This window comes from Capricornis sumatraensis, chromosome 22 (assembly GCF_032405125.1).
Source record: "Capricornis sumatraensis isolate serow.1 chromosome 22, serow.2, whole genome shotgun sequence".
NCBI classification, from domain to species: domain Eukaryota; kingdom Metazoa; phylum Chordata; class Mammalia; order Artiodactyla; family Bovidae; genus Capricornis; species Capricornis sumatraensis.
The window spans coordinates 54,003,212-54,072,722 of NC_091090.1; the positions used below are offsets into that span (position 1 = coordinate 54,003,212).

Sequence of the window (69,511 nt, forward strand, 5' to 3'; positions counted from 1 at the left end):
CCTGGCAGCTTGCTCTGCCTGTACTTGCAACATTCCTTGGTTATCTGAGGTCACAGGTGCAGGTGGCATGTTCCTCCCTCCTGGGAAGGAATAGTTATCCTCCTCTTCCGAGCCAGCGTCCTCAAGTCAATGTCCCTCTGGCCTTTGGCTCACCCTCAGTGCTCCTTGGGCTTCCCGGGTGAGGAATCCGCCTGCCAGTGCAGCAGATGAAGGGTTATCCCTGGGTCGGGAAGATCCCCTGGAGGAGGAAACGGCCAACTCCAGGATTCTTGCCTGGGAAACCCCGTGGACAGAGGAGCCTGGTGGGCTACAGTCCCCGGGGCCTCAGAGTTGGACACAAATTAGCGACTGAGCAAAGCAAGTGAAATAAATCCTGGAGCAGCAGAGCTGCTGGTTGACACGGTCGCACCCCCATCCTTGCCTTATGCACCCAGCCCTGCTTTTGTCCAGAGGTGTCCCCAGAGGCACAGACAGCCCTTCCCCAGCTTGATGGAATGGTCTTATAACTGCAGAATCAAGTATGGATGTGAGAGTTGGATCATAAAGAGGACTGAGCGTCAAAGAATTGATGCTTCTGAACTGTGGGGTTGGAGAGACTCTCGACAGTCCCTTCGACTGCAAAGAGATCAAACCAGTCAATCCTAAAGGAAATCAGTCCTGAATATTGGAAGGACTGATGTTGAAGCTGAAGCTCCAATACTTTCGCCACCAGATGCAAACACCTGACTCATTGGACAAGACCCTGATGCTGGGAAAGACTGAGGGCTGGAGGAGAAGGGGGTGACAGAGGATGAGATAGTTGCATGGCATCACCGACTCGATGAGTTTGAGCAGACTCGGGAGTTCATGATGGACATGGAGGCCTGGTGTGCTGCACTCCATGGGGTCACAAAGACTTGGACATGACTGAGGGGCTGAAATGAACTGAACAAGGGGTTTCTTTTGTTAAGAATCCTTCGAATGGAAAATGAAGGTAAAACTTCTGGCAAACCACTTCAGGACATGGGGACTTAAATGTGGCTCTTCTTCACCGAGAATCGCACTGTTTTTCTGCGGAACTCTTTTCTGGATGGTGGTGAAGACAGAAATCTGAAGGCGGGCCAGCAGCAGTCGGGGGCTCTCTGCGGTTCTCAGCTCAGACTCACCTGATTCCTCAGCACGTCTCCCCTGCTTAGAGCTGGGTCACTCCTGCCCTGCCCCCGGCGTGCCGCTCTGGGCTCTGAGAGCTGAGTGTGCGTGGTTCTGGCTCAGAGAAGGGTTGGCGGCGGGTGCCCAGGGAATGGGGCTCTCGCCCACCAGGGCCTGTTGCCCAGAGTCACTGGTTATGAGCCCCGGTAACCAGGACTGGCTGAGTAAACAGGTGAGTAAACAGGTGTTTTGGTTTCCGATATCCGATCACCACAGACTCAGGGTGAATGTGTCCTGAAACCTCACCGTACGCATGACATTAACATACGCTCCATATCATGTGTGTAATTCACATGTAATGTGATCAACAACAGCAGTTAGCGCCAGGGTGTGTGCACGTTCGCCTGAGATGCGTCCAGGGATCCCATTGGGCTTCCCCGGGGTCCTGGTTCTGCTCATGGAGCAGGTAATCTCTGGCCGGGCTGGGGGTCAGGGTGGTGTGGTGGATACAGGAATCACCTAAACTCTCATTGTGACAAAGTCTCCGCTGGGTCTGGAAAATTCTGTGAAATTGCTGGTGAAGCATTTTCACTTTCATTTCTATATATGCCCTTTCCTGTATTCCCCAGGCCAGGTTAGATTTAGTCCCAAACAGATTTTTCCTGTCTTCCTCCGGTTATCATGGTTTATGCCCTCCTGGGCTGAATGAGTCTGTGACATCATTATCAGCTGGTGGGCACTGTCCCCCTTGAAGACAGGTGGCACGCCCGGAGGTGTTTCTGTTGTCCTAATGGAGGGAGGCGCAGCTGGCCTCTAGTGGAGGGGCACAGGAGCCACGTCAGGAATGGTCATCTGACCCCACTTGTCAGCAGTACTGCCTGTGAGCAATGCTGGCTGGACACATAGTTGGGCCCCTTTCACGTTGGAACCCACCACATCTCCAGCACAGCGATGTGTCTGGAGGTTTCTCTTTGGGGGCCTAGTGGGTGACGTGCAAAGTCAGTGGTGGTATTTCCCGTCAACAGTGGTGGAGACAGATGTGTACCAAGCTTCCCATCACTTCTCACTGAAGTTAACAAATGTGACACGCACTGTCTTCTGCCCACCAACTCTGTGGAGCTAATAGGTGTAACTGCTGTCAGGAAGTCAGGTTCAGACATTCATGAGAAGGAAATACAAGCAACGCTGGCACAAGTCTTAAACACGGGCTGAGAGATACACGTCTGAAACTCTGATTTTGAATTTGAATATTGCTTGTGAATTATGTCTGCTCCTTTCTTGTTTCTGAGGCCCCCCTCCTTGGCATCACGTCATACGCCCACCCCTTGTACCCCAGCCTGTGCGTCCCCCCGACTCCCTGTTCCCGCTGTCCTGTGGGGGGACCACCCCGGGTCCTCCCTTCCCAGCTCTCCATTCCTCGGCAGGTCACCGCCACCCTCGCCGCCCCACCCAGGACCTCTTACCCCTTTCTGAGGCACACCGCGATTGCTTCAGTTCTGAGTCTCAGGGAATCTTACCCCTATCATTTGACTTCTTCTTGAGTGTCTCTTTAGGTCCAACCTGGTGCTTTCCTCTGCGTCATAAATCTAATTAGGACTGAACAGGGCTTTTAGAGAGAAACCTCTTTGTGAAACTGAAGCTTTCAATCTGTGTAGTTTTCATAAAATTCCTTGGTCTGGAAAAAACCCTCCGTACAGCCATACTTGAAGTCCCGCTTTTCTGCCATGTGACACGCAGGGTGGTGGTGGGGTGAGATTAGTGAGCAGAGGAGGGGTCCCGGCCCTCTGACTGGGCTGCAGACCCCAAGGGCGCCTCTGTGACTCACACATCCTTCATCTCAGCTCCTGGTGCCATTTCGGGGTCTTTACCTCACTGGGGGTGGTGCTGGGTTAGCCTCATGATCCAGGAATCTCCTGGTTAATCAACGTTCATTTTTAACCATCAGCCTGCTCTTTCAGTGTTGCCAAATAGTGGGACACCTTCCTGGCTCAGGGTCCCTCCTCCCGGCCACCTCCTGTTTCTTTACAGAAGCTAAAACACTTGAGGACCGGGCTGTAGGGAGCAGGGGAGCCGACTGCCCAGCACTTGATGTGTGGAACCCGGAACCACTGGGCGCCCTTCTCTGGGTTCCTTGTGCCCCCCCACCCCCCAACCACCTCCCAGGACCTCCCAGGTCATTCTCAGAGGACCTGATCTCTGACATCCCCGGGAAGACCTGGATCTAAAATGCTGTTTCCCTCTGCGTCTGGCTGAAGAGCTTTATCATTTGTGCATAATCGCACCCCCCAGGAAGCCTCACCATCCCTTTAGAAATCTGTCCAGACACTGCGGTTGATGGTACGGACACAAAATCAAGTCAAGGAGAATGAGGCTGTCCTAAGGCCGGTCACCTAGTGGAGAAGGAAATGGCAACCCACTCCAATAGTCTTACCTCAAGAATCCCAGGGAAAGCGGAGCCTGGTGGGCTGCCGTCTATGAGGTCGCAGAGTTGGACATGACTGAAGCGACTTAGCAGCAGCAGCAAGGCTGGTCACCTAGCGGGAACCATACAGAACATGGAAGCTCTCCATAAAGTCCGTCCAGAGTGCAGTGTCTGCCGGGGACTTTCTTGGGGAATTTGTGTGTGGCTGCCACCATCTAGATGTTTTCTCATTACATCTAGGAGGTACCTCTGAGCACGCCTGGTGTTCTCATCACCTGTGAGGCACCTCAGGTCCCAGCGCCTAGCCCAGGGCCACGCTCGGGGGAGAGGCCGAGACGTCCCTGCTATTTGAGTTGACAATCTCCATTATGCAAGGACGGAGCACTCATGGGGGAAACCAGTTTACAGGGAGAAGGTCTTCAAAGTAAAGGAAGAAAATACTTTAAAGAAAGGTGTTTCAAACTTACAGAAGAAACACGTTTAGAGGGAGAAAGGCCTTCCAAGGTCAGGAAATCTTTGCAGAACAGGGCCATTCTCAGCATTGCTCTTTGTAGGCTGCTGAGAAATGGCATCTGAGTGCCCGCAGGCAGAGATGCAGGCATGGTCTTTTGCTAACAATACCTGTAGAGGGCTCACTGGGCTGAGAGTTAGGAGGCCAAGGGGGACTGACCGTGGTGGTGGTGGGAGATGGTGCTCTGACGGGTGACCCAGACCTGCTGGGTGCGCTTGCCAGGACCAACTCGGTTTCTTCTCTAGAGCTGAAAGTCAGATCACCATATAAAGACTTTGAAAAAACTCCGCTTCCCGGAGGCCTGGGTCGGCCCACACTGACCCTCACTCCCGCCCCTTACCCACCCCGCGACTGTTACCCGCCCCCACCCTCGCCCTCCACACCCCACCCCCCTGACCCGCACCTCCACCGTCTGCATCCGTGGAGGCCAGAACCAGAACCAGAGCTCCCAGGGCAGTGGGCTGAACCTCAAGTTGTGGGCGGGGCAGGGTTGGAGGCGGCCCCGCCCTTCGGGCTCTGTTCGCGGGGCCTCCGGGACCAGAGGCCACTCCCTGCTGGGAGCTGTCAGCGTCTGGAACTGAGGAGGCAGGTGAGCCCCTCCCGCGCGAGAAAGAGCTGAAGGGGAGCGCTGGCAGGGACGGGCTCAGGGCGCCTCTAGAAGGTGGGGATCGAGAAGCCGCTGCGCTGCCACCTGGAGGCAGAAGGGTGACTTCCTGGTTGAAGGATGGGGAGCTGGGTAAGCGGAGCTTTCAGAGGTCCCAGCGCCTCGGCGGGGCTGAAGAGGTCTCAGGTCTGGCAGGAGGATGAGCCCTGTCGGCCAAGTGTGTTTGAGCCCCAGGCAAGAGCCCGAGTGGAGGGTCAGGACCGCCTCCGCCTGCCTCAGTGGCGGGAGGTGGGGAGTGGGGACACTCTGTTCTCAGGCTCCGAGCGGCAGCAGGGAGAATGCAGGCCAGAATAGACGTGGGGTCAGGGCCAGCCTGGCGGGAGAGCTTTAAGGGGACAGGAGGCAAGGCTTGGTGGTGGCTGTGGGGGGCTGGATTGGGCCGGGAGGATACAGGGGCCTCTCAGGGCCTGAGGCCAGCCGTGGTGTGAGTGAGGGTCTCGTTACCAAGGAAAGACGGCCACAGGTGGGCTGGGGGCTGATGGCCGTGCCATGTCCGGTCCATGTCCGGTTTCAGGAGGGCCTGGGCCACCGCGCCGGCCTGCCTGACGCCCTCTGACCTCCCCTGCCTCTCCCACGGCCTCAGTGCTCGCCCTGGCTGCACCCCGTCACCCTGACGGTCCTCTCCTGAACACCTGTCTTTAGTCCTTTCCTCTCCTGTGTCCCTCGGGACCTGGTTTCCAATGTCAGGTTCCGTGTCCGCTCGTGGCTGTTGAGGGAAGGAAGGAGGGAGCCTTCAAATCCTGTTTCTGGTAAAGAAAGAACTTCAAATTTTAAAGAAAAGCACAGGGCTTGGGCCCCACGTCCCGTGTCCGAGGGTCCCTGAGGGCTGGGGAGCGGAGGGGAGGCGCCCTGAGCTGGGCCGGGGTTCAGGGGCACTTGCTGACCATCAGGACCCGAGGCCCGGCTGGCACGGAGCAGCCGCTGTAGGTGGAAATTCCTCGCCTCACAGCCCATTTCCTCCCGGATTCCAGCCTGTCTGGCTCCAGTTCAGCTTCTCAAACATTTCTCAGCTATCAGCTGGGAAATGGGGAGACCTGGTCTGCTTCATAACTGAACATCTCCCAGGGGTTCCTCAGGAGTATGTGCAAGGATACACTGGGCCTTGTGGGGACCCGGCAGAGGGCCGACAAGGCTCTCACGAGGGGTCTCTCCCCTCCTCCCCTCTGGCCCTGTCCTCCTCCTTCTCAGATGGGAAAGGACTGGACTTCACTGCTCCCAGGAGCCCAGCAGTGTTTGGGGGGGAGGTGGGCGCCCCCGTTAGCCATTGGTGTTCATTCTCCGAGGCTCTCAGCCTCTTGACCTGCTGCCAGGACCACACGTAGTTAGCGACCTTAACCGTGGACTTTCTATTAGGACGGAAAGCACCCATACACGGATCTTGCTCCGTAGACTATTTTACACTCCACCCTGAAAGGACAGTGTCCTGTTTCAGGTGGACGGCATTCAGAGTTACTGAGGGCCTCACTCAAACCTAGCTGCACAGATGACTCTGTGAAGCAAATGGCACCTTCGCCCTCCGCCTTTCAAAGGCCCTGTGTGAAGACGGCCCTTCAGGCAACGTGCTTCTCTCTCCCGTGAGCCTCTCCTCGGTCCTGGCCATGGTCCTCCTGGGAGCCAAAGGGTTTCACCGCTGCCCAGGTGGCCGAGCTCAGCCGGGAGAGGGGCTCCTTCCCACGTCCCGCCCTCAGGGAAGTGTCTAGAGGAGACAGAGGAACGTGTGCAGGAGTCGCCCAGAAGGCGGGGAGGGCCTGCGGTGCACACGGGGCCCCCTCACTGCCGGGCGCCTTTCTGTTTCGCTCTGCCTCTCCGTTCCTCTGAGAACCGTGGACGGTAGCAATTACTCCTCGTAATAATTTCCTAGCTCATGTGTGAGTCGGTGAAGGTTGCGGTGTCGAGAGTGGTTCTTTATTCCTGATGAACTTTAGGATGTCTAGGCCGGCCCACGAGCCCTAGAGGAGCTTCGTGGGGGAGCCCCCAGCTTGTGTGGTGTGACGTGGAGTGGGCCTGGCCTTCCTGTGCCGAGGCCACAGGCCCTCAGGGTGGGAAGTCCGCCTGGCTGCCTGGCACAGCTCGGGAAGGGCTCCCGGCCTGCGGGCTGTGGGGTAGATTACTATCTCCTGGGAGGAGGGCAGTGCCTGGCTGCGCCTCTCTGTCTTCCCCTTGGAGTCAGTTATCTTAACTGTGACCGTGGAGGCAGTCGATTCACGCTGGAGTTTCCTAGGAATTCTGGCAGGGGCACCGGAAGGTCGACATCAGGCGGGCACAGAGGACCCTGGGTCACCCCGCTGGCAGGCCAGGGTCGCCATAGGGAAGGAGAGCCAGTGGGGTGAGGAGTCCTGTCTCGCACGTGGTCCCTATGCATCTGGAAGGAGAGCCGGGTGATCCCCCCAGACAAACATGTTCCGGTGTCGGTGCCTGAACCTCTGCTAGCCGGAAAGAAGGCAGGATGTTTGCCCAGGTCCCCAAAAGTGCTCAAGGAAGCTGAGGTCTTTGCAGTAAATCTAGGAGCAGGGAGCGTGGTGGGAGAGGGCTGTCCTGCTCGGGTGGAGCTCAGGGTCCTTCCCAAACTGTCCCGAAAGAGAAGACATGGAGGAGCCTGGGGTCTGAATCCATGTGGCGCTTCTGAACTGTGGTGCTGGAGAAGACTCTTGAGAGTCCCTTGGACTGCAAGGAGAGCCAACCAGTCAATCCTAAAGGAAATCAACCCTGAATATTCATGGGAGGGACTGATGCTGAAGCTCCAATACTTAGGCCACCTGATGGGAAGAGCTGACTCACTGGAAAGACCCTGATGCTGGGAAAGACTGAAGGCGGGAGGAGAAGGGGACGAGGGAGGATGAGGTGGCTGGACGCCATCATGGACTCAATCATTATGAGCTTGACCAAACTCCAGGAGATGGTGAAGGGCAGGGAAGTCTGGTGTGCTGCAGGCCATGGGGTTGCAGAGTCACATACAACTCAGCGACTGAACAACAAGTGCCCCAAGGAGGGTGCAGTCTCATCAATTCTCTCTCTTTGGGCAGAGTCTGATTTTAACCCGCTTCTTTAATGACCTGTCACTGCCCAGGTGCACACTGGGAAAACATCCACCTGCTCCCTAGGAAAAGCAGGAGATGTGGGTTCGATCCCTGAGTCGGGAAGACCCCCTGGAGAAGGAAGTGGCAGCCCACTGCAATATTCTTGCCTGGCAAATCCCACGGGGAGAGGAGCCTGGCGGGCTACAGTGCATGGCCATGGGCTTGCAAATGGTCGGCTATGACTAAGTGAGCACACACACACTGGCAAAAGGCAAGGTTTCAGGCATTCTGTCCATATGAGGGATCCCGCTCTGTGTCCACGGCCTCATAGTGTGCTGTCTGCTGCCCACCTGGTCTGTCTTTCAGAAGGACCAGGCCTTGAGCACATTTCACGCCTGAATCTCTGGGCGGGGCTGCTGCAGTTTCTCTGCAAGTACTGCTGGGCCATCAGATCCGAAAAGCTTGTAAAGACTGTGGATGCTAACCAGATATGCTCTGTGTCATCTGGATTACTTCTGTTGTTTGTGGGAAACATCCCAGGGGTCACTGTCTCTAAGGAAGCCAGACAGATATAGATAGCTGCCTGGAGCTTATATCCTGGAACTTATTTCATGTCCTCCATTGGAGGCCAGAAGTTCCACCCCTGGACTCGCCTAGAGCTTTGCATTACAGATGTTTAGTAAATATCCACTTAATTAGTGTGAATCAGTAAGCAATTGACATAATCATCACTGGTCTCACCCATTAGGGTGTCTTTTTTTGTTATGCATCTAAGCCCCCAGTGCACTAGTTTCAGACAGCCTTATCAATCTGCATGCATCTCCACCACGGACATCAGGCAGACATTCTCTAGCGTTTCATGAGTCAGTCAGTTCAGGCAATGCTGGAAAATTCACTTAGAAACAATCCTATTAGTGGTGCAAATGTCCCGGTAGAACCTGCGGTGAGGAGGTGAGCACCCTCTCCTTCTGTGTTGGAGCTGAAGCCTCAGCAGGACAGAATGCTGACTGACCCAGGGGGACGTTTAGTGGCTGCTCTGTGATCTGGTCCTGGGTGAGTTGCTGTGTGTGTCAAAACTGACTTGTGTTAAGTGACCCGGATATGGGTTGCGACGTGCTTTCTAAAAGTATTTTTGCCAATGTATTATTTCCAACATTTGAAAGAAGGGTTATTTTCAAAAATAAAGCACAGCGAATGAAAACACTGACTTGTAACAATCCCCAGTTCACAAATGACATAAGCTGTGTTTAGACCCTCGGTCAGCCTCCTTTGTTCCTGGTTCCAGAGCATTGGCTGGAAATTCAGACTGCCTGACGCATGCCTAACAGGCTCTGTTTACTTGTACTTTCCAGGGAGTGCTGAGTCCTTTGAACTGGAAAGAGAGGAAACCAGCCCCCTACCTGGGGACAAGTGGGGAAAGAACATGTCCTTTTCTTTCTGAGGATCAGGGGTTCTGCAGGGTTCGCACCAGGGATGAATTGGCCGGGGTCACAAAGACAAACTTTGTGGGCATCGTCTGCACATTTGAAGCGAATTCTCTAAACACGAGACACCAACTATTTCGCTGCAAGTTTTCCTTTCGTTTCAGGTTCGAAGGATTCATCAACAAAAGAACCACTTGTCATACACAATAAACAATTCCAACATTTAATAGAGGATCATCTGGTTTGATTTCAATGTGCGGTCATTAAAAGAAGAGAGATAGAAGCAATAAGGAGAATTAACAGTGTATCCATCGCCAAAGTGGGTGACAGCCTACACTCAGACCTGAACAGTCCTGTGTGTGCGTGGTAAGTCCGAGTCTTTGCAATGGCGCCAGGCTCCTCTGGCCTGGGATTCTCCAGGCAAGGATACTCCAGTGGGCTGCCTTTTCCTTCTCCAGTGGGTCTTCCCAAACCAGGGATCGAACCTGGGTCTTCTATGCTGCGGGCCGATTCTTTACTCTCTGAGCCACCAGGGACGCCCCCAGCTCTCCCAGGTTTCCAAACTGAACCTGTCATGTTTCAGACGAGGTCGCTAATTTCCCCACTGCGGTCACCGGCGCCCTGTCCGCCCTCCAAGGCTGCGCTGGGCCGGCAGGCCAGGGTCCCACCGTGCTTGGTTCACACGGGCCTCTGTGCACCGGGAGGAGCGCGCCTGGCTTCGGGCAGAGACTCAAGCCCAGGTGCCAGGGCGGCGCCCCTTCGGACCAAGTATCAGCCCGTGCGCCCCGCGAAGACCCCGGGCTCGCCCGCTGAAGGCCTCCTAGGGCCGGGCCTCGCTCCTCCTGCGGCCCCGGGTAGCGGTCCCCGCACTGGGGCCGGACCGGACTCGCGGCTCATCTGCGCCTGGCTCGCCCCTGCTGTTCGGCCCCGCCCAGCCGTGCGGCACCGCCCTCCGGTCCAGTTCGGTCCCTTCCGGCCAGGCCCGCCCTTCCTGCTCGGCCCGGCTCCTCCCGCTGGATCCGGCCCTCGGGTCCTGACCGCCCCACCCTCCCTCTCGGCCCCGCCCATTCCACTCGTTCACGCCCCCCTGTCCTGCCCGCCCCGCCCCCGCTCTGCCCCGCCCCTCCCGCTAGGCCCCGCCCTCCGGTCCGGCGCTCCTCGCCCCTCCCGCTCGGGTTCGCCCTTGACGCTCGGCCCTCGCCCTCCGGTCCGGTCCGGCCCGGCGCGGTGTTTTGGCCGGGCGACTCTGTCCCGCCCCGCCCGCTCCGGCCGCGCTCGAGGACCTGTGGGGAGGTAGGGGCCGCGGAACGGGCCTGCGCGCGAGGCGGGCGGCGGGCGGCGGGCGGCGGCGGGGGCGCGTGCCGGGCTGGGTTTTCTTTAGGATCAGGCGGCCGCGGCGGACGTGGCGACCCGGTGAGTGTGGCGGCGCCGCCGGCCGGGGCCGGGGACCGGAGGCGCCGCAAGGGGCGGCACCCAGCCTTCCCGGGCCCCGCGCGCCCAGGTACCCTCTGCGAGCGCCGGGCGTTGCGGACCCGGGGGACGGGGCGGAGGCCGGAGGGCGGATAGGAGCCGGCCTGAGTGCCCAGGCGGACCCGGGGCCCAGCGGTCTTCTGCCCACCGCACGGCCTGCGCTCAGGGTCCCTCAGGCCTGCGAGGATGATCTTGAGGACCGTTTCAGAGCTTGTTACGGCTGGTTTTGTTTTCGCCAGACACGCTGCAGGCGCAGTATTCCGAGAGTGGGCATCTTCAGGGCTAAGAGGGCCTGGGAGAAACTTTAGTCGCACCTGGGTGCTCGATAAGTTGGCACCTTGTTATGGCCAGTGTCTGAGTCCCCAAAACTGAGAGAATAAGACGTCCACAGCAATGCAAAAGCATAAAGGGGTTTATTGCTAGCTCGAGTCAGGGCCCAAGTCTCATCCAGCACAGTGGAATCTTGACGAGGGCCCCGAGCTCTAAATCACAGCTGCTTATATACAGGCAGTCTTTTGTCTCAGCAATAGTGTAGTTGGCGTGTAGTGATTGACTCAACCTTGGGTCATCGTGGTGATTGACTTAACCTTGACGTCATCGGGGGGGACCTTGGTGTCATTGGGGACCTTGGTGTCATCGGGGACCTTGTGGGGCTTCCCAGAATTGTGACTTATGCTCACAAGAACCTGAAGCTTAGGCCTAGTGTGGCCTGTCGAGCCTGTCATGGCTCAGGTCAGGTCCCAACAACCTGAGTTACTTTCTTCCCTTCTCTCTCCGCCCACCCCCCATAAAGTTCTAGTTTGAGGGGAAAAAAAAGTATGGGAAATGAACGTTCACATGCTGCCAGGAATACTGAGCTGCTGGGGGAGGCCGGGTTCTGCTGGGACTGGCCAAACTGTGTGCCTCCCCGCTGGTGTGCTTTAAGGCTGAGACAGAGAGGGCGTGTGAAAAGTATCCCTTGGATTGAGGTCCCCATAAACAGGAAGGGCTGTGGTTAGTGTTCTGGGGCGTAGCGTGTCTAGGATTCCCCACAACTGGTGACTAACTGCACCCTCAGCGTTATACCACCCCAGAGAAAGGCCATGGTTTCAGTCATATTGGCCATGTAAACTAAGTATTTGGAACCACATGACGCCAGTTCCAGTCCTAAGTGTTGTATTGCAGCTCAGCTTCTGGCCTGATCACTCCAGCCAGGACAGTAGAGAGAAACGAGTGTAAATGGAGCCACTGTTCTTTTCTGCTTGCACTAAGAGCGCGCTACATACACAAAGGGCTTGCTGTCAGACCCCGGGAAGCCCACACACCTCACCCACCAAGCTTTCTGGACACGAGAAGAAGGAAAAGCGTGTGCAGTTCCATTCACCATTTATTGAACACCGACTGTGGGCCAGGCGTCAGTTGACGTAACCCCCTCAGTAAACCTATAGAGTAGAAAGAACCATCCGGATTACACATTAGATAACACACACACACACACACACACACAGACCAGGCGGGGACAGCGCAGGAGCCAAGTCCCCAGTAAACCAGACTCTATGGGGATTAAGGCTGCTTGATCCACCCCGGGGCTTCCCTAGTGGCATTAGTGGTGAAGAACCCGCCCGCCAGTGCAGGAGACATAAAAGACATGGGTTTGAACCCTGGGTCAGGAAGGACCCCTGGAGGAGGTCGTGGCAACGCATTGCAGTATTCTTTCCTGGAGAGTCCCATGGACAGAGGAGCCTGGCAGGCTGTAGCCCACGGGGTCATAAAAGAATCGGACAGGACTTAGTGGCTAAACAGCAATTCTTAATTACACTGGAAACACTGGGGCACCACTTTGTAGCATCATTTGCCCAGAGTGAAAAGAAATTGCGGTCTTACTTTGTCCCTGCTGGAAATGAATGGTTCTCGAACTGTTCAAGTTTCTATTTGAAAAAGGAGGTTTTAGTTTGCTCTCCTGCCCTCTCTCCCTCTTTCTCGTATTTGGGGAGGGGGCGCTGCCACGGGGATGAGGGGTGGACTGCAGAGCCATGACCTGCCGCTCAGCTCTCACTCTGCTCCTTGGAGCCCAGCAGAACTAAGCTGCTTCTTTACTCGGCTCTTTCGGGAGCTGCGTTGGCTCCATTCTTTCCCGTGGTGGACCGCTTCCTGGATTCTGGCTGCTCTGCAGGTCAGCCGCCACGGAGTTTGCTAATTAGGCTCATTTTGTGTTGTTTTTGATGACTTTCCTGTGCCTTGTTCCTGAGTTGAGTCTGCAGGGCCTGAACTATCAGAGCAATTCCCACCAGCGCTGGGGACCAGGACCCTCCCGAGTCCCTGCCTGGGGGGCTCGGTGCTGCCTCTGGTGCTCTGTGTCAGTGCCCGGGGCAGTGCACGAAGCGGCGCTTCCTGTTTGATTTCGGGGCCTGCATCAGCGTGGGCTGTTCACTTATCTCACGATTCATGTATTTTCTGCGGTCAGAGTATCCTGAACAAACCTCTGGGCTTCACCTCTTCATTCCTTCCTTTTCAGTTTAGTGATTTTACAGGGAGTGGGTATGCTCTCGCCTTTAATGACCATCAGCAACTGTTGTCAGTGGAGAAAAAGAACTATTACCAGCCTCGCTGTGGCCTTTGAAGACAAGTGACCTTCTGGTTTTCTCTGTATTAGTGTTAAGGTATTGGATATTAACGCCTGTCCTGGGGGCTCAGTGGAAAGAATCCTTCTGCAAGGCAGGAGCCTCGGGTTCATCCCTGGGTCGGAAAGATCCCCTGGAGGAGGAAATGGCAACCCACTCCAGTTTCTTGCCTGGAAAATCCATGGACAGAGGGGCCAGGTAGGCTGTAGTCCACGGAGTCACAAAAGAGTCAGACGTGACTCAGCTACTGAGCAAGAAACTGGATATTAAAGATGAAAGAGAATGTGTGTATGTGGTGGTGGGAGGCTGTTTCCTCTCCTCTAGGTTCTTCCCGGCTGGTCTAGGAATTAAATGGACCTCAGACAAATCAATAGCAGAAAACCAACCCCACTGAATTTTGTGCGAACCTCGAAGAAACAAGGCTCAAGAAGTGACCAGGCAGGCAGCTTTGTGTGTGTAAAGATTTGACGAGACAACGGGGTTTGCCTGGGGCAGCAAGGTCGTGAAGTAACAGGGTTTGCTGGTTTCTTGAACAGCCTTTTCAGCCTTTTGTTCCCCTCTTTGGCCATAAAGATGTCTCTCTACCTCCTGGTACAGGAGGGTATTTCCACGTGGAGATGTATTTTCAGCTCCAGGGGGAACAGAAGAAGGGCAGCGTATGCTTTCTGCACCAGCTGTTTCTCAAGTCACTTTACTTCAGAGCAATCAGTGTGCTGCAGTGGAGTGTTCTGGGGTCAGCTGCCCTGCACCCATCAGGAGCACAGATTACCTGGTGCGTCCCCGTCCTCATGCAGGGAGCAGAAATCAGGGAGCTGATGCAGGGCCCGGAGCGGGGCTGCCAGCCTGCACGCCCTGTGGCTTCGGGCCCTGTCCTCGGGCTCACCTGCTTGTTTCTCCCAGGTTGGTATCTAGGACTGACACTGCTTTCTGTTGAAGAACTGGGGATCTCTCAGCTGTCATCCCTTCACACCTGGCAGAGAGGCCCTGAACCCTCACATTCCTCTGCCCAGCCCCACAGTGTCCTATTCTGCACCAAACACCCTCCGTGGCGGGGCTGGCGACCTCCGAGGCCGGGCCCTGGAGGTGGACGTGGGTGCGTCCCAAGGCCCTTGTCCCCACCGGAGTCAGCAGGGCCTGGGCCTGGGGCAGCAGGGGAAACCCCGAGGAAACCGAGTTTTGTGCGTGTACCTGTTTTCTCTTCGAAGCAAAGCATCAATGCTAACAACAGTTAAGAGCAGAGTGAGACACGGTCGACCTGTGGCCTGAATTTGCGTGACACTGATTTTAAATCCATCCTTTCAGCCTCGCCACCATGGATGAGCTGTCAGAAGCAAATGGCACCTTTGCCTTGACCCTTCTGAAAAAGCTGGGTGAGGACAACTCGAAAAATGTGTTTATCTCGCCCCTAAGCCTCTCCTCTGCCCTGGCCATGGTCTTCATGGGGGCCAAGGGCAACACCGCAGCACAGATGTGCCAGGTACGTTCGGGAAGCCTGTTCTGAGTGGCAGAAGACGCTGTTTCTTTGACGGGTGAGACGGGGTCCACAATCCGAATCCCAAAGACCTTGCTCGACAGCCAGGCCTACTCCCCTGTCTGCCCCTCCCTGGGCGCCCCCTCCAGTGTCTCTCTGGCGTGTGGCCTGGGGCTCCTGACAGCGCAGCACCCGATTCCAGCAGGACAGGCTTCAACGAGCAAGCGTTCATCGAGCCTCTGCTCAGACCCGCTGCTCAAGGCCGTGCTGGCCGAGGCCCATCCTGCCGAGACGCCCAGAGCCAGCCCGGGCTGGCGGCACAGGGTGTGGACGTCAGCTCCTGGGCCACAGTGGCGGCGGGGCGCTGACCTCTGGCTCCCTGGGGGTCACAGTCTTCCCGCATGTGGGGTGCCCTTACCCTTCCCAAGGTCCTGGGGTCCAGAGGGCCTCCAGGTGTAACAGAGTCCTGATCGCGCCCTTGAGCCAGGGCTGTGAGTTTGACCTCTTCCCTAAGGCCATCACTTTCAGGGTCCTGTGCCAGCTGGAGAGGCTGGGAGTGAGAAACCCTTGCCCCCTCCACCCAGCAAGTGTCAGGATGCAAATACGCGGGTGCTCCTGCTCAGTCATCTCTGACTGCTTCCCTGTGGACTGCAGCCCTCCAGGCTCCTCTGTCCATAGCGTTCTCCAGAAAGAACACTGGCGTGGGTTGCCATGTCCTGCTCCAGGGGATCTTCCCGACCCAGGGATGGAACCCGCGAGTCTTGTCTCCTGCCCCGGCAGGTGGATCCTTTCCCACTGCGCCACCTGGGAGACGCACGTATTCCCTTTAAGTCCTGCTGAAAAGGGAGCAGTCCCCTCTTGAGCTCGGCACTGTCTTCTCCCCTCCCGCTCTCCCAGGCTCTGAAGGGGCCGCCCTCTCTCTGGGCACCTCCTGTGCAGATTCCGATTCCAGGGGGAGGGCCGGCCTTCCCGCCCTGCACGGGCCTCTCTCCAGGGCTCCCACCCGACCTCCTCTCCTCCAGCAGTGGTGCCCCCGGCCCTCCGGCCTCGGCTGGCCGCTGGGTGCAAAGCCCGTGCCCAGGCTTTAGCCCTGTGTTACTGTGGATCCGCGCCAGACAGCTGTCTGGACCTTCTCTCTGTGGCTCCCGAACAAACCACCCACGACTGGGAATGACCGGGACCGTGCCTGGGACTCTGCGGCCTGGCCGCACGGTGCCCGCTGGGCTCCTCCTGGTCCAGGAGCGGCCCCGATCCGCTAGGCACTCTCCTCCATGTGTCCGCTCTGCCGCGTGGTCACGAGGCCCCAGCATGATGGCTGGGCGTTTCTGCACCCTGGCAACAGGGGCAAGACTGGGAACGTGGAGGTGCCAGGCCTTTACAAAGGCCTCGGCCCAGAAGAGCCACTTCTTGTCCCAGTGGTCAGAGTCCGTTCCGAGGCCAGTCCAGACCGAAAGACGTGGCCTGTTTGTGCAGAGACGGGAGGCCTGTCCACGGTCCTGTCTGAAGGCAGACCGCGAGCACAGGGCCCTGGGCTCGCCCAGGGGCATTTCTGCGCCCGCCGTCGCGGCCTGAGCCTGAGCGGGAGGTGGGCTGGGGGCCTTCCCAGAGCCACTGTGCCGTTATTCGCGTGAGTCTTGCTTCAAGCTGCGGTGAGGATCAGTGCGGTGCTTAGGCTGGCTTCAGTGTTGGGTCCATTTCCTGTAGTCAGGGCGTACTGCAGTGGAGGGTATTATCTGTTTTTGATTTCAGACGCTTTCTCTAAGCAAGAGCAGTGGCGGAGGTGAAGATGTCCACCTGGGTTTCCAGAAGCTTCTCAGTGAAGTTAATAGGACCGGCACACAGTACTTGCTCAGAACCGCCAACAGGCTTTTTGGAGAGAAGACTTACGATTTCCTCTTGGTAAGTCATACTCCCGATTGCCGGAGGCAGATAGAGACTGAGGTCCTGTGTAGACGGGAGGCGGGCCTTGTGGTGCAGAGAGGCCTTGTGGGCTGAGACCCACACGGTGGGCGGGATGTGGGACCCCAGTCACGACCTCACGCTTCCTGGAACCGTTCGGTCATTGCCTGTAAGAGGAGCCCTGTAACAGCCCTGTTCACATGTTCCTGAAGCTTCGATGAGTTGATTGTCAGAGAACTAACACAGACCATACCACACTTGGAGATGAGTTGGCCCAAACAGGGGAGTGATCGAATCGAATATTTCTGATGTTGTTTTTCACCTGTTGGAATTTTTTGGTGCATTGTGAGACGTTCAATTATTTTATACCTGTAAATATTTTGATTATCTTTTCCTATGCAGAATTTTTTTTAAAGTTTTTGTCTTTTTTCCTCTGGTTTTATTTAATTACAGTGCTTTCATGGTTTTAAAATTTTTTTCATACGCACCTCAAGTCATCTCAGTGTGTTCTTATGATATAAAAAGGCAGACAAGGCCAGAGTCCTCCCACTCTCGTCCCCGCCCTGCCCCCACGCCCAGTATCAGGGCTTGTCCCCTGTACATAGAGAAAGTCTTTGCTTCTCAGTACATGTGTGCCTGCTGTTGTTCAGTCACTGAGTCGTGTCCAACTCTTTCCTACCCCGTGGGCTGCAGCAGGCCAGGCTCCTCTGTCCTCTCTACATCCCAGAGTTTGCCCAGAGTCATGTCCATTGAGTTGGTGATGCATCCAACCCCTCATCCTCTGTCGGCCCCTTCTCCTTTGCCTTCAATCTTTCCCAGCATCAAAGTCTTTTCTGATAGATCTGCTCTTCCTATCTGGTGGGCACAGGGATGGAGCTTCAGCCTCAGCAGCAGTGTGTGTCCGCCTCACCCTTTCTCAAGGTGGTGGGCGGCGTGCTCAGGGGTGGCTGTACTGAGACGCAGCCGCCAGCCCCTGGGTGGGTGTGGGGTGTGGCCCAGCCCGGGCTGAGCCGGCAGGGACCGTGTGTGTGTGGTTCTGTCCTGTGTGTGCTACTCAGATGGACTTTAGAAGGAAGGGACAGAGGAGGCTCTCAGATCTCAGTGAATTCTGCCTCATTCCCGCCCTGACGGCTGCAGCCCTCCCCGTCGTCCTCAGGAAGGGTAGCGGGTGGGCAGTCCACCCTCTGCTCAGCGCTACAGGCCTGAGCCTTCAACATTCTGATTGTTCATGAGACTGAGCAGCTTTGCATGTGGATCAAACATTTGTATCTTTTCTGAAAATTGCCTATTTATGTGTCCTTTGTGTAGTTTTAAATATGGGTTTTATGTCTTTTTTTTTAAACTGAGTTCTTTGTATGTTTAGGATAACGATCTTATTCTGTTATATAACTTTTTTCATTATTTTTCACACTTGTTTCATACTCTAAATTAACTGTTTTAAAACAGGTGGTATAAAGTGAATATAGTCAGCATGAGGTCAAATATTTGTAGGTTTGTATGGGCTGGTACGAATTTCTTTTACAACCTGGTTTACTTGTTTTTATCCATCTTAGCTCCATGCTTTATTGCTCCATGCTTTATTACCTACAAGTTTATTCTCACCTTTTTTTTTTTTAGTTCTACCAGTTTATTGCTACCAACCCATCTCCCTCCACCTTCATGCATGCATGCTCAGCCTCGTGACCCTGTGAACTGCAGCCTTCCAGGCTCCTCCAACATTTGCAGGCCGATTCTTACCGCTGTGCCACCTGGGAAGCCTGTGATTTCACTGAGTTATTTATTTATTGTAGCTGAAAACTGAGAAAGTGGATTGAGGGTTAATTGTGCACATTCGTTTGCACATTACACAAGTAACCATCGAATGATGTGTGTCGAGGTTATGCGTGGTGAAGTCAGCCGTTGGCGTTGTCTCTTTCTGTAGCCATGTCATTCTGTCATTCCGTCTCTCCTAGTCTTTCAAAGATGCCTGCCGCGTGTTCTACCAAGCAGAGATGGAAGAGCTGGACTTTGTCAGCGCTTCGGAGGAGTCGAGGAAGCACATAAACACCTGGGTAGCTGAAAAGACAGAAGGTGAGGACGTGTGGCTACTTCTGTTTGCACAGTATTTGAATCGGTCTTATTTTCCATCAGTTCCTTCCCAAGACCATCGATTGTAAACAGAAATGGCTTTTTGCCGGGGGCCAGCGTGAGGAACTCAGCCCATGGCAAAGGTCATGAGGAAGGAGGCTTGGCATACGCAAAGGAAACCCCCTGTTCCCGAGCATCTAACCCGAAAGCCAGAGTCTGTTTATGCTCTCACCTACACCTCTGACTTTACGGGGGGCTCTCCCCCATAACCGTTTCTCTCAGAGATGCAGCTCCAAGGCAGTAAAAATTCCTGGGCGTGACAAGAGTGTTTCAGCTTACGGACTCCTCTGAAGGTTTTCTAGCCCACCTGTACAGGTTCGTCTGGCCACATGTGATTGTTTACAGCCTCCCAACCTGAGAGGCACGAGATGTTTCAGACTTACTAAAGGCAAATTCTTTTGGGGAGTTAGAAATTATTAGTATAATGGGTTGGTTAGGAATTATATTGGTGAAGGGTTCTTCATTTGTTGTGTCAATAATTGCTGCTAATTCCCTGCTCTGGGTGGGACAAGGATGTCTCAGGTCAAACCTCTCTGCTGACAGACTAGCTTGTGTGACAGGATTATCCATACTCCTGCCACTACACATGATTGTTTACTACCTCTCAACTGTAAACAGCACAGAGAGTTTTGGAGTATTCTGAGAGTCTTAATTAGCATAGGACTTTTTCTTCTTGTTGAGTCAATGATTGCCGCCAGGCCTCCATATCCTTAGGCACCTGGGAATATATTAATCAATGTATTTGGAATATAGCGAAAGAAATACAGTAGTTTTTGAGGTTAGCAATACTAGACTTTTTGAGTTAATGGATTTTCTCTTTTGTAATAGATCACTGTACTTTCTTATAAATCACTGTGTCCTTGCTATGTAAAAACGTAACTTTATCATATCTTAACACTAAATAGATCTTAAGGGGAGCATTGGTGAAAGGATTTTCACTTGTTGGGCTGATGTTTGCTGCTAAATCTCCATGTTCCCTACCCTTATAATGAATATAACTAACATACAGGAGAAATAAGTATTAACCTTTAAGACTAATCATGTTAACCTTGGGTTAAATAAATTCCTTTCTTGATTGTAACTCACTACACCCTCACCCTATAGGAATGTAACTTTATTTGGAAGGTGGTGCCTGGTTTAAGAAAAAACACCCTTGGAAGAAATAAGTTTTTTGGTTATCAGAAAGAAAGGATCATAAAATGTCAGCAGGTCTCACTCATGGCCAGAAGATGATGTACCTTTTTATACATTTATGTGAAGCACCTGATTTTGATAAAGGTCAGGACTGCTGACTCCCGTGTGACTCTGTATTCATCCCTATGTGTAACAAAACGTATATAAGCAAACCCAAAAATAAAGAAATCGGATCAGTTTCCAGAAAGACTGATTCCCCCATGTCGCTTCTTTCTTGCTCCCGTTTTTCTGGCTGAATTCCCATCTGGAGCATGGATGCTATTCCACGTAATCCAAGTTATTCAGCCTCTTTTTCTCCACTAATCTTCCTACTGCACTATCCATTTCTAATCTCTCTATATCTGTGATTAAATATGTATTTTTCCAAAGACGCCGACTCCGTCCCCACCTTCGAATCACCCTGGATCCACCGGGGCTGGACCCCGGCAGCTTTTTCTCTAAAGACCTGGAACTTTCAAATCCACTTCTGAAATTTAATCAGCAATCAATTTCTCTAGCTTTCCCCCTCCTCATCAATATTCAGTGCACCTCTTCCAGAGCAATCACACTTTGACTTTTGGCTGTTGCAGTTAATGTTCCTATAGTCTGCCTTTTCACAAAGGGTGGAAGGAAGACTTTGGATGCAGCCCCACTTCCCTGCCTGTCCAGCAGAGCGCGTGCTCTGCAGGTCGCTGAGCATCACTTCAGGACACGCGGTCAGGCCCTGGGCCACCTGCGCTTCTTCGTTTCCGTGCTGTCCACACTGGCTTCGACCTCTCCCCTTCAGGAGGGTCCCCTCAGGTTGTAGACCGAACATTCCTTTTTCTGTCCCTGTGAATAATTCTGCACTTATTATTTGTTCATTTTATGTGTTTTATGCAACTCATGGTATCTTTCTGAGCAGAGACTTGAAGGTTTTTTCCCTGATTTTGCTTTTGAGGCCAGGCTCCCTGCATGGGTCTCCCTGGTGGCTCAGATGGCAAAGAATCACCTGCCAAAGCAGGATAGGCAGGTTGAATCCCTGGGTCAGAAAGATCCCCTAGAGGAGGAAACTGCAGCCTGCTCCCATATTCTTGTCTGGGGAACCCCAGGACACAGAAGCCTGGTGGGCTACAGTCCATGGGGTCACAAAGAGTGGGACCCAACTTAGCGAGTAGACGGACAACTCGCTATACGTGGTTGTCTGGGAACACTGAACCCTCTGGTCTGGGCACTGACTCCTCCAGGGGACGGACCAGTAACTACCCTGCCCAGCACCTCACCAGGAAACCCTGTTAGCTAACTGGTCCTTTAAATCTTCCATGCAGGTAAAATTAGAGACTTGCTCCCTGCAAATTCGGTTAACCCCGCAACACGTCTGGTTCTCGTGAATGCCATCTACTTCAAAGGAAACTGGGAAAAACAGTTTAACAAAGAAAACACCAGGGAAAGGCCATTCAGAGTCAGCAAGGTGAGCAAGAATGTTTCATAAAGTGAAGGAGGTTTTGGAAACAGTCCCTGGGGTCCTCTTAGTTTATGGATCCTGCCAGGAGGCTGACCTTCAGGAACGTGAGCCTCTTGTGGCCTTGGCGGCCCAGATGTGGATCCGGGCAAACCCTGGCTTCCTCTCCCCCGCTCCTCCCCTGCTGTGTCATCAGGGGCGGTCTGTGCGGCGGGTGTACCGTCTTGTATTACACATCCCACGGGGCAGCTCGCAGCTCTCTGGGCCTGCTAGAGCCCCTGAGACCCAGTTTAAACTTCAGACTGTGGCTGTGACACTCATGGGCCTGGATCCTACCGTCTGACCCCTCCCGTCAGGAGCTACCTACACAGACGCCTTTCTCTGCAGGGCGTCCAGGAGCCTCCCTAGCGGTCTCCACAGCCCGGGTTCCTGGTTCCTGTGTCCCTCCTCTGACTCTCACAGAGCCTGTGGCCTCTCACAGTGGCTCTGATCCCCTAGAGCCCCTCGGGCCCGTGTGCAGGACCCGGGAGGTTACTTGGAAGTTTTCCTGAGGACGGTGGCTGGGCTGAGAGTGGCGGGGGTAGGAAGCACAAGTGAGATTCCCTTGTGGTTTTCTGATCCTTGTGTCTATTTACTCGGCTGTGCGGGGCTCCTTGCCGCTCAGCCTTTCCTGCCGCTGCCGAGGCGGAGGCCCTCTGGGCTCGGGGCTCGGGCTTCTCGTGCTGGTGCTTCTCCTGGTGCGGAGCTCGGGCTCTGGGCCCGTGACCACAGGAGCTGCGTCTCCCAGGCTCTCAGCCCAGGCTCAGTAGCTGTGGCCCGTGGGCTTAGAAGCCCCTGGGCTGTGGGGTCTTCCCAGACCAGGGCTGGAGCCTGTGTCTCCTGCATTGGAAGGCAGATTATTTGCCCCTGAGCCACCAGGGCAGCCCTGTTGACTTTAAAACCAGAGCCCACATGGTTGTTCATGGTCAGCTGTGGGCGGGAAGGCCAGGCACCCAGGACACGGCAGGGTTTGACGGCGGGATGAGTGGTGTCGCCATGAGCAGAGGTGGGAACGTACAGATTGAGGGGACACGAGCCGCCAGTGTGCGAGCCGAGCTGCAGGCTCCTTTGGTCCAAATGCGGATGTCAGGCAGGTAGGCGCCGGGGGCGAGGTCCTGCCGGGAACGTCCAAGTGGAGCCCTCCTGGGTCAGCAGGAGAACAGCAGCCTGAGGCCTGAGCGCTGGGAACCAGGGGTGGGAGCTGGAGCCGCGCAGACAAACTGACGACGCGGAGCTGAGGGGGGTCTGGAGACAAGACAGAGTGTGTGGGCGCACAGGGCCGGCTCTGATGACTCGTCCCGCGTGTCCACGGGTCTTGTTTCGGTTAACGTTCATCCATTTCCTTTATAGAACGTGGAGAAACCTGTGCAAATGATGTTCAAGAAATCCACCTTTAAAATGACCTACATTGAAGAAATAAGCACCCAGATTCTGGTGCTTCCCTACGTCAGCCAAGAGCTGAACATGGTCATCCTGCTGCCCAGCGAAAGCACTGACGTGTACACGGTAACCAGGCAGCTGTGGCCTGAGCCTCGGCTCTCGTCCCGATCCGTGCTGGGCACTGGGCTCCGGGAACTCGTGTGTGGCCCGCAGGGCGCGGTGTGTGGGTCACATCGGAAGGTCCCCGGGGCAGGGCTGCTGCAGACCCTGAGATCTTCTACCTTCTCCTCCAGGTGGAGAAGGCCCTGACCTACGAGAAATTCGTCGTGTGGACGAAGTCGGATGCGATGGACGAGGAGGAGGTGGAGGTGTTTCTTCCCCGGTTCACGCTGGAGGAGAGTTATGACATGGAGGGTGTCTTCCGAGACCTGGGCATGACCGACGCCTTCGAGGAGGCCGGAGCCGACTTCAGTGGGATGTCGTCCCAGCGAGACCTGCACCTGTCCAAGGTCGTGCACAAGTCCTTCGTGGAGGTCACCGAGGAGGGCACGGAGGCCGCAGCCTCCACAATGGCCGGCTTCATGCTGAAATGCCTGAGAATCGTGCCCCGGTTCTGTGCCGACCGCCCCTTCCTCTTCTTCATCCAGCACGGCAAGACCGGGGCCATCCTGTTCTGCGGCCGCTTCTGCTCGCCGTGACGAGGTGGTGGGGCCCCCGGTGCTCCTCACGGCTCTCCCCGATCTCTGCGAAGAGCTGCAACCCCGTGTGACCCTGGTGAAGGTCCACAGAAAAGGGCTGATCGAGGCCGCCTGGGAGAGCCGGCTCGCTGGAGAAGCCCCTGATGCTGGGAGAGACTGAAGGCAGGAGGGGGAGGGGACGGCAGAGGATGAGACGGTTGGATGCCATCACCAACTCAGGGGACGTGAGTTTGAGGAACTGTGGGAGTTGGTGATGGACTGGGAGGCCTGGCGTGCTATAGGCCATGGAATCGCAAAGAGTCAGACACGAATGAGTGACTACACTGCATGAAGCTTTCTGCAGCCGCCCGTGTTCCCTGCTGAGACGTGGGGCCCACACCCAGCCGATGCTGAGGTTTGGGTGGAGGGTGGTGGCGGGGTCCACTGGCCTCCCTGCGGCATCATAGGAGCTGGGCTCCCTCTAACCTGATGGTGTGACCCACATTCTCAGCCTGTCTCTAGTCTGCTGTCTCTGTTGTGCCCAAGTCAGCACCTGAGCCGTGAGGAGAGACAGGCTGCAGAGACGCTGCCCTTGGGAGCGGGCAGTGGGTCCAGTGGCGTCAGCGCCCGCCTCCCCCCAGCCTGTGCCCACTGTCGCCTGAAGTGAGCTGCCTGTCCAGCCAGGGTCAGAGGCGTCTGTCCTTTGTCCCCATCAGGCCATCAGCAGGGACCTGTGATGATGGCCGCAGTGGTCCCGGGTGTTACAGAGCCTGTCACGCAGCTCGGCCTCTGCCCGTCTCTCTCTTAGCTGGACCTACTGCGCTACATCTTGGGCAGTTTCCTCAAAACTGGATTTTTCAATTTGATCTTATTAAAATTTTAATAGAATTGCCTTATAATCTCCCGTGCGTTTGTCATCAATAAACTCGGAATTCCTGTCCTCGTCATAGTCCTTCCCTGGTGGCTCAGGCCGGGAAGAGTCGCCTGCAGTCCAGGAGACCGGGCTTCGATCCCTGGGTTGGGAAGGTCCCCGGGAGATACTGGCTCCCCACTCCAGGATTCCGGCCTGGAGAATCCCACAAACTCGGGGTCGCAGAGAGTCAGACGTGACCGAGCCACGCTCGCCGTCACTTACCGTCCTCCCGGTTGATCTTGTCTGTGACCAGCTCTGGCTTCAAGGAGGGGTGGCCGGTGGGCCTCCCTGGGCCCCCCAGAAGGACCCCCGGCTCGGTGCTCTGCTTTCATTGTCTTCAGAGTCTTTACAGCTTTTGAGCAGAGGGTCCTGCATTCTCATTTTGCACCAGCCCTGCGAATTACGGAGCCAGTCCTGCCGTGGACTACAGAATTTTTTATGGAGAAAAATAGTCTTTTTTCAGATGCTGAGTACCAGGCAAGCGCAAAGCAAATCCTGAGAAATGAAAGATCTCAATCCAGTCTTTTGACATAAAAATATATACACATTTTGGTCGGGATATATCTATAGTTGGCTTTTCAACTCCACAGATCATGTGTTTCCACGAGAGAAAGAAGTAGCCCAGTTCAGTTCATTTCAGTCGCTCAGTCGTGACTGACTCTTTGCAAGCCCATGGACTGCAGCACGCCAGGCCTCCCTGTCCATCACCAACTCCCAGAGCTTACTTAAACTGATGTCCATCCAGTCAGTGATGCCATCTAAGCATCTCATCTTCTTCCGTCCTTTCCCCTCCTGCCTTCAATCTCTCCCAGCATCAGGGTCTTTTCCAGTGAGTCAGATCTTTGCATCAGGTGGCCAAACTATGAGAGTTTCAGCTTCAGCATCAGTCCTTCCAATGAACATTCAGGACTGATTTCCTTTAGGATGGAATGGTTGGATCTCCTTGCAGTCCAAGGGACTCTCAAGAGTCTTCTCCAACACCACAGTTCAAAAGCATCACTATTCGGTGCTCAGCTTTCTTTATGTCCAGCTCTCCCATCCATACATGACCACCGGAAAATCGAGGCAGCCCAGTGTGACAGTTAATTTTGTGTGTCGCCTTGACTGGCTCAGAGGACCAGTTAATTGGTCTAACACCCATCGAGATGTTGCCGTGAAGGTAGTTTTTACAGGAGATGAGGAATAAATGAGTCGACTCTGAGTAAGGCAGACTGGCCGCCAGCACGTGGGGGGCCTGGTGTAGTCAGCTGACAATGACAGGTCCCTAAGGAGGAGGCGCTTTCCTCCAGAGGCCTGTGGACTCAGCTGCACAGAGGTCTTCCCTTCCCCCACCTCCTGCAGCAGGCACAGGCTCCCCTCCCTTCCTCTCTCTCTGTTCAAACCTCAGAAACCGCCGGAAAGTGGTGGCTGTCTGCTTAGTGCCTGCACTGCCCAGCCCTGTAATTCCACTCCTCACTCTCAGCCTCCCGGAAGGAGGGCTTGACGGTCCTGGCAGCTTGCTCTGCCTGTACTTGCAACATTCCTTGGCTATCTGAGGTCACAGGTGCAGGTGGCATGTTCCGCCCTCCTGGGAAGGAATAGTCACCTTCCTCTTCCGAGCCAGCGTCCTTAGGTCAATGTCCCTCTGGCCTTTGGCTCACCCTCAGTGCTCCTTGGGCTTCCCGGGTGAGGAATCCGCCTGCCAGTGCAGCAGATGAAGGGTGATCCCTGGGTCAGGAAGATCCCCTGGAGGAGGAAATGGCCACCCCTCCAGGATTCTTGCCTGGGAAACCCCGTGGACAGAGGAGCCTGGTGGGCTACAGTCCCCGGGGCCTCAGAGTTGGACACAAATTAGTGACTGAGCAAAGCAAGTGAAATAAATCCTGGAGCAGCAGAGCTGCTGGTTGACACAGTCGCGCCCCCATCCTTGTCTTACGCACCCAGCCTTGCTTTTGTCCCGAGGTGTCCCCAGAGGCACAGACGGCCTTTCCCCAGCTTGATGGAGCAGTCTCAAAACTGCAGAATCATTTATGGATGTGAGAGTTGGATCATAAAAAAGACAGCGTCAGAGAATTGATGCTTTTGAACTGTGGGGTTGGAGAAGACTCAACAGTCCCTTCGGCTGCAAAGAGATCAAACCAGTCAATCCTAAAGGAAATCAGTCCTGAATATTGGAAGGACTGATGTTGAAGCTGAAGCTCCAATACTTTGGCCACCTGATGCAAAAACCTGACTCATTGGACAAGACCCTGATGCTGGGAAACATTGAGGGCTGGAGGAGAAGGGGTGACAGAGGATGAGATGGTTGCATGGCATCACCGACTCGATGAGTTTGAGCAGGCTCCGGAGTTCATGATGAACAGGGAGGCCTGGCGTGCTGCACTCCATGGGGTCACAAATACTTGGACGTGACTGAGCAGCTGAACTGAACTGAACAAGGGGTTTCTTTTATTAAGGAAACCTTCGAACAAAAAATGAAGGTAAAACTTCTGGCAAACCAATTCAGGACATGGGGACTTAAATGTGGCTCTTCTTCGCTGAGAACTGCATGTTTTTCTGCAGAACTCTGTTTTGGATGGTGGTGCAGACAGCAACCTGAAGGTGGGCCAGCAGCAGTCGGGGGCTCTCTGCGGTTCTCGGCTCAGACTACCCGATTCCTCAGCCACATCTCCCCTGGCTTAGAGCTGGGTCACACCTGCCCTGCCCCCGGCGTGCGGCTCTGAGGCTCTGAGAGCTGAGTGTGCGTGGTTCTGGCTCAGAGAAGCGTTGGCAGCAGGTGCCCAGGGAACGGGGCTCTCGCCCACCGGGGCCTGTTGCCCAGAGTCACTGGTTATGAGCCCCGGCAGCCAGGACTGGCTGAGTAAACAGGTGAGTAAACAGGTGTCTTGGTTTCCGATATCCGATCACCACAGACTCAGGGTGAATGTGTCCTGGAACCTCGCCATATGCATGACATTAACATACGCTCCATATCATGTGTATAATTCACATGTAATGTGATCAGCCACAGCACTTAGCGCCAGGGTGTGTGCACGTCGCCTGAGATGCGTCCAGGGATCCCAGTTGGGCTTCCCCGGGGTCCTGGTTCTGCTCATGGAGCAGGTAATCTCTGGCCGGGCTGGGGGTCAGGGTGGTAGGGGATACAGGAAACACCTAAACTCTCATCGTGACAAAGTCTCCGCTGGGTCTGGAAAATTCTGTGAAACTGCTGGTGAAGCATTTTCACTTTCATTTCTATATATGCTCTTCCCTGTATTCCCCAGGCCAGGTTAGATTTAGTCCCAAAGAGATTTTTCCTGTCTTCCTCCGGTTATCATGGTTTATGCCCTCCTGGGCTGAATGAGTCTGTGACATCATTATCAGCTGGTGGGCACTGTCCCCCTTGAAGACAGGTGGCATGCCCGGAGGCATTTCTGTTGTCCTAATGGAGGGAGGCGCAGCTGGCCTCTAGTGGAGGGGCACAGGAGCCACGTCAGGAATGGTCATCTGACCCCACTTGTCAGCGGTGCTGCCTGTGAGCAATGCTGGCTGGACACATAGTTAGGCCCCTTTCATATCGGAACCCACCACATCTCCAGCACAGCGATGTGTCTGGAGGTTTCTCTTTGGGGGCCTAGTGGGTGACGTGCAAAGTCAGTGGTGGTATTTCCCGTCAACAGTGGTGGAGACAGATGTGTACCAAGCTTCCTATCACTTCTCACCAAAGTTAAAAAACATGACACATAGTGTCTTCTGGAAACTGCCCACCAACTCTGTGGAGCTAATAGGTGTAACTGCTGTCAGGAAGTCAGGTTCAGACATTCATGAGAAGGAAATACAAGCAACACTCGCACATGTCTTAAACGCGGGCTGAGAGATACACGTCTGAAACTCTGATTTTGAATTTGAATATTGCTTGTGAATTATGTCTGCCTCCGTTCTTGTTTCTGCGGCCCCTTCCTTGGCGTCACTCCCATGAGCCCACCCCTTGTACCCCAGCCTGTGCGTCCCCCCGACTCCCTGTTCCCGCTGTCCTGTGGGGGGACCACCCCGGGTCCTCCCTTCCCAGCTCTCCGTTCCCGGGCAGGTCACCGCCACCCTCGCCGCCCCACCCAGGACCTCTTACCCCTTTCTGAGGCATACCGCGATTGCTTCAGTTCTGAGGCTCAGGGAATCTTACCCCTATCATTTGACTTCTTCTTGAGTGTCTCTTTAGGTCCAACCTGGTCCTTTCCTCTGTGTCATAAATTCACATTAGGACTGAACAGGGCTTTTAGAGAGAAACCTCTTTGTGAAACTGAAGCTTTCAATCTGTGTAGTTTTCATAAAATTCCTTGGTCTGGAAAAAACCCTCCGTACAGCCATACTTGAAGTCCCGCTTTCTGCCACGTGACACGCAGGGTGGCTGTGGGGTGAGATTAGTGAGCGGGAGGAGGGGTCCCAGCCCTGTGACTGGGCTGCAGAGCAAGGGCGCCTCTGTGACTCACACATCCTTCATCTCAGCTCCTGGTGCCATTTCGGGGGCTTGACCTCACTGGGGGTGGTGCTGGGTCAGCCTCGTGATCCAGGAATCTCCTGGTTAATCAACGTTCATTTTTAACCATCAGCCTGCTCTGTCATTCCGTGTTGCCGTATAGTGGGACACCTTCCTGGGCTCGGGGTCCCTCCTCCCGGCCACCTCCTGTTTCTTTACAGAAGCTAAAACACTTGAGGGCCGGGCTGCAGGGAGCAGGGGAGCCGACTGCCCCGCACTTCACGTGCGGAACCCGGAACCACCGGGCGCCCTTCTCTGGGTTCCGTGTGCTGGATGCAGGCCCTTCCCGATCTGGCCTGGCTTAGATTTCAAGGCCCCTTCCTGCCACTGTCTTCTCCTCAATCCCCTCCGGGAGACATCCCCCCGCCTCCCACCACCACCTCCCGGGATCACCCAGGTCATTTTCAGAGGACCTGTTCTCTGATATCACCAGTAAGACCTGGATCTAAAATGCTGTTTTCCTCTGCGTCTGTCTGAAGAGCTTTAACATTTGTTACAAAGGAGGCAACAATATACAAAGCAGAAAAGAGAATCTCTTTGACAAGTGGTGCTGGGAAACCGGGCAAACCACTTGTAAAAGAAAGAAACAAAAACACTCTCTATCACCATACACTCAAATAAGCTCAAAATGGATTGAAGATCTAAATGTAAGACCAGAAACTGTAAAACTCCTAGAGGAAAACATAGGCAAACTCTCTGACAGAAATCACATCAGGATCCTCTATGACCCACCTCCCAGAGTAACGGAAATAAAAGCAAAAATAAACAAATGGGACCTAATTAAACTTAAAAGCTTTTGCACAACGAAGGAAACTATAAGCAAGGTGAAAAGACAGAATGGGAGAAAATAATAGCAAGCGAAGCAACTGACAAAGAATTAATCTCAAAAATATACAAGCAGCTCCTGCAGCTCAATACTGCATAAAAATATACCAGAAAAAAGAAACAACCCAATAAAAAATGGGCTAAAGAACTAAACAGACATTTCTCCAAAGAGGACATACAGATGGCTGCTCGAACTTATAGAGAAGATGGGGAAACATGTACACCATGGCTGCTTCATGTCAATGCATGGCAAAACCCACCACAATATGGTAAAGTAATTAGCCTCCAATTAAAATAGATATCTGTGTGTAATCACATCCCCCAGGAAGCCTCACCATCCCATTAGGTATGTGTCCAGACACTGCGGTTGATGGTAGAGACACAAAACCAAGGAGAATGAGGCTGTCCTACGGCCGGTCAGCTAGTGGGGAACATGGAAGCTCCTCCATAAAGTATGTGTGGAGTAAAGCGTCTGCTGGGGACTTTCTTGGGGAATTTGTGTGTGGCTGCCACCATCTAGATGTTTTCTCAAAACATCTAGGAAGTACCTCTGAGCACTTCTGGTGTTCTCTTCACATGTGAAACACATCAGAATACATGTTCTCAGCCAGGTGCCCAGCACCCAGCCCAGTACCAAGCTCATGGGAGAGGCCGAGACGTCCCTGCTATTTGAGTTGACAATCTTCATTATGGAGGGATGGAGCACTCATGGGGGAAACCAGTTTAGAGGGAGAAAGGCCTTCAAAGTTAAGGAAGAAACAAGTTTAGAGGGATAAAGTTCTTCAAATTTAAGGAAAAACAAGTGTAGAGGGATAAAGGCCTTCAAAGTTCCAGAAACCTTTGCAGAACAGGGCCATGCTCAGCATTGCTCTTTGTAGGCTGCTGAGAAATGGCATCTGAGTGCCCGCAGGCAGAGCTGCAGGCAGTCTTTTGCTAACAATACCCGGACAGGGCTCACTGGGCTGAGAGTTAGGAGGCCAAGGGGGACTGACCTTGGTGGTGGTGGGAGACGGTGCTCTGCCGGGTGACCGAGACCTGCTGGAGTGCGCTTGCCAGAAACCAACGCTTTCTTCTCTAGAGCTGAAAGTCAGATCGTGAAATAAAGACTTTGAAAAGCACAGAAACCTCGTCCCGTCTGGACAGTGTTGGAACACTTCCGAAAATGCTTCCTTCTAGCGGCCTGGTTTTCCTCTTTTTTGGCAGGATCCTTCAGATTCAACCAGATAGGGAAATATTTTTCAGATACAATGCTACTTTCTTAAAAATAATCACATATGGAAAATTCAGATGGATAAGATAGCTTTTCAAAATCTCTTGATTTTTAAATGATTGTTAAAAGGATTTGACGTCCCCTATATATTGTTTTTGGAGTTCTCTGGTAGCTCAGATGGTCAAGAATCTGCCTGTAATGCTGGAGACCCAGTTTCGATCCCTGGGTCGGGAAGATCCCCTGGAGCAGGGAACAATCACCCACTCCAGTATTCCTGCCTGGAGGATCCCATGGACAGAGGAGCCTGGTGGGATTAAGTCCATGTAGCTATTGTTGGGAGAAGAGGGAGCAAAAATGAAAAGCTTTTTTCTCATTTCGAGCTCAGTTTTTTCATCCTTGGTTAAAGCCATCTCCTACCACGGAGATACAAGCCGGACGGAGGGAGGTCCCTCAGGCCTTGGCACACAGGGGCGGCCCGCGTCCACGGTAGAGGAGAGAGCCCTCTTGTCAGGAGCGTGAAGGCCCAGAGCTGAGGACGAGCGGGCAGAGGCCCTGGCTCCGTGCCCAGCGGGAGTGAGCGTCCTGCTGGCTCCCAGTGGAAGCGCCCTCAGCGAGGCCTGCAACGCCTGGGCCCTGAAGCAGCATCTCTGAGAGCAGGCAGAGGGCAGCACGCCTCGTGGTGGCCTGTGGGCCTCCTGCCTCTCCTCCTGGGGACAGAGGCGTTCCCCGGGCATCTGCCCTGACGGCTGCGAATATCAGGGGAGCCTGGGGCCGGCACTGCATCCAGGCAGCCGCTCCTGGATCAGGGCTCACCTGGACTCCCCATGGAACGAGAGGCCGGCAGCAGGACAAAGCCCCCTGCCTCCTGTCCTTCCTTTGGGCACATCGAACAAGGCCTGGCTCCAGATGGCTGGACGCTAACTCCTGGGCAGGCGGACAGCTGGAGCGGGGGCCCAGAGATGCCCAAAGCTGCAAGCCTCTCTGGGAAGAAGCACCCCATTCAGGGGACTGGGGGACCCCGACACCCTTCTCTTCCACTTCAGCGTGCTGAGCCGAGACGTCTGGCTCTGCTCTCACACAACACCTTCTGGCTCGGAGGGTTGTGCACGACGCAAACAAGTAAGCCCAATTGATCCAGCCACTGGCTAGGAGCCAATTGAAATGAAAAACCATATTAAAGAGGTTAGGGCAAATCGCTCTTTTAAAATCTCTGCTTGCCCTGGGGGTTTCTGTCTCACCCTTGTGTTCGTAGGGCAAGAACACCCGAGACTCTGGGATGGGTCCTGCAGTGTTTCTGCAGAGAAAACAGTCTGTGGATCGTCTTGAAGCAGAGCCCACCACGCATGTGCTCTGAGCTGGGGTGAGAGCTGGGGCGAGGGGTGCTAAGACAGGTGTGCGGGACAGACGAGGTCTTCTGGATTTAGGATCTGACTGGTTTTCCAGGTGGAAAAGCCACTCACATGTGAGAGGCTCCAAGCTGGGACAAATCCGGAAGCTGAAGTCACGTTCAGGAGGTGAGGGAGCAGGGAGCCGACTGCCCAGCACTTCCTGTGCGGAACCGGGAACCACCGGGCGCCCTTCTCTGGGTTCCGTGTGCTGGGTGCTGGCCCTTCCCGATCTGGCCTGGCTCCGATTTCAAGGCTCCTTCCTGCCACTGTCTTCCCCTCAATCCCCTCCAGGACACAGTCCCCGCCCCCCACCGCCACCTCCCGGGACCTCCCAGGTCATTCTCAGAGGACCTGTTCTCTGACATCCCCAAGAAGACCTGGATCTAAAATGCTGTTTCCCTCTGCGTCTGGCTGAAGAGCTTCAACATTTGTGCATAATCACATCCCCCAGGATGCCTCACCATCCCTTTAGAAATCTGTCCAGACACTGTGGTTGATGGTACGGACACAAAATCAAGTCAAGGAGAATGAGGCTGTCCTAAGGCCGGTCACCTAGTGGAGAAGAAAATGGCAACCCACTCCAGTATTCTTGCCTGGAGAATCCCAGGGATAGCGGAGACTGGTAAGCTGCTGTCTATGAGGTCGCAGAGTCGGACACGACTGAAGTGACTTAGCAGCAGCAGCAAGGCCGGTCACCTAGCGGGAACCATACAGAACACGGAAGCTCCTCCATAAAGTCCGTCCAGAGTGTAGTGTCTGCCGGGGACTTTCTTGGGGAATTTGTGTGTGGCTGCCACCATCTAGATGTTTTCTATAACATCTCGGAGGTACCTCTGAGCACGTCTGGTGTTCTCATCACCTGTGAGGCACCTCAGGTCGGAGGTCGTGTCCTCATCCAGGTGCCCAGCGCCCAGCCCAGTGCCACACTCGTGGGAGAGGCTGAGACGTCCCTGCTATTTGAGTTGACAATCTTCATTATGCAAGGACGGAGCACTCCTGGGGGAAACCAGTTTAGAGGGAGAAGGTCTTCAAAGTTGAGGAAGGAAATAGTTTAAAGAAAGGTTTTTCAAAGTTACGGAAGAAACAAGTTTAGAGGGAGAAAGGCCTTCAAAGTTCCAGAAAGCTTTGCAGAACAGGGCCATGCTCAGCATTGCTCTTTGTAGGCTGCTGAGATATGGCATCTGAGTGACCGCAGGCAGAGCTGCAGGCATGGTCTTTTGCTAACAATACCCGTACAGGGCTCACTGGGCTGAGAGTTAGGAGGCCAAGGGGGGCTGACGTGGTGGTGGTGGGAGATGGTGCTCTGACGGGTGACCCAGACCTGCTGGGTGCGCTTGCCAGAACCCACTCTCTTTCTTCTCTAAGAGCTGAAAGTCAGATCACGAATTAAAGACTTTGAAAAACCTTCACATCCTGGAGGCCTGGGTCCGCCCACCCCGACCCCCATTGCCCCCGACCCTTACCCACCCCGCGACCCTTACCCCCCACACCCCACCCCCCTGACCCCCACCCCCACCTTCCGCATCCTGAGGCCAGAACGGAGCTCCCAGGGCAGTGGGCTGAACCTCAAGTTGTGGGCGGGGCAGGGTTGGAGGCGGCCCCGCCCTTCGGGCTCTGTTCGCGGGGCCTCCGGGACCAGAGGCCACTCCCTGCTGGGAGCTGTCAGCGTCTGGAGCTGAGGAGGCAGGTGAGCCCCTCCCGCGCGAGAGAGAGCTGAAGGGGAGCGCCAGCGGGGGACGGGCTCAGGGCGCCTCTAGAAGGTGGGGATCGAGAAGCCGCTGCGCTGCCACCTGGAGGCAGAAGGGTGACTTCCTGGTTGAAGGATGGGGAGCTGGGTAAGCGGAGCTTTCAGAGGTCCCAGCGCCTCGGTGGGGCTGAAGGAGCTCTCAGATCTGGCAGGAGGATGAGCCCTGTCGGCCAGGTGTGTTTGAGCCCCAGGGCTGGGCCAGACAAGAGCCCGAGTGGAGGGTCAGGACCACCTCTGCCTGCCGCAGTGGCGGGAGGTGGGGAGTGGGGACACTCCTGTTCTCAGGCTCCGAGCGGCAGCAGGGAGAATGCGGGCCAGAATAGACGTGGGGTCAGGGCCAGCCTGGCGGGAGAGCTTTAAGGGGATAGGAGGCAAGGCTTGGTGGTGGCTCTGGGGGGCTGGATTGGGCCGGGAGGATACAGGGCCCCTTCAGGGCCTGAGGCCAGCTGTGGTGTGAGTGAGGGTCTCGTTACCAAGGAAAGACGGCCACAGGTGGGCTGGGGGCTGATGGCCGTGCCATGTCCGGTCCATGTCCGGTTTCAGGAGGACCGGGGCCACCGCGCCGGCCTGCCTGACGCCCTCTGACCTCCCCTGCCTCTCCCACGGCCTCAGTGCTCGCCCTGGCTGCACCCCGTCACCCTGACGGTCCTCTCCTGAACACCTGTCTTTAGTCCGTTCTCTCCTGTGTCTCTTGGGACCTGGTTTCCAATGTCAAGTTCCGTGTCCGCTGGTGGCTGTTGAGGGAAGGAAGGAGGGAGCCTTCAAATCCTGTTTCTGGTAAAGAAAGAACTTCAAATTTTAAAGAAAACCACAGAGCTTGGGCCCCACGTCCCGTGTCTGAGGGTCCCTGAGGGCTGGGGAGCAGAGGGCAGGCGCCCTGAGCTGGGCCGGGGTTCAGGGACACTTGCTGACCATCAGGACCCGAGGCCCGGCTGGCACGGAGCAGCCGCTGTAGGTGGAAATTCCTCGCCTCACAGCCCATTTCCTCCCGGATTCCAGCCTGTCTGGCTCCAGTTCAGCTTCTCAAACATTTCTCAGCTATCAGCTGGGAAATGGGGAGACCTGGTCTGCTTCATAACTGAACATCTCTCTGGGATTCCTCAGGAGTATGTGCAAGGATACACGGGGCCTTGTGGGGACCTGGCAGAGGGCCGACAAGGCTCTCACGAGGGGTCTCTCCCCTCCTCCCCTCTGGCCCTGTCCTCCCCCTTCTCAGATGGGAAAGGACTGGACTTCACTGCTCCCCAGAGCCCAGCAGTGTGTGTGTGTGGGGAGGTGGGCGCCCCCGTTAGCCATTGGTGTTCATTCCCCGAGGCTCTCAGCCTCTTGACCTGCTGCCAGGACCACACGTAGTTAGTGACCTTAACCTTGGACTTTCTATTAGGACGGAAAGCACCCATACACGGATCTTGCTCCGTAGACTATTTTATGCTCCACCCTAAAAGGACAGTGTCCTGTTTCAGGTGGACGGCATTCAGAGTTATTGAGGGCCTCTCTCTCCGCTCTCAGACTCCAGACCTGGCCTCATGGATGCACTCTGTGAAGCAAATGGCACCTTTGCCCTCCGCCTTTTTAAGGCCCTGTGTGAAGATCACCCTTCAGGAAACGTGATTTTTTCTCCTGTGAGCCTCTCTTCGGTCCTGGCCATGGTCCTCCTTGGAGCCAAAGGAGACACCGCTGCCCAGGTGGCCCAGGTGAGCTGGGAACGCGGACTCTTTCCCGTGTGCTGTCCGCTCGCCCGGCTGCAGACTGCCTTCTCCAGGCCTGCCCGTGGGAGGGTAGAGTGGACGGGAGTGCAGACGCTGCTGCCTCCGGAGGGGCTGGGCATGCCCAGATGCAGAGGACAGAGCTGAGGTCTCCTTCACCAATGTTTTCCTTGGGTAATCCTTCTCCAGTTAATAGCCTGGATGTGACTATCAAAATTTTGTCTTAATATATGATAACGATTGCTTGAGATCTCAGCAGCTGAGCTCTGTCTCAGTTTGAGAGTACTGATTTTGTACTAAAACGTACAGCTGTTCCTTGGTGAGAAGGGTAGGTTAATAGGTACTTCAGGTCAATGATATACCACCGTGCTTTCCAGCTGAGTCAGGGGATAAGCGGAAATGTGCAAAGAAGGTGCAAAGGCGTGGGCTTTTTACCTGTAGAGACGCTTAGGTGGGAGTTAGCCTAGACGAATAGCTACTCAGGAGCATCCACTCCCCCGCCCCCCGTCGTCTCGCCTCTCTCTAGTGTGTACTAAGTCTACACGTAAGAGTAGTGTCCTTTTAGGAAGATTTTGTGAAGTATTTGAGAAAAAATGTTGGTCACAAAACTTTCAGAAATTGAAGGGCAATATTGATCATTTTAAATTACTTATCTCGATAGGTGCTTTCCTTAAACACAGAGATGGACTTTCACCAGGATTTCCAGCAGCTACTTGCTGAGCTGAACAAGCCTGACACTCAGTACTTGCTCAGGATGGCCAACAGGGTCTTTGGGGAGAAGACGTGTGAATTTCTCTCTGTAAGTTCAATCAACAGAACAGTACAGGTTGTGCTCAAAATATAGAGTGTGAGAGAGAGACCCCAGAGAACTGATACTTATGAACATGATTTTTAAAACTTGTAATTCTCTAACTGTACTTTGAATTAGTTGAAATTTGACTATTTCTAAATGCATTGATCCATTAGGATTATTCATAGCTGAGTTCTTACCTGTTTATAAACGCTGATCTTTTCATATCTAGCAGACTAGGATGATCACCTTTAAGGGATTAATGGTTACTTTAATGTAATATATATACTGTTCAGAATTTTGGAAACTCACTGACCACTCTCCTCTCCAAAGACCTTTAAGGAGTCGTGTCTCCGCTTCTACTGTGCTGAGCTGGAGCAGCTCTCCTTTGCCGAAGCTGCAGAGCCGTCCAGGAAGCAGATCAACGCTTGGATCTCAAAGAAGACTGAAGGTCAGTGCTCCTCGGCGGCGCCCGCGCTTCCGCTCCTCCTGCTCCTCCCGTCCCTGGTCTTTCTGATGGTCAGCGCTGTGTTGCCTGGGCCCCGTGGACTGTCTGAACGCTAATGGACTTGCAGAGGTTCTGATCAGGTGCTGGGGTTTTCAACAGCAGAGACTTCACTGTGTCCATTCTCCCCGGAGCAGAGTGACCGGCAGGAGCAGACGCTCCCAGGACGGGCTTGCAGGTTAACACCTCACAGAGAAGCGTCGTCTCCCTCGGGCGTGTGTTCATGCCCCACCTCTGTGGGAAGGAGCCTGGGGCCGCCTCTGAACAGCCTCTGGGGCCGCTTCTGAACAGCCTCTGGGGCCCTCCATCACACCAGACCGACCCCCTCCTGCTCCTTCCTTGTCTCCTGCCTCCACTCCTGTCCCCAGATGTGATGAACCTAGTCCTGCGACAGGCCTGCTGCAGACCCTGTCTCGGGCTGATGGTCCTGCAGACTGAAATCACCGCTCGGGGGCGGGTTGAGCCTCGGTCGCTTCTGTTCCGCAGGCTGTCCTGCTGCGGCCGTGGCCCCCTGATTGCCATGTGATGTTGGGCCCACGCAGGCCCCTCTGTACCAATTACACGTGGTTCCACTGAGAGCAATGCTGTTTCCGCTGGTATGTGAACCAGCAGAGAGCAGGAGGTTGTCTTTCCTTCAAGACTTAGCCATCCTTGCCCTGTTTCTCCCCTGCCCTCTGGAGGCGTGAATTAGCAGGGGTGCTCTTAGTTCATTGAAAAGGCTTGACTTGATCTCCAGGGGAGAAAGGAGTACCTTTCACATGCTCCCTGACCTTCTCTGAGAATGTCTGGAGGATCAAATAGTGAAACCTTTGCTAGAGGCTTCCAGAAGTTTGTCCTTGTGCTGATGGTGTGCCCTCTGAGCCATTCATTGTGGCCTCCTGTGACAAGCCTCCGCGCAGTCCTGGAAGGCTGGCTCTGCATGTGGCTTCTCCAGCCATAGCCTCTCCTGCCCACCCCTTGTTTCCTGTCTGTCTCCGCCCACCTGGAGCAGACTTATCCTTGCGTGATGAAGTGGTCCACGCCACCCACGTTGCAGAGGTCCTGAAGCACCGTGATCATAAACACCATCCGTGTGAGTGGGTCCCGTGTAGAACAACCCAGACTGGGCAAATCTGAAACGAGGACTTTGGTTCTAGACTACTAATCGGGGTTCTCCAATGAGCCTCATCAAGGGTTGTTTTTTGTTTGTTTGTTTTTAATCATGCTTTGTATTCTCTACTTCTCCCTAAGGTAAGATTCCAGAGTTGTTGCCTCCGAACTCCATTAACGCAGAGACCAAGCTGGTTCTGGTCAACGCTGTCTACTTCAGAGGGCGATGGAGTGAGGAATTCGACAAGGCGTACACCAAGGAGATGCCTTTTCGAATAAACCAGGTAGGGGAAGCTTCTGAACATCCTGAGTATTTGGTGAAAAAATCGAAAAATTTAACTTTGTAAGAGCATAAATCACTGGTTAATAATAAGTTGAAATGTCACACATTTCTGAATGAAGTTTTAAACTCGGTGGGAAGAACTGAAGGGATGAAAAACACTGGTTGCCTTTAGCCTTTTGCATTTTTCACTGCTCCTAGAGCCGTGACAATTTCTCATCAAGTTGTTGCTGGATGAGTGTGGCCATGCTACATTCAGCCTGAAAGCTTAAGTTTTCCTTTTAAGTCCAAATTACTCAGATAGAAAGCAAAAAATGAAGACGAAATCCAAATTTTAAACCCCCACAGGTGTTAGGAAAGTGTGATCATTACTATGATGGGGGTGGGGGGTGGGGGGTGGGTCTGCAGAGAGAAAGAATAAGAAAATGTATTTCTTTAATCAATTATTTAAAAAATGAGAATAAATACAGACTTGATTTGCTATTAATTAATCATCAGAAATTCAGTAATCATAGTTTTCTAAAAATAAAATTACACAGACCTCAGTCTTGATATTGAGGCATAATTTCAATCGAGACAGGCATTAAAATAGTTTGTTAACCACTTCCCCACAGCCAGCTCATAAAAATACCATTTTAATGCAATTCAAAATTTATAAGAGTAAAACCCTTTTCTTTGAATACAGTAAATAATCAGCTTTCTAGTTGCAGCATGGGAGGGGAGCCCAGCTAGCCAGACACAGCTGGCATGGAGTTTAGAAATTTGTTTTAATCTTTTTAAGAGATGACCTGTGTCAACTTGTAAAACTGAATTTAGTAAGGGTAGCATTTCAGTCAACTTCTGTGTACATATAGCACTTCTGTATTTTAAAAAGTTATTTCCTCCAATTAAAGTTTCAGAATTGGTACAGTTGGGTTTAAATGCATGAAGACCCATATAGTTCTTTTTTTTTTTTTTTTTAATCGTGCAGCACAGCATGTGGGATCTTAGCTTCCTGAGCAGGAATTAAACCTGCCACCCCTGCAGTCTAACCTCTGGGCCCCGGAGAACCTCCCTTGCGGCTCCTTGCACTTCTTGTCACACTGTTTTCCGAGCCTGTCTACCTTTCTGGACTGCACTGCTGTGAAACTCTAAGGTTTCATAAAACATTTTTCTAATTAAATAGCAGTGATTTTCATCAGATTCTATTGTTTCGTTAGATATATTTACCGGGCATCTTTTAGCTCTGGAAATCTGACTTCCTCTCTGCGCACAGCAGAGCACCATGTTTATTTTGCTGAATGAGCCATCTTTCCCAGGCCAGCACCAGTGTGCTGACGCCAGGTGCCTTGTGATGGGAACAGGGAGAAGCTGCTGGACAGTTTGTAGCGCTAACCAGGGCACGGATGCCGTTTCCATCGGGGGTTCTGCACACCCCTCCATCCACCGCCTCTCCCGGAGATGCTGCCGCCTCCTCCGATGATCTGTGTCTGATTCCGGGTCATCCGTTTACTCCTGCAGAAGGAGCAGAGGCCGGTGCCGATGATGTTTCAGGACAGGGAGTTCAGACTCGCCCGAATAAAGGAGGTGCAGGCCCAGGTGCTGGAGCTGCCATACGCGGGCGAGGAGCTGAGCATGCTGGTGCTGCTCCCGGACGACCACGTGCCTCTGAGCTCGGTGAGTGTCCTGCGCGCCCTTCCTGCCGGGCTGGCCCTCGAGCCCCTCCTCCCGCTCTGGGGCGCACTAGCTCGGGTACCAGAGCACGAGATGGCACACTTGTCTGCCAGGTGACTCAGGCGGGAGTGGGGGCGGGCGGGGGCGGCGGTGATGCTGTCCCTCCGGGAAAGGAGGCTCAGGGCTGTCTGATGCTGCTGAGTCCCGAAGTCGAATTCTGGCCTTTCAGGTGGAGAAACATCTCACTTGGGAGAAGTTCCTCGCCTGGACCCAGCCTGACTCCATGAAGAAGACCCAGGTGGCTGTCTTCCTCCCGAAATTTAAGCTGGAGGAGACCTACAACATGCTGTTGGTGCTCCCAGGCCTGGGGGTGGTTGAGGCCTTCCAGCCGGACCGGGCTGACTTCTCAGGCATGTCGCCTGGCAGAGGCCTGTGTCTGTCCGCCTTCGCCCACAAGAGCGTGGTGGAGGTGAACGAGGAGGGCACGGAGGCCGCGGCCGCCTCGGCTGTGATCGAGGTTGACTGCGGCATGGACCAGCCCCGGTTCTGTGCCGACCACCCCTTCCTGTTCTTCATCAGACACAACGGCTCCCGCAGCACGCTCTTCTGCGGCAGGTTCTCCTCCCCGTAGGGGTGTGTGCGCCGCGCCTGCCCGCCCTGCCCTCCCTGTGTCCCCAGGGCCTGGGCAGCTCCCAGCCTGCACACCCGTGCTTCTCCCCCAGGCTGACCCCCGAACAGAGACCGAGGGCCAGTAGGCCTCAGTGAGACACAGCCTGAATCCCGTAGGATGGCAGGCAAAGTGCTCCGCGGGCCACAGGCTCACGTCCCACCCACTCCCGCGCGTTTCTTTCCGGTTGCACTGTGTTCTCTTCCTGGTCACCTGCTTGCCTGAGGCTGTCTCGGTATCCGTCCAGGCCACTAGCCGTCCCTACCGTTTGATACATTTCTTGGTGCTTGAGCTTTTTAGGAATGTTCCATAATGCATATTTATTTTTTTGGCTGTGTAGCACATGGGATGTCAGTTTCCCGACGATGGATGGAACCCATGGCCCCTGCGGCGGAAGCTTGGCTTCCCTTCTGTTGACCTGCCTGGGAATTCCTTCTTTAATGCACATCTTATCTTTCTTTGACTTTCACTGGTTGGCATGAATATTGCCAACCCTGCATCAGGCCCTGGGGAAGGAAGTGGGGCGTGTGGACCTCTGACTGCGGCCCCCGTGGTAGAGGCAGGCAGCTCTGAGGACCACCAGGCTGGACTGGGTCCTGCCTCTAGGTGACCATGTGGCCACTGGAGGGATCGCACGCTTCCTCATGTTACTGTTTCTCCACTTCCAACTCTAACGGGGAAAATCACATTCAACCCTTAAAGCTCATTTCCAGTGTCGTCTTCTCTGAGAGTTGTTTCCTTTCCTGCATAACCAGAGGTACGCCTTTGTACCCACACTGCCCCCCTGGGGATGGTGCATCTCTTGACAGTAGCTCTTTGTATATTGCCCGTCTGTGTTTTCCGGCCTTAAGGCCCTTGGGGAAGGGGCTGTGTCTTACTCATCAGGGTGTCACTTACAGTGCGTGATAAGCAATTAGATGATGAGCTCTGTGACTTTAGAAAAAAAAAGATTAGAAACCCAGTTTTTCTAATTGATAAATAATAAAAACAATTTATTAAAAAAACAATTTATTGAGGTGAAATTTATAAAACCTAAAAGTGCCATTTAAAGTGAATGACACACTGGTGTTTAGTCTGTTAACACTGTTGTTCAACCACCACATTGATCTAGCTCCAAATATTTTTCATCATCCTGTATCCACTAAGCAGTTACTACCCATTCCCTGCTTCTCCCAACCAGTGGCAACCACCAGCCTGCTTTCTATCTCCGTGGATTTTCCTGTGCTGGCAATTTCCAGTAAGCTGAATCATGCGTGACCTCTTTTGTGTCTGGCCTCTTTCATCTCACATAATGCGTATTGAAAAGCAGGGGCATCGCTTTGCCAACAAAGGTCCGTATAGTCAAATCTATGGTTTTTCCAGTAGTCATGTACAGATGTGAGAGTTTGGACCATAAAGACTGGGTGCCAAAGAACTGATGCTTTTGAACTATGATGTTGGAGAAGACTCTTGAGAGTCCCTTGGACTGCAAGGAGATCAAAACAGTCCATCCTAAAGAAAATCAATCCTGAATATTCATTGGAGGGACTGATGTTGAAGCTGAAGCTCTAATACTTTGGCTACCTGATGTAAAGAGCTGACTCATTGGTAAAGACCCTGATGCTGGGAAAGATTGAGGGCAGGAGGAGAAGGGGACGACAGAGGATGAGACGGCTGGATGGCATCACCGACTTGATGGACATGAGTTTGAGCAAGCTCCAGGAGATGGTGAAGGACAGGGAATCCTGGCGTGCTGCAGTCCATGGGGTCGCAGAGTCAGACATGACTGAGGGATTGAACAACAACAAAATGTGTTCAAGATTCACCCATGTTATAGCAGATGTCAGCAGGTCATCCTTTTTTGTGATTGAATAATATTCCATCGTATGCAAAGTACACATATTGTTTGTCCAACCATCCACTGATGGACATTTGGTAAGTTTCCACTCTTGGCTCACTGTGAGCAGTCCTGCTATGAACATGCATATACATGTATTTATTTGAGTATTTGCTTTTCATCCTTTTGGGTACATTACTAGGAAAGTTGCTGGATTGAATGGTGCTTTCACGTTTAACTCTTTGAGGAGCTACCAGCGTGCTTTCCACCGTGGCTGCTCTCCACTCACCTTGCATGAGGGTTCCAGGTTCTTCGCAGTCTTATCAATGTCTGTTATTTCCTTTCTTTTAAAAGTATTAAAAGAAAGTGGGTAAGAAGTGATACCTCCCTGTAGTTTTCATTTCCATTTCCCTAACATCTAATACGGAGAAGGCTATGGCACCCCACTCCAGTGCTCTTGCCTGGAAAATCCCGTGGGCTGAGGAGCCTGGTAGGCTGCGGTCCATGGGGTCGCTGAGAGTCGGACACAACTGAGCAACTTCACTTTCACTTTTCACTTTCATGCATTGGAGAAGGAAATGGCAACTCACTCCAGTGATCTTGCCTGGAGAATCCCAGGGATGGGGGAGCCTGGTGGGCTGCCGTCTATGGGATCGCACAGAGTCAGACACGACTGAAGCGACTTGGCAGCAGCAGCAGCAGCGTCTAATAATGTTGCATGTCTTTTCACGTGCTTACTGGCCATGTGTGCGTGTCTTCTTTGGAGAAAAGTGTGTTCGAGTCCTTTGTTCATTTTTTCATTGGGCTGTTGGTCTTTTTGTTGTTGAGTGGTAAGAGTTCTTTCTGCATTCTGGATGTTAGGCCTTTATCAGCTCTGTGATTTGCGAGTACTCTCTCGCATTCTTTAGGTTATATCTTCCCTTTCTTGATAATGTCCCTCGATCCACAGAAGTTTTAATTCAATGAAGTTGAGTTCATCTATTTTTTCCCTTTTGTTGCTTATATTTTTGGTGTCACAGCTAAGAAGCTATTGCCCTATCCAAAGTCACGAAGATTTACAGCTGTATTTTTTTTTTCCTAAGACTTTTATGGTTTTAAGTTTTCTATTTAGATTGTTAATCTATTTGATATCTGTGATATGAGGTAGGGGCCGAACTTAATATTTTTGCATATTTCTTTGTGGTGTTTTATTGAGGAGCAATATTTTCCCTGTAATAAAATTTAGGCTTTCCCTTAGTGATTTCTACCCTGCTTTCTGCTTTCAGTAACGGAATTACCCTCCCACTGAGAAACCAGTTAGTCACCTATTTTTCTTCTATATTTATACTTTTAAACCAATTAACTGTTTAATCTGTCACTATTTTTTTGTGTTGTTGACATTCAGGAGCAAATATGACTTGGGTTATTTATAAATAGCCAAGTTCTCAACATTATTTGTGAAACAATCTGCTTTCCCCCAGCCATCTATTGTTTTCATCTTTATGCTTCCGTGTTGTTGCCTGAAAAAACAGCAACCTAAAAAACTGAGCTATGTTTTCTTTGGTGGAAATTCTTAGGACTTGGGCCCCTGAGGCAGCACCTCAAGTGACCCCGAGGAGGTGGAGGTCGGAGCCAGACTGTATAGAAGCTTTGCAACAAAGGGCTGGCAGTCTTCAATGTCAAAAGTTTTCTTGTAAATTAAAGGAAACCAGATAATCCAGGTTAAGGGATTTCAACGTAGTGCTTTTCCATGTATAGAAAGATGCAAGAGCCTGGCTCGCTGACACCGCTCCTGCGCCGTGTGCCTCAGCTCTCTGGGACCAGGATCCTGTGTTTCCACGTCCTGAGTCGTTCAGGGCTCACCGTGGGGAGTGGCTGTGGTCTGCTGGCTGCTAATGGCAGGTATTCTTTCCTTCCCGAGCTCCCGTGGGGCTCACCAGGCGACGCTGGAGGCCGGCAGTCACTGATGACAGGCATCCTTGTTTACTGACGCGGCAGCAAACGTTCTGTTTCTTGGTTGAAACACCAACGTTACAGTCACTGAAGACTCTAATCATATAAATATTCACCTATATTTTTCTTTAGCATTTTTGTCATTTTATTCTTTGTTATTAATTCGCTTTGGAATTTATTTCAAAGTAACGTGAGAAACCGATTTTTAAAAAACTTTATTCTTGATTGAAGGATAATTGCTTTACAAAATTGTTTATGAAGAAACCAAATTTTTAAGGTAATAAATTTTTTGTGTTTATTAAAAACAGTGAGGATAATAGTTAATTCAGTTTTCTTGAATAAAGACATGATAAAGTGAAAGTGAAAGTCGTTCAGTCGTGTCCGACTTTTTGCGACCTCATGGACTGTCCAATCCATGGGATTCTCCAGGCCAGAAGACTGGAGTGGGTGGCCTTTCCCTTCTCCAGGGGATCTTCCCAACCCGGGGATGGAACCCAGGTCTCCTGAATTGCAGGCAGATTCTTTACCAGCTGAGCCACCAGGGGAGGCCAGGATGTGATGGGATTTCCCCCAAAGGCCCTGCGTGACCAGCAGGGAGCCCAGGAGGCGCTTGAATTGTCCTTTTACTAATTCACCCCTGACGGCTCACACAGGCATGTGGCCACAACGCTTTCCTGACGGCTTGTCCTCACGGCACTTCTGCGGGCTCGCGGTCAGGATTTGCTGATGAGGAATAAAGGTGTTAGGTTCTTGTCAAAACCAGTCGTAGGCTGTTGGTAACTCAGGAATTCAGTCTGGCAGATCGGTGGCCCTGCGGCCTCTTCCTTCTGACGTGTAACTACGAGGGGAAAGGAGTGCTGCAAGCGCAAGCAAAGGGTCAGTCAGTTCCGCCCCTCAGTCGTGTCCGACTCTCTGTGCCCCCATGAACCGCAGCACACCAGGCCTCCCTGTCCATCACCAACTCCCGGAGTCCACCCAAACCCATGTCCATTGAGTCGGTGATGCCATCCAGCCATCTCATCCTCTGTCGTTCCCTTCTCCTCCTGCCCCCAATCTTTCCCAGCATCAGGGTCTTTTCCAATGAGTCAGCTCTTCGCATGAGGTGGCCAGAGTATTGGAGTTTCAGCTTCAACATCAGTCCTTCCAAAGAACACCCAGGACTGATCTTTAGGATAGACTAGTTGGATCTCCTTGCAGTCCAAGGGACTCTCGAGAGTCTTCTCCAACACCACAGTTCAAAAGCATCAATTCGTCCATGCTCAGCTTTCTTTATAGTCCAACTCACACCCATATATGACCACTGGGAAAAGCAAAGGCTAATAGGTGCTGAATGCAGCTGTTGCAGGGTTGGGGGTGTGCAGAGAAGCAAACTTAGTTAAGACACGCAGTTAGGAGCAGATAAAGCAAAAAAAAAAAAAAATCCACAAAACCTAGGAATGTTCCGGCCTGCTCCTTCTTCTCTTTATCTTTCCCGTTCTTCCTTTTCTCTGAGACAGTAGGTAGGTGTACAGACACTTGAGAGATTCTTTCTCATACCAACCAGTTACCAGCGGGGTGTCCAGAACTCCTTTCAACGTGTACTCACTGCTCGCAGTTAGTGTTTCCTTACAAGTTAAGGGCTCAGGAGGGGGCCTCCAGTGCCAGCGGGGAGGCCAGGACACTGCATTTTTACCAGCTTACTGCAGCTTCAGCCTTCCCACAGCCCACCCCTTCCTGCTTTGATAAGTGGCAAGAATGACTCACAGAACTCAGGAAGGCGCTTTCCATACCAGCATGGTTGCCCTGAGGAACAGAGCTGCTGAGGCAGGTGTGGGGCGGGCCGCCCGGTTTCCAGGCCGTCCCTCGGCACCACCCTCCGTGCGTTCACCCACCTGGGAGTTCCGCGGGCCCCTCATTTAGGGGTTTCCTGTGAGCCTGACGGCTTCATCATCAGCCAGGTGTTTGGCTCAGGCTCCAGCCCCTCTCCCTTCCAAGGAGGTCGGGGGTGGAGCTGAAGATTCCAACTCTTGGATCACCTGGGTTTTAGGAGCTCCGTGCCAGAAACTGGGGACAAGGACCAAGTGTGCGCTTTATTATATCCCAACCTCAGTGAAAACCACCTCTTCAGGAGCCTGGAAAAGGACGGGTCAGGTGCCAAGTGAGCACCATGCAGGATGTCCCACTGTGAAGGACCGTGAGCCCTGCCTCCCAGCAGAAGGGGCCAAAGGGCCCCAGCGGCGCCCCAGTACTGGGCACAGGGCGGCCTCCATCCTCTTCACAGCGTGGTCCTGCATGGACCACAATCTGCTTAGAGGCTGACTGGCTCGTCAGCATGACTTTTAGGTTTTTCACATCTCAGAAAAAGTTATCGACTCTCCAGGGATTGAAAGTGAAAGTGGCTCAGTCCTGTCCAACTCTTTTGAATTCTCCAGGCCAGGATACTGGGGTGGATAGAACTTCCCTTCTCCAGAGGATCTTCCCAACCCCGGGAAGAACCAGGTCTCTTGCACTGCAGGCAGATTCTTTACCAGCTGAGCTATCAGGGAGGCCCATCCTCTAGGGATTAGAAAGTGAAAGTGAAGTTGCTCAGTTGTGTCCGACTCTTTGTGACCCCGTGGACTGCAGCCTGCCAGGCTCCTCCGTCCATGAGATTCTCCAGGCAAGAATATTGGAGTGGGTTGCCATTTCCTTCTCCAGGGGATCTTCCCCACCCAGGGATCAAACCCAGGTCTCCCGCATTGCAGGCAGACACTTAAACTTCTCAGCCACCAGGGAAGCCCAAGGGATTAGAAGGATTGTTTTAATACTGATCTTTCCCTTAGGCCTTTAGAGTCTTGCCTTTGGCTGTTTTATCAGAAACAGAGGCATCCAAGCAACACATACATGCCTGGGAGGCAGAAAGGGCTAAGCGGAGAGATTTAATTTTTCTGTTATTAGGCGTTCCATGAATATTTCTGCCACACATAAAGTGGTGAGATTAATACATAAGGGAAAGTGTTCTATTTTTAATTATTCCGGAAGACATAAATAGAAGTTTTACAGCAATAACTCAGCAAATGAGTTTCCGTTCAGTAATGAGCAAAGCAGTGACATGCCTCATTGTTCAGTGATGTGCTCACAAGGGCCAAAATCTGCCCAGTATTTGAAGTATTTCCTCCTTTTTTTAATTGGAGTGTTGATTCACAATATCATGTTAGTTGCTTGTGTATAGCAAAGCGATTCAGTTACACATATATATACTCTTTTTCATAACAGGTTATTACAAGACGGTGAATATGGTTCCTTGTGCTACACAGTAGCACACTTATTTATCTAGTTGATATATAGTAATGTGTGTGTGTGTATATATATATATATGTAGTGTGTTTATTAAGACACCCCTGGTGGCTCAGGCGGTAAACATCTGCCTACAATGCAGTTCAATCCCTGGGTCGGGAAGATCTCCCGGAGGAGGAAATGGAAACCCACTCCAGTATTCTTGCTTGGAAAATTCCAAGGACAGAGGAGCCTGGTGGGCTACAGTCCGTGGGGTCACAAAGAGTCAGACACGACTGAGCGACTTCCCTCAGTGTATTTGTTATCCCTTTTTGTTAAGCTTAGTTTAACAAAGACACGGAATGTTGACTTCTGACCCAGACGCGGAGATATAAAAATGAGAAGAAAAGAAGAGAGAATGACCGTTGACTCCTGCAGTGCAGGAGACTCAGGAGACACTGGTTTGACCCTTGGGTCAGGAAGATCCCCTGGAAAAGGAAATGGTGACCCACGCCATCACTCTTACCTGGAAGAGCCCCATGGACAGAGGAGCCTGGTGGGTAGTCCGTGGGGTTGCAAAGAGTCAGGCATGACTGAGGCAGCTGAGCCCGCACACGTGTGCACACGCACACACGATTGTTGGCGGATGTCACGGGTGGGAGGGACTCCTGCACCCACACTGGAGCCCGCCTTCCACTGGGAGCTGCCTCCTCACCGGGCATCCTCGGGGGTCCAGTGGGACCCTCCTCCCAGGGGTCGGGCAGGGAGCACTGACTACTCCAGTGTCTCCCGAGCCCTGGGGGCGGTGCCTGGGACACGGCAGCGCCTGGGGAGTCACGGGTCCAAGCACAGACACCCGCCTTCCGTGGGATCCTCGCCGACACTCCCATACCTTGCAGCACCTTCTCCCCCGACCCGATCCCGCCACCCCTGGGGAGGCAGGGTTCTTTCATCCTGCTGGCCCCTCGGCCCCCGAAAGCTCTGCCCATGAAGCCAGAGACAGGACAGCCTCGCCACTCCCAACCTGCGCACGTCTTGGGCAGACATTTCTCGGTCTCCTGAGCTGCTCACCGTTCTTCTGCTCATTCCCGACTCTTCCTGGAAAGACTGCAGCTTGCGTTCCTGCAGAGACAACTGCTGGAACTCTCCAAACTCCTACTCGTTAATGCTTCCAAACACTGTGAAAACGCAGGGATCACTTGCCGGAGTCCAGCTCCAGCAGCCAGGGATTCAACCTGAAGAGACGGACGGGCAATGATGACGTAGCCTCTGACTCATAGTACAGAGCTACCTGTTTATTTCAAGCTTCAGGTTCTCTTTTATACTTTGACAAAAGCATTAGGTCAGAGGTTTGACGTTTTTAGTTTCCCCCACCCAGATTTACTGTACTTAACTTGTGACTACATTGTAACTCTTGCCACATTCCTCAGTTTTTCTTATCTTTCTAAATCCTGTTTGCCCCTAGCATCTTAAGATCATTATCTCCTAAAAAGGCTTCTAGCTATTCTTAATTAATCCTAAACCCTAAACTCAGCAAACTTCTTTTGCCATAAACATTCCCCTCACAAACAAGTCTCAGATAATAATCCTCCCCATGGCCTCAAGCTGCGGCCTAAGTGCTCATCCTGGGACATTCTTTGTAAAGATCCTTGAACAAATGTCAATGGTTATTTTATAGATTATTTTCTGGGCACAACTGTAGAAGGCTTTGTTCTTTCTCATGCTTCTCTCAAGCACCTTAACATTCTTTCAAGCCAACTCAACCAAAGAAAGGAAAGAACAAGTCAGAATCACAAGGACTAAGTCCTTCATCCCGGGGCTGTGCCTGCGAGATGAGGAGATGGGGCTGGGGCCGTGCCTCCATTTTGTCAGTAATGCCTAACGCGGCTCCTGACAATCACAGCAAATGTATGTGAACTTGGCTTCTAGGCATGAGGACCACAAGAGTTTACGGAGGTGGCCCTCAGCTCACCGCGTGTTCTGTGTGTGCTATCCCAGTGTCTGTGGTTTAATATTACTGAGACCCATTCCCTTTCTTTCCTTGTTCTTTTCTTTTTAAAGACAAAACTGCAGAGGTATTACCTCTCAATTCAGTTGATTTATTGACAAAACTGGTCCTCCTTAATGCTATATACTCCAAAGGAAGCCGTCCAAAGAGTTTGATAAATAAAAAGCATAATGGAGAAAAGCTTTGTCAATTAGCAAGTCAAGGCTGAGTCAGCTTGTGCAGAAATTGCCTAGAAACACTGGGGTCCTGTTACGGGCCAAACTGTGTCCCCTCCAACCCCCAGGACCTCAGAATGTGAGAGTGGAATTTGGAGATGCCTTTAAAGAAGTAGTTAGGTAGAATGAGGTCACACGGCTGGGCCCTGAGCTGATATGACTGCTGTCCTTTTAAGAGGAAACACCACAGATGCCTAGAGGGAAGATGACGAAGACGCCCTCTACGAGCCAAGGAGAACAGCAGGCAGAAGGGCCCAGCCTTCCTGGCACCTGGATCTTGGATGTCCAGCCTCCAGAGCTGAGACGATAAATTTCTGTTGCTTAAGCTCAGGAGTCTGGGCTGCTTTGTTATGGCAGTCACAAGAAAACAGTTTCAGATTCCAAGAATCACAGTGATTTCTTTTGGGTTTCTCCATGCAAATAAGTGCCTAAGCACAGAAATGATTCTGTTAATTTGCCTTATATTAGTGTTCCCGGTCAAGTTTATATTTTCAAGATGCTTTTTTTCCTCTTTCAGTTGGCTGGTGGCAATCATCTGGTTTCACTTTTGCCTGCTCTCTTTAGAATGTGAGCAGAGGCATATGTGCCATGCCCTGGGCAGGGGAGATGCAGGCGGGAGCCCCAGGGGCACCCCCTGGGGTCGAGGAGCTGAGCGAAGTCATTCCTCACTTGACGACCATGTGGACCCAAACGTCTGAGTCATCCCTCGGTGGTGTGTTCTGTACACCCACATCTAAAATACACCCTCTGAGCACCGGGTCTTGGGCTTAGAGATGGCTGAAAATTAAATGCAACTTCAGCTGTGACAGAGAAAGGCCAATCCATTTTCTGAGGCGCTGGGATCCCGTCCCAGGGGAGGATGGGCAGCGTCCAGCTCTGGGGGTGCCAGTCACACTGAGCTGAATGCATGCGATCTCCTGGATCTGGGGAACTGCGGCCTTCACATCTGGCTCAGACCTGACACCTGAGTGGTGAGAGCCTCAGTTTCGTTCTTCAAGGCGCTCGCAACTTACAAAAGGGAAACAAACCCACCTTTAACACGAGAGAGAATCTGGTGAGAAAACGTACTTGTGGAGCACTTTGCAACTTAGGAAGCATTGTTAATCAACATTTATTAAGTATTTATATTTACATTTGATTTTCATAATAACTCCTGGACACAGGTGAAGTAGGAACCCTTATCTTCACTGTACAAAGAAGGAATTGAGGACAAAGAGCTTAGTAACTTGTCTAAGATGGCACAGGTAGTTAAGTGGCAAAAATGGGACACAAACAGAGGTGTTCGATTACAGAGAGAGATAAGACAGGAGGGCGGAGGTTAAAGAGAAACGTGAAAAAGCAGGTTGATGGGCTGAGCCTCGGGTGGGGCAGAGGTGGGGCGGGGGACGACCCAGACAGGGGTCTGGGAAGAGAGAAGGACAGAAAGGGGGCTGGACAGACGGAGGAGCTGGGAGGCTGGAGTTGCATTCCTACGTACCCGATTCCAGGTCTTCATTTTTCATGCTTAGTGGCATAAGGTGTCTGCCAAGGCTAGAACACTGTTACAATCATCTTCCCAGAACCTGACCTGATTCCTGGCACTTTGATAAAAATGTGCTGCTAAGGATGTTGTAAACACAGCTGACCCCGTGGCTGGAGGGTGGCTGGGCTTGGGGAGGGGGCAGGAAGGGCCTGAGTCAGAGGTACCGGGGGACAGGGCGAGTCCCTGCTCCCCTGGTGGGAACTTGATCCGCAGTTCACTCAAGGAGACACCGCGTGCTCTGCTGTCACTGAAGATGCTGCTGCTGCTGAGTTGCTTCGGTCATCCTGAAGCTCTTTAGCCCACCAGGCTCCTCTGTCCATGGGATTCCCCAGGCAAGAATACCAGAGTGGGTGGCCTTCCCCTTCTCCAGGGGATCTTCCTGACCCAGGGTTTGAACGCAAGTCTCCCCCATTGCTGACAGGTTCTTTACCCTCTGAACCACCAGGGAAGCCCCAGTTGAAGATAAAATGAGGCCCAACTGTTTTTGCAGAACTTGAGTCAGAATCTCTCTCATAAGGAAAGGAAAAGAATGGGGTGGGGGTGGGGGGGCCTCACAGCTGTCACCCTCGTCCTTGCCCTGCTGACCGCGAGTCCAGCTGAGCCCAGCTGCGCCCGTGAAAGGGGGTTTCATGTCCCCAGAACTTCCCTTCTCCTCCCACACTGGGGCCTGGATTCCGGGCTATTTTCACTCCACCCCTTATGGAAACAGGAAACGGCTTCAGAACAGCTTGTTTATGTGAGCTGTTACAGGTTCAGCTTAAACATCGTTTCCTCCAGAAGGCCCAGCTGACCTCCTGGCTGGACACCCCCTGACCTGGTCCCCGCTCCGCCCTCCAGCTCCACTTCCTGTCTGCAAAGGTTCCTTTAGACCCCTGCCCCTTCCCTGCCTGCCCTGTGAGGCAGGGGTGGTCCGCCTTGTCTGAAGACAGCAGGAAGGGCTTGACGCCGGGGCTTTCATCGGTGGCTGGGAATTCACGCTTCCCCTTGACGCTGGCCTCTTCATTTTCCATCTTCGACTTCTTTTTATATAAGGAAAGAGGGCTTTCTTATCTGAGCCACCAGAGTCGGTGTAGATGGCTAGGAACCAGACCACAAAATTTCCTGCTGCAAAGCGTGGTGGAGGGTCCATGCTCAGCGGCCACAGTCGCTCTGGCTGTAACCCACACAGGCGGCCTTGCAGATGACCTGGGAGGCGGGGGGTGCCTGCGGCCCAGGCCGCCGGCCTCCCACCCCAGACAGCGCTCGCAGGGTAGGCAGGATGGGCAGACCACAGACAGCGTGCTGAGTGAGGGCATGTCCTGGGAACACTCTGATGAAAACAGAATCTGGTTTTAAAGATTACTTTTAAAAAAAGTTTTTATGATGATAAAATACACATAACATCCAGGTTACCACCTGAACCATTCTGAAGCGCAGACTTCGGGGTCATTAAGTACAGACGCCTCCATCCATCCCCCGTCTGCGTCATCTTCCCCGAGTGAAACTGCCGCGTGAAACAACAATGACTCCCGGCTCCCCGGCTCCTGGCACCCGCTTTCTACACCGTGTCTCTAAGAATCTGACTCCGCTGGAGCCCTCCTGGCTGTGGAGTCGGGTCGCATCCGTCTTTCTGGTCTGGCCACTCTCACTGAGTTGAAGTCCTCTGGGTCCATCGGCGCTGTGGCCTGCGTCAGGGTGCTCTTCCCCAGAAGCGTGAGCGAGACCCCACTGTCCGCCGGGGCCATGCTCCGGTTTCCTGCCGTCTGTGGACAGAGCAGCAGCTGCTGCTGCCGCCAGCCGGGTGCACAGACGCCTCTTCCAGGCTCTCGGCTCGGTGGTTCGGGGAGCGCCCCCGCGAGTGTGTTAGGGGAAGCACACTGATTGAAACCGCCCACCCTGGCCAGGCACCATAGTAGCCATTTGCATGAGTTGTTTTATGAGAGGAGATCCTGAAAAGGAATACGGAACTAATAGGCCACCACCAACAGGAAGAGTTCGGGAAAGGTCTAAAGGAGACACTGCGTGTCCGTCCACTTCTCAGAATCCCTCTTGCTAACATCCATCTTGGCTGAGCGACGCGTGCACCACCAGGAAAGACTCTGAATTAGAGTGATTGGCCAAAGACCACCCGGAAACTAATCCCATCATCATAAAACCCAGGATTGCAAGCCACGCGGCAGAGCAGTTCTCCTGGGTTCCCTTACCCTACTGTTCTCCACCCAGGTGCCCTTTCCCAATAAAATCTCATGCTTTGTCAGCACATGTGTCTCCTCGGACAATTGATTTCTGAGTGTTAGACAAGAGCCCGGTTTCAGGCCCTGGAAGGGGTCCACCTTCCTGCAACAAGTAGACTTGCTGGAGTGCGTGCTCCTTCTCCTGTGTGTGTGAGGCGCCTCCACGCTGCTTCCTCGGGGGCTGCACACTCTCCACTCCTCCCACAGTGCACGGGATCCTGTCCCCACATCCTCACTTGGGGACTTTTAAGAAAGGTATTTGCGCTTCTGCTGAAGGCGGAAACAGAACAAGCTCTATCTTGAAAGCAGGACTCCATCTTGGGCCGGACTGTGGACTTTGAGCTCTATGCCCAGTATCTACGGAAATGACAAACCTACTGGGAAACCAGGCCCCCAGGAGGAAGAGCCCCAGGGCTCTCCATCGCCTAAAGTTCAGTTCAGTTCAGTCGCTCAGTCGTGTCCGACTCTTTGCAACCCCATGAATCGCAGCACGCCAGGCCTCCCTACCATCACCATCTCCCGGAGTTCACTCAGACTCACGTCCATTGAGTCGGTGATGCCATCCAGCCGTCTCATCCTCTGTCGTCCCCTTCTCCTCCTGCCCCCAATCCCTCCCAGCATCTGAGTCTTTTCCAATGAGTCAACTCTTTGTACGAGGTGGCCAAAGTACTGGAGTTCCAGCTTTAGCATCATTCCTTCCAATGAGTATTCAGGGCTGATCTCCTTCAGAATGGACTGGTTGGATCTCCTCACGGTCCGAGGGACTCTCAAGAGTCTTCTCCAACACCACGGTTCAAAAGCATCAATTCTTCGGCGCTCAGCCTTCTTCACAGTCCAACTCTCACATCCATACGTGACCACAGGAAAAACCATAGCCTTGACTAGACGGACCTTAGTCGGCAAAGTAATGTCTCTTCTTTTGAATATGCTATCTAGGCTGGTCATAACTTTCCTTCCAAGGAGTAAGTGTCTTTTAATTTCATGGCTGCAATCACCATCTGCAGTGATTTTGAAGCTCCCCCCCAAAAAGTCTGACACTGTTTCCACTGTTTCTCCATCTATTTGCCATGAAGTGATGGGACCAGATGCCATGATCTTTGTTTTCTGAATGTTGAGCTTTAAGCCAACTTTTTCACTCTCCACTTTCACTTTCATCAAGAGGCTTTTGAGTTCCTCTTCACTTTCTGCCATAAGGGTGGTGTCATCTGCATATCTGAGGTTATTCATATTTCTCCTGGCAATCTTCATTCCAGCTTGTGTTTCTTCCAGTCCAGCGTTTCTCATGATGTACTCTGCATATAAGTTAAATAAGCAGGGTGACAACATACAGCCTTGATGTATTCCTTTTCCTATTTGGAACCAGTTTGTTGTTCCATGTCCAGTTCTAACTGCTGCTTCCTGACCTGCATACAGATTTCTCAAGAGGCAGGTAAGATTGTCTGGTATTCCCATCTCTTTCAGAATTTTCCACAGTTTATTGTGATCCACACAGTCAAAGGCTTTGGCATAGTCAATAAAGCAGAAATAGATGTTTTTCTGGAACTCTCTTGCTTTTTCCATGATCCAGCAGATGTTGGCAATTTGATCTCTGGTTCCTCTGCCTTTTCTAAAACCAGCTTGAACATCAGGAAGTTCATGGTTCACGTATTGCTGAAGCCTGGCTTGGAGAATTTTGAGCATTACTTTACTGGCATGTGAGATGAGTGTAATAGTGCGGTAGTTTGAGCATTCTTTGGCATTGCCTTTCTTTGGAATTGGAATGAAAACTGACCTTTTCCAGTCCTGTGGCCACTGCTGAGTTTTCCAAATTTGCTGGCATATTGAGTGCAGCACTTTCACAGCATCATCTTTCAGGATTTGAAATAGCTCAACTGGAACGCCATCACCTCCACTAGCTTTGTTCATAGCGATGCTTTCCAAGGCCCACTTGACCTCACATTCCAGGATGTCTGGCTCTAGATTAGTGATCACACCATCATGATTATCTGGGTCGTGAAGATCTTTTTTGTACAGTTCTTCTGTGTATTCTTGCACCTCTTCTTAATATCTTCTGCTTCTGTTAGGTCCAGACCATTTCTGTCCTTTATCGAGCCCATCTTTGCATGAAATGTTCCCTTGGTATCTCTAATTTTCTTGAAGAGATCTCTAGTCTTTCCCATTTTGTTCCTCTATTTCTTTGCATTGATCCATCGCCTAAAAGAATACCCTAATCATCTGTGCAATTGAATAGAATCATACATTATATTGTGCTTATTGGGGTATGACCACAGGCCTATTGATAATTGTCCACTGTTAACTATCTAGGCTTAAGGCATGTGAATCATGAATTAACTTTGATTGTATCTTTCTTTTTCCTTTGTTCAGACTAGTTTCAAGGAATTTCCGGGAGGTGGGTTCGGGCATGAACGCTTAGGGTATATAGTGAGTGAAGTCGCTCAGTCGTGTCCGACTCTTTGCTACCCTGTGGACTGCAGCCCACCAGGCTCCTCCATCCATGGGATTCTCCAGGCAAGAAGACTGGAGTGGGGTGCCAGTTCCTTCTCCAGGGAATCTTCCTGACCCAGGGTTTGAACCCAGGTCTCCCGCATTGCAGGCAGACGCTTTAACCTCTGAGCCACTAGGGCAGACCCTTAAAAGGTTTTCACAAAAACTGGTGGGGTTCTTGGCTAAGAGGAGACTGTGCCTTGGGCCCGCCGGTGTAATAAACTGCCCTCCACTATCTGCACTGTCCTTCTGAGGGAGTTTGTTTCCCGGAACGTGTGGCTACAACCCTGCTTTGCCCACTCCTCCCACAGCGCGGCGGCTCCTGTCTCCACATCCTTGCTTGCGGAGCCTTTAAAAAAGGCATTTACGCTTCTGCTTTGACCGCTTTTCCGTGATGGGGTCCGCCCCCCACCCCAGCCTGGGCCCATCAGCAGACCCCGCCCTCCGCTCTCTCTCGCTGCTGCCCCCTTCCCTGGCCAGACGCAGCCCCGCCGCCCTAACCCCCCCACCCCCCCCACCCCCATCCACCCCACCCCCTGGTGCTGTTTTCTTTCCAGGGCATTCGAGGACCTGCTTGGCGCCTCCTCAGCGTCTGTCTGTCCGGGTTCAGAGAGGGGCCTCTGAGCTCCAAGCATGCTTCTTGTTGAGTCACAGGCTGTTGGCCGCTGCTCAAACACATCCCTCTGTTTATCTAAAGTTTTTCCCTGTAAATAAAGTTAGAATAGAGTTTCTTACCCTGCCTTCCAGGCAAAACTTTAAGGGCCTGATTCTCTGCAAGGTTAGTCTCTCTTTTTTCCGCAGTCCAGCAGCACATCCGTCAGCTGCCTCCTCGTGTAAACTCGTCAGCTCCTTTACCCCAGTCCATACTTTTGGACCAAGTTTCACTTGCATTTTGAGATGGAAGAAAGCACACTGAGAGCCCATTGTCTTCGGTCTCCAGAGCTACTCATTGGCAGAGAAAAACTGCCTCCAGGCTCAAAGAGGCAGCGAACACTCTCTGCCAAGAAGATGAAAATCTACTTGTTGCCGGCTGTACAGCATCTATTCAGGGATAGAGTCACACAGCCAATAATATGCAAAAAGATAATCCGCTACTAACTGCTTACTTGAAATCAGTTGCTAATCAATTATTAGAAATCTGCTTGAGCCTTAAACTAGCCATGGGGAGTGGGAAACTGGAACATTCCTGAACTTCACCTCCCCTTTGATCTGCGGCTTATGATGAGATAAACCCCTCCGGGTCCCGTAGGAGATAACGCGGGCCCGTGTGCCTGGCATAGTTTCTAGGCCTTGAGATACCAGGCCGCAAGGTTTGTGGCCAGGGCCCACTTCCCTTGGGCCTCAAAGTTAAACTATTAAATTGTTTCATACTGAGATTATACGAAGAGTCACACTGGAAGGAGGGACCAAAAAGACTTCAATCATAAAACTTTAGCTCATGTCCCAGAAAAGAAACATCTGACAGTGTCTTACAAATCCTGTACCACCTCGAGGCTGACACAGCTCTACAGCACTGCGTTTTCACTCCTGCTTTTTATTTCATTTTTTCGGTCTTGCCACAAGGCTTGTGGGATCTTGGTTCCCTGAGCAGGGACTGGACACCTGGCTGCAGCAGAGAAAGCATGGAGTCCCAAGCACTGGACCACCAGGGATCTCCCTGCGTTGCACTTTTTAAAGCATCCATGTATTAAATACGACATTTTAAAGCATGCTAAAATGCTTGCTGGGGCTTCCCGGGGGGCTCAGCCGGTAAAGAATTTGCCTGCAGTGGAGTTCAATTCCCGGGTCGGGAAGATCCCCTGGAGGAGGAAATGACAGCCCACTCCGGTACTCTTGCCTGGGAAATCCCATGGACAGAGGAGCCTGGCGGCTAGAGTCCATGGGGGCGCAAGAGTTGGACACGACTGAGCGACTAAACCACCACCGAAATGCTCACGAAACGCCTCCTAAATCCTCTTCTTCGTCTTCTTTTTTTGCTTATTCAAGCAGGAGACTCAGCAAGCAAAACGGGTTTGGCTTGTCTGGACCTGTGCCAGGCAGAGCCTGAGGAAGGGGGCTTGGCTACCGTATCCTGGGTCATCACAGGGGGCGGCAGGCAGGCCCGGTGGCCGGCCCATCGGACCTGAGAGCTCTCTTCTTTCTTTCGGGTGGAAAATGAGCTTCTGAGTGAAGACCTCAGAGACGGACAGAGCCAGGATCAAGGGGCCACAAAGAAAACTGCCGAGAGGGGGCTGTTCTCGGCAGTCTGAGAATTAGAGCGCCGAGGCAGGCTCTTTCGGAATGCCGTCCAGGAGAGAGCTGCCCTGTCCGGTTAGAGCACAGGCCCTTTGGGCAGGTCGGGCAAGAAGGCCCCTGCGGGTGGAATGCAGGGCCTTCGAGGGTGGACGGCAGGCTGCCCCGGGCCCCTCTATCTCCCTGCGCAGAGCCGGCGGCACCCTGGCCCCTCCGTGGCCTACAGCTGTCCCCAGGTCCTGCCGTCACCGGCTGTGTGAGCTTGACCCCAGCCCCCCAGCACACCAGCTCACGTGGAAGGCTGAGCTCAGAGTGTGACCGATCTGTGTGTTTCCCTCCATGCGGCGAGCGTCCAGCACTCCTGGGGTACACGGGGGTACACTGGAAAGGGGAGCGGGGGAGGGCTGTGATTGGGGCTCAGAAAGCAACTGCCGGTTCCTTGGAGGAGCATCCCTCTGCCCTCACACCTGCTCTCCACAGACACGTCTCGGCTCCCGGGGGTCCTCGGTCAGCGCTCACACCTCGACTCTCACGGAGTCGTCCAGGACTTCGTCTCTGAGGAGGCAACGGCTTCCTGTCCTCTCCTCTCGGGACAAAGACCCCAGCGAAAGGCCCCCGTGTCAACCCTTTCAAACAGCTTGAAAACGCATGTGAAACAGTCTGGCTGCGGAAGGAACGGAGGGAGTTCTTGGTCAAGACTTCTGCTTGGCGCTGGTCACCTGACCTGGTTCCTCTTGAGGTGCAGGGTCTTCACACAGCCTCACACACAAGGAGACTCAGGGAGGCTGGGCTGTGTGCCTGCACGCCTGCACAAACACGGCAGACCACAAGTTGTAGAAACAAGTTACAAAGCCGGTTTACACAGCGAGGGGACAGTTTGGTTTCTACAGGATAAGGATCAGATTCACTTTTTAGAACTGAACAGGAAATTGTATGCTTTTTTTTGGCGGTGTGTGTGGGGGGAAAGGAAACTCTGCCAAAAATTGAGTGTTGGCATCTTACAGAAACTTTCCAAGTCCAATATTAACTGCAAGGTGAAAGCTCCCTCCCAAGGTCACTAAGCAGCCTTCGCAATCAGCCAGGTTGAAGACCTACTGAAATGAAACTTGAGCATTTAGTAGGGAATTTCATCTGAGGAGCCATGATAATAAAGCTTGTCTGGCCTAGTATCCATATCAAGGAGGCTGGGGGAACTCTGCTTCCCTCTCTTGATGAAAAGTGATGTTACTAAGCGAACAAGATAAACCGAAACTAGCCCTCCATTCATGACACGCAGCTCAGCAACTGGAGGCTGGAGGGACCCTCTGGGTCAGCTGGTTGGCTTCATCTGCAGGAAAATAAACACATCCTTATGGCAGGAGGTAGGTTTGCAACTGCTGTCCCGCAGAAACTGGTCAGGGGCGTGGGGCGGGGGCTGGAGGCACGGGTGGAGGACACCCCCCAATGCCCGGGGCCCCGTCTTACCCCCTTTCCAGCGAAAGTGCTTTTGTTTTTCCCTGTCTTCTCCAGCGAGGGGCCAGCCTCCTGTCTCCTCTTCTCCCTCCTATACTCTCTGGGTGGAGGCGGGCGGGGTTCCCTTCCGACCCCGAGTTCCTGCTGTTAGGCAGGACAGTGCACCCCCCTTGACACACGCCCACTCCCCCAGCACCTGCAGGCTCGGTCCCCAGGCCGCCGCCTCTGAAAGCACCCTTGTTTTTCGACACTACCCTTTGGGGTTCCTCCCCACTCCCCCCTCACCCCAAGCCAGTCCACAGAGAGTCTCCCGTGCTCCTCCCAGGTCTTGAGGAGCCTCTTTGGGGAGGTACGAAGGCTCCCAGGAGCCTGCCTTAGCAACCCCCCTGTCCCCAGGGTCCTGGGAGCCTTCGTACCTCCCCAAAGAGGCTCCTCAAGACCTGGGAGGAGGTTTCGCTTCGGGACTAAACGGGTCACTGCCTCGTGATGGAGGGGGACCTCCCGGTCTGTCGGGCGATGACAGGTGGCAGGGCTGGGAAAGCCCGGCCCGCGGCATGGAGAACTCGTGCCTTGCTGGTCCACGGCGCTCTCAGCAGGCGGGCAGCTCCTGGCCGCAGTCTCTGAACGCCTCCGCTCACCGGTGTCTGCTGTCAAGGACACGGGTGGACGTGGGCGGAAGGACCTCTGCGGGTCTCAGTCTACTTCACGCGATGCCGCCCTGCGTTCTCAATCCCTCCCATCAGGAGTGCCTGTCTGACCGGGATGGTCGGAGCCTGGAAGGGCTGGGAAGGCAGCAGGTGTAGCTTCGATGTCATGAAAACACATTTGTTCTTTGCCCCCTGTTCCTGACACAGAGCTCCCGAAGCCTGTGGAATTCCCAGAGCGAGAAGAGTGTTTCGATCATTCACAAGGCGGCTCCCTCAGGCACATGCGAGTTTGCACTAACAGAGCGATTCCAGAAGTTTCAGGGGAGAGGCTGTAAAGGCTGGGACTTTCGGGGCCCCCTGCCCACCTCTGGGGAGGGAAGGGCTGGAGAGTGAGTTCAGCCATGTGGCTGATGATTTAGTCAATCGTCTCTTGATTTAAGGAAAAAAAACAACCCTAAGTAGATAGATTTGGAGCGTCTCTGGGCTGGGGAACACACCAGGGTTCTGGGACGATGTGTGCCGGGGGCGGGGGGTGGGCCCATGCTTCAGCCCCACCCCCATTCCTGTTCTGCGAGGCTCTTCCACTAGGCCCGTCTTGAGCTGCGTCCATCACAACGGGCATCGTGAGGAGGACGGGCTTCTCTCGTTGCTCAATCGATAAAGAATCCGCCTGCAGTGTAGGAGATGAGGGTTCGATCTCCAGGTTGGGAAGATCCCCTGGAAGAGGGAATGGCAACTCACTCCAGTGTTCTTGCCTGGACAATCCTACGGACAGAGGAGCCTGGCGGGCTACAGCCCTTGGGGTTGCAAAGAGTTGGGCGCAACTGAGGGGACTACACGTGCGCGCGCGCACACACACACACACCACACACCACACACACAGAGAGTGAGCAGAGCGCCTTCCTGGGTTCTGAGAGTCTCCTGGAGACTTGTGCGGCTGAGGAGGGGCCGTGGGAACTCCTGAACTGGTAGCCCGTCGGCTGGAAGCAGAGGTGGCCCCTGGCACTCGAGACTGGTATCTGCAGTGGGGCCATCCCGTGGGGCTGAGGCCAGCCTGGGGGCCCCACGCTCACCTGGGGAGCTGCTGTCAGAACGAGCTGAGTGGCAGGACACCCAGTTGGAGGTGGAGGTAACAGGTGACGAGATGCCTTCCCAGTTGAGATAAGCTGTGGCTCTGAAAAGCTTTAAAAGATCATCGCCCTGAGCACGGTGGGAAATACGGAAAGAAAGGGTTACCTATTTTGTCCCCGGTGTTCTGTGCAGGAGGCGTGGGAAGCAGGGAGACAGCCCTGGGGTTGGGCTGGGGCCCAGGTCCCCTCCCCCGGGAGGCAGGCCCGTGGCTCAGGCTGGTGCGCCAGCTTCCCTGCGCTGCGCAGACGGGATGCGAGCTCGCGCTCCTGGGGCCTCTCCCTGAGCGCCCCTCCGCCCCTCTTCTAAGCCTCAAGGACAACATCGGTCCGTGCGCTCGTGTGACCCCTCCTGCACCTGCTCTGTATTTAGGTGCCAGCATTTGGGGATGTTTCACTGAATCCACCCCAGACCTCAGAGGCTGCCGCTGCTGCCCTCGGCTTATAGACAGCACAGCTGGGACCCAGAGGGTGTGAGGAGTCCACCCGGGAGAGGCAGCGCGGGGCTCAGGCATCAGGGGGCTTCCTCGTGAGCCACCGCATTGATGCAGGCCCATCGGCCTCCTCCCTGCCCGATTCAGTTTTCCTCTCTTTAACTGAAGGCAGCCAGTTCCTCCCAAAGTCCCTTGCAGAGCGTCACCTTTGTCCCCTCTGATATCTGTGGCCCCCATAGCTGAAAGCCGTTCTCTGAAGAGATCAGGCCGGGGCGTGGGCCCACGAAACTACCCCCTTGTTGAAGGTGGACCATCTGCTTCTACTAATACTCAGATCTTCCGAACCCTATCTATGAATATTGAGTTTGTGGTCCGTTGAAATTACAGGCTTTTTTTTTTCCCCCCACATGAACTGCTCCTCAAATAGGTCTCTCACCTATATTTGCAAAACGGATTCCTTAACATCTAAATTTAAAAGGTCACTCTCTCTATGACATTCTTCACGTTGGTTTGAGACGACCTTTCAGCCGGTAGAGTTCTTCTGAACCTCGATGCGCTCATCCCCTGCAACAGAGCTGTGTTTGGCAAGGTTATCGTCTGTGTCCTTCTAAGCCTCCCCGGAAGCCGTCTGTGAGAGGGTGAGACAGAACCTCACCAAGGGCAGAGCCCTGCAGCACACCTCAAGAGACCTCTGACTCAAGTGAGCCACATGTGGGGTCATGGCCATGACCAGCTAACGATGCTTTACTAGCATCCTGCCCTCTGAGTGATAACGAGACTTCTCAGTTGCCCACCCACAGTCTCCCTGCAGCCTCCGCAGCACGCCTGCCGTCGGCATCACTTTCTCTCTTGTGTAATAGTTTTTCATACTGGGGCTGGAACTCGTCTTCTTTAGGCTCCACTTCTCCTGATTTTTTTAATTACTCCTTTTAAAAATTGATTTCTTCTTTATTAAAGTTGATTTACAGTGTTAGTTTTAGGTGTACAGCAAAATGATTCCGTTACATATATATATATATATATATATATATATATATATATCAGTCAGTTCAGTTCAGTCGCTCAGTCGTGTCCGACTCTTTGCGACCCCATGAATCGCAGCACGCCAGGCCTCCCTACCATCACCATCTCCCGCAGCTCACTCAGACTCACGTCCATCGAGTCAGTGATGCCATCCAGCCATCTCATCCTCTGTCGTCCCCTTCTCCTCCTGCCCCCAATCCCTCCTAGCATCAGAGTCTTTTCCAATGAGTCAACTGTTCACATGAGGTGGCCAGAGTATTGGAGTTTCAGCTTCACAATCATTCCTTCCAAAGAACACCCAGGACTGATCTCCTTCAGAGTAGACTGGTTGGATATCCTTGCAGTCCAAGGGACTCTCAAGAGTCTTCTCCAACACCACAGTTCAAAAGCATCAATTCTTCGGTGCTCAGCTTTCTTCACAGTCCAACTCTCACATCCATACGTGACCACAGGAAAAACCATAGCCTTGACTAGATGGACATTAGTCGGCAAAGTAATGTCTCTTCTTTTGAATATGCTATCTAGGTTGGTCATAACTTTTCTTCCAAGGAGTAAGTGTCTTTTAATTTCATGGCTGCAGTCGCCATCTGCAGTGATTTTGGAGCCCCCTCAAAATAAAGTCTGACACTGTTTCCACTGTTTCCCCATCTATTTCCCATGAAGTGATGGGACCGGATGCCATGATCTTCATTTTCTGAATGTTGAGCTTTAAGCCAACTTTTTCACTCTCCACTTTCACTTTCATCAAGAGGCTTTTGAGTTCCTCTTCACTTTCTGCCATAAGGGTGGTGTCATCTGCATATCTGAGGTTATTGATATTTCTCCTGGCAATCTGGATTCCAGCCTGTGCTTCTTCCAGCCCAGTATTTCTCATGATGTACTCTGCATAGAAGTTAAATAAGCAGGGTGACAACATACAGCCTTGACGTACTCCTTTTCCTATTTGGAACCAGTTTCTTGTTCCATGTCCAGTTCTAACTGTTGCTTCCTGACCTGCATGTAGGTTTCTCAAGAGGCAGGTCAGGGGGTCTGGTGTTCCCATCTCTCTCAGAGTTTTCCACAGTTTATTGTGACCCGCACTCATATTATTTTCCCTTATTGTGTTGTTTAGTCACTGAATCGTCTCTGACTCTGCAGCCCCATAGACTGTAGCCCGCCAGACTTCTCTATCTATGGGATTTCCCAAGCAAGAATGCTGGAGTGGGTTGCCATTTCCTTCTCCAGGGGATCTTCCCGACCCAGGGATTGAACCTGGGTCTCCCGCATTGACAGGCATTGACAGACAGATTCTTTACTGTCTGAGCCATGAGGGAAGCCCTGCATTTTCCCTTAAAGGTTATTACAAAATATTGACTATAGTTCTCTGTGCCACACAGTAGGTCCTTACTGTTTATCCATTTTTACAGGGTAGTGTGTATATATTAATCCCCAATTCCTAATTTATCCATCCCCTTCCTTCCCCTTTGGGGCTTCTCTAGTAGCTCAGATGGTAAAGCATCTGCCTGCAATGCGGGAGACCTGGGTTCGATCTCTGAGTTGGGAAGGTCCCCTGGAGAAGGAAATGGTAATCCACTCCAGTATTCTTGCCTGGAGAATTCCATGGGTAGAGGAGCCTGGGTCCATGGGGTCGTAAAGAGTCAGATACGACTGAGTGACTTCACTTTCACTTTTCACTTTCATGCATTGGAGAAGGAAATGGCAACCCACTCCGGTGTTCTTGCCTGGAGAATCCCAGGGACAGGGGAGCCTGGTGGGCTGCCATCTATGGGGTCGCACAGAGTCGGACACGACTGAAGCGACTCAGCAGCAACTTAGCAGAGCGCCTAACACACACACGCTCCCTTCCCCTTTGGTAACCAGAAGTCCATTTTCCTGTGTCTGTGAGTTTGTTCCTATTCAGCAAACACGGCCATTTGTATCACAGTTTTGGGTTCCACATGTAAGTGACATTGTATGATACTTGTCTTTGCCTGACTTAGGTAACTTAGTATGATCACCTCCAGGCTCATCCATGTTGCTGCAAAGGCTCCATTTCCATTTAAACTAACGTCATTCTATCCTTCCCATCTGATAAGCCTTTGGTCTCATTCACCACTGACTGAGAAACTTTACTCTTCCCTGGTGGCTCAGAGGTTAAAGCGTCTGCCTGTAATGCAGGAGACCTGGGTTCGATCCCTGGGTCGGGAAGATCCCCTGGAGAAGGAAATGGCAACCCCCTCTGGTATCCTTGCCTGGAGAATCCCATGGACGGAGGAGCCTGGAGAGCTGCAGTCCACGGGGTCTCAAAGAGTCGGACACAACAGCGACTTCACTTCACAGAGGTTATTTTATCTGTTTCTGTGGCCTTAGTCACTTAAGTTTCTCAAGAAACTTGAGCATGAGAATGTAACTGATTAAGAATTTCCTGGGAGGGTCCAGTCACCCGCAACCATATCTCAGTCTCCAAAATTATTCATCGTTGTAAAATTACTGTCTCACCTAAAATTCTTGGACTATTTACAAGAAAACATTAGTATTTATAAAGTGATTTTGACTCATTTTCTTGTTGTTTTAACAAGTTAAAAATAAATTATTACACACACATGTCAAGCAATTATTTAAATACGTATCAAGTTAGTTTCGCATTTCTCTTTTAACTATAGTAAACAGTTTTGTACTTGGTTTAAAAATTTTTTAAGTTTAAAATGTTTGCATGCTCATGGACTATTGTAAATATTGTTTATATTTAGAGAATAATTATCTAAAATAAAATAGCTTATTGTCTAGAGATCACTCTAACATGGAGATACTGTCCTCATAGTGATCCCAGTCTCCATACTCACAAAACACCACTGTGAGATCTCTGACACCCCCAGGCTTCAGGCTGATCAAGGGTCTAATGATGCTTAGTTTCTTGAACTGAATCAGGAAACAGCTGAACGCAAAATTACTTTTGAACAGGAGAAAAAAATCAGGATTTTGGGGGGGTTTCTGGATGGCCAACTTATTTGAAGGTGGAGACAAGTCTAAGAGGAACCCACTTCCCCTTTCAGGCTGTGTGAGCAGGTGGAATAATTCGGTCATAAAGGAACCCCTTAGAGGATGGACAGCCCCCTTGTTCTTATAGGATGAGCCAGCTAGGACCACTCGGCCCGAGGCAGTTTCGATGGCGCCGACACGTGCCCCTGAGGGAAGAGGGCGACGAGAAGGTGCTTCAAGGACCTCAGGTTGGAAGAAACGGGCGCACCCCGTGCACTCACCGGCTGACGCTCTCCTTTCAGCACAAGACTGGGCGCTGATGACGGACAGCGTGGGCGTGCTCGCTCTCCCGTGAGTCCCGTCTGGAATCTGATTCATCTTCAACGACCGTGTCCTTCTAACGCCTTCTGTCATCATTTTCCCTTGTTTGGCGCATCTGATTTGTGCTTTTCCCAGTTCTTTTTCCAGAGAGTCTGTGTCGCTCTGGAGCTCAGAGCTGCATGTGCTCAGCTTTTCCTGCGGCCACTTGGTACTTCAGATGACTGTGCCTCAAGGCTGGCGTTTTTAAAGACGAGTCTAGATATTTTCGCGCTTAACACGAAATCCGTTCGTTTGTGCCTCAATGGATGCAGCAACTGCATGGCAAACTTGCCGCCGCCCGCCCCCCCCACCCTGTTTTGTGCAACTAGACACTTCTGATCAAAACCACGAGAACTGAAGACTTTCAGCTGCCCCTGCACAGCACCCCCTGGTGGCCGCTCGGAGCACAGGCTCCGCTCTCCCGCCTTCAGGCCGCCCTGCCGGCGCGGGCCCCTGGCCTCAGAGCCGCCCTCGCGCCCTCCTCCCGCTCCTTGCTGACGGTCTTCTGCCCGCCCTCCGGCTGCATCGCCGCGGAGCATTCCCGCTGTGCCCCCAGCATCACGGAGGTCACCGGAGGGCCTGGAGAGGACGTGACCGCCGGCTGGCCACTGAGCTGGACCCGGGCAGCGGGAGGATTTTCACTCCCCTCCTCCGTCCTTGGAATGTAAGTCTGTCCATTGTTCTTGCATGAGAAGGCTCTTCAAGGGTTTTTCAAATCAACTGTGAAATTATAATTAGATCAGCTTGTCAAGTATTTTGAGTTGTGTTCATCTGTTGGGTCACTTGACATTGCTTCATCTGCTTTTTTTCCCCCATGACATATAACCCACAGATTATGAGGATAATTGTACAGTTATACAGCATGCAGCCAAGTGACACAGGTTGAACTGGCCGTGCTCAGGAAGCGGCCTCTACAGCACGTGATCCCCCAGGCCCAGCCCTGCCTCTCCTGTCCCCACAGGTAACAGCTCTTGTGATTTGGGGAGAGCGTCTTTGCTGGTCTCTGTTGTCTTACCCCTTCCAGCTTATTCCAGCTTTCTTTAGGCTGATTCTGAGATTTATGTAAATGAAATACTGTGGAATGTAGTCTTTTGAATTTGGCTTCTTTTGCTCAACGTACGTTGTGGAGTTTCATGCGTGTCGTGAGTGCAGCAACAATCTGCCCATCTTTGTTGCTGTGTAGTTGGAGAAGGCGATGGCAACCCACTCCAGTGCTCTTGCCTGGAAATCCCATGGACCGAGGAGCCTGGCGGGCTGCCATCTATGGGGTCACACAGAGTCGGACATGACTGAAGTGACTTAGCAGCAGCAGCAGTATTCCACTGAATGGCTTCCCATTCTGCACTTGTTGATCTTTGGAGTTTACAAGTAAAGCCACCTCCAACATTCTTGTAAATGTCTCCATGTGAATGTGAATACATTTCTTTAAGAGAATTGCTGGTTCAACACTCCTAAAAATTGAACTTGAATAATAATTGAATTATTTTCCAAAGTAGTTTTCCCAGTTTATAATCCACCCCATACAGAAGTGAGAGAATTCCAGTGGCTCACTTGAAATTGTCAGAAATTTTAATTTTTGGCGATGTGAATGTAAGATATCTCATTTTGTTTAAAGTTTGTATTTAACACGTTTTTATGCATTTATAAGCCATTTGGATTTCCTCTTTTAAAGTGTGTGCTCATTTTAAGAAAAGTAGTTTTTATGTGATATGTACAAGTTAAACACACACGCATGTGCACACATACATTTCTTTGAAATAGTTATTGGGATCGGGATTGATTTTAAAAATCAGAGAAAAATGACTATCTTTACAATACTGAGTTCTACTCAATGAATGTGATATATTTCTTCAGTTCAGTTCAGTCGCTCAGTCGTGTCCGATTCTTTGCGACCCCATGAATCGCAGCACGCCAGGCCTCCCTGTCCATCACCAACTCCCAGGGTTTACTCAAACTCATGTCCATCGAGTCAGTGATGCCATCCAGCCATCTCATCCTCTGCTGTCCCCTTCTCCTCCTGCCCCCAATCCCACCCAGCATCAGGGTCTTTTCCAATGAGTCAACTCTTCGAATAAGGTGGCCAAAGTATTGGAGTTTCAGCTTTAACATCAGTCCTTCCAATGAACACCCAGGACCGGTCTCCTTTAGGATGGACTGGTTGGATCTCCTTGCAGTCCAAGGGACTCTCAAGAGTCTTCTCCAACACCACAGTTCAAAAGCATCAATTCTTCGGGGCTCAGCTTTCTTCACAGTCCAACTCTCACATCCATACATGACCACTGGAAAAACCATAGCCTTAAGTAGATGGACCTTTGTTGGCAAAGTAATGTCTCTGCTTTTCAATATGCTATCTCGGTTGGTCATAACTTTCCTTCCAAGGAGTAAGCATCTTTTAATTTCATGGCTGCAATCACCATCTGCAGTGATTTTGGAGCCCAAAAAATAAAGTCTGCCACTGTTTCCACTGTTTCCCCATCTATTTCCCATGAAGTGATGGGACCGGATCCCATGATCTTCATTTTCTGAATGTTGAGCTTTAAGCCAACTTTTTCACTCTCCTCTTTCACTTTCATCAAGAGGCTTTTTAGTTCCTCTTCACTTTCTGCCATAAGGATGGTGTCATCTGCATATCTGAGGTTATTGATATTTCTCCCGGCAATCTTCATTCCAGCTTGTGTCTCTTCCAGCCCAGCGTTTCTCATGATGTACTCTGCGTATAAGTTAAATAAGCAGGGTAACAATATACAGCCTTGCCATATTCCTTTTCCTATTTGGAACCAGTTTCTTGTTCCATGTCCAGTTCTAACTGTTGCTTCCTAACCTGCATACAGATTTCTCAAGAGGCAGGTTAGGTGGTCTGGTATTCCCATCTCTTTCAGAATTTTCCACAGTTTATTGTGATCCACACAGTCAAAGTCTTTGGCCTAGTCAATAAAGCAGAATTAGATATTTTTCTGGAACTCTCTTGCTTTTTCGATGATCCAGTGGATGTTGGCAATCATTTAGTTAGATTTTTAGAAACTTTTCTTAATAATACTAAAATTTTTTTGTATAGTGGTTTTGCATATGTTTTATTAGAAATATGTCCAGGGACTTGACTTTTTGATGCTTTTTAAAATGGTATTTTTCTTTTAATTTCATTTTAT

General features: G+C 52.5%; 2 protein-coding genes across 5 annotated transcripts; both read left to right on the top strand.

Annotated features, from left to right (window-relative positions):
• The first annotated feature begins 9,457 nt into the window (after nucleotides 1-9,457).
• Nucleotides 9,458-24,282, top strand: LOC138069805 (serpin B6-like). 2 transcript variants are annotated; one of them, XM_068961153.1, is made up of 7 exons: nucleotides 9,458-9,532; nucleotides 14,539-14,713; nucleotides 16,457-16,606; nucleotides 18,559-18,676; nucleotides 21,214-21,356; nucleotides 22,737-22,892; nucleotides 23,060-24,282. In XM_068961153.1, exons 2-7 carry the CDS (start codon nucleotides 14,549-14,551, stop codon nucleotides 23,462-23,464), a joined length of 1,137 nt encoding a protein of 378 aa, XP_068817254.1. In that variant the 5' UTR covers nucleotides 9,458-9,532; nucleotides 14,539-14,548; the 3' UTR covers nucleotides 23,465-24,282. The 2 variants fall into 2 exon arrangements, with proteins under 2 accessions (XP_068817254.1, XP_068817252.1); XM_068961151.1 differs by lacking the exon at nucleotides 9,458-9,532 and adding an exon at nucleotides 10,360-10,459.
• Nucleotides 24,283-33,879: 9,597 nt separating this feature from the next.
• Nucleotides 33,880-42,778, top strand: LOC138097860 (serpin B9-like). 3 transcript variants are annotated; one of them, XM_068994059.1, is made up of 7 exons: nucleotides 33,880-33,958; nucleotides 35,528-35,712; nucleotides 36,386-36,523; nucleotides 36,848-36,965; nucleotides 38,250-38,392; nucleotides 39,889-40,044; nucleotides 40,271-42,778. In XM_068994059.1, exons 2-7 carry the CDS (start codon nucleotides 35,545-35,547, stop codon nucleotides 40,670-40,672), a joined length of 1,125 nt encoding a protein of 374 aa, XP_068850160.1. In that variant the 5' UTR covers nucleotides 33,880-33,958; nucleotides 35,528-35,544; the 3' UTR covers nucleotides 40,673-42,778. The 3 variants fall into 3 exon arrangements, with proteins under 3 accessions (XP_068850160.1, XP_068850159.1, XP_068850161.1); XM_068994058.1 differs by having other exon boundaries at nucleotides 33,938-34,031; XM_068994060.1 differs by having other exon boundaries at nucleotides 33,938-34,031; nucleotides 39,892-40,044.
• Nucleotides 42,779-69,511: the final 26,733 nt, after the last annotated feature.

Coding starts and splice junctions, on each gene's coding strand:
- LOC138097860 (XM_068994059.1), top strand. CDS start 35,545: ATGGATGCACTCTGTGAAGCAAATGGCACCTTTGCCCTCCGCCTTTTT. Junction 36,524..36,847: donor AGACGTGTGAATTTCTCTCT/GTAAGTTCAATC, acceptor TCCTCTCCAAAG/ACCTTTAAGGAGTCGTGTCT. Junction 36,966..38,249: donor GATCTCAAAGAAGACTGAAG/GTCAGTGCTCCT, acceptor CTTCTCCCTAAG/GTAAGATTCCAGAGTTGTTG.
- LOC138069805 (XM_068961153.1), top strand. CDS start 14,549: ATGGATGAGCTGTCAGAAGCAAATGGCACCTTTGCCTTGACCCTTCTG. Junction 16,607..18,558: donor AGACTTACGATTTCCTCTTG/GTAAGTCATACT, acceptor CGTCTCTCCTAG/TCTTTCAAAGATGCCTGCCG. Junction 21,357..22,736: donor GGCCATTCAGAGTCAGCAAG/GTGAGCAAGAAT, acceptor TTTCCTTTATAG/AACGTGGAGAAACCTGTGCA.